Below are 72,074 nucleotides of genomic sequence, written 5' to 3'. Positions count from 1 at the left end.
TCCTTAAAGAGAGGTCACCCAGAAGGGACAGAGATGGGTGACATGATCACCCAGCACAGTCATTTAATATAGCGAAGCACAGTCCCAGGAAATGTTCATTAGCCTGGAAGGCAAGAGGCCTGATCCCCTCCCAGCTCTGCCACTATTGATCCCCAACTGTCTCAGGCTCGATTTCTTGTTGGCAAGGGTTTCTTTATGACAGGGAGGGACTCTAAAGTCTCTCCCACCTCAGAAGTGTTGATTCTTCTCTGTCTCCTATAAACTGATCAAATTAGCATGACCCGCAAGTATTACCTTAGGTTAAATAATAGAAGAAGCAGCAGGACAGCGCTACAGCTCTCCAGAGCTTGACTCATATCGGAGAAGTTCTCCAGATTTGAGGTTAGGAACCTACTTTCACCAGAATTGCCAACTGCCTTTCCTGACATAACAGAAGTATTTCTGGAGACATCATAAGATGATCTCTTGCAACACTTGAATCACAACATAAAGAAGTGTCTTTCCTTTTGTAAAATTCACAATCATAATGTCATTAAACTGCTCTAACCTTGTGAGTTGGAATCAGGGTTTCCCTCACGTGCTGCCCACTGGAAAGAGACGAGGGTGGGGTAAAAACTGTCAGAAGAGGGTGTGGTTTGCTGATGGAGAGAGTTACACAGAAATGACCTTGGACATTGCTTTCTGTTTGAGCTGAAGTGCAGATTCTGGTGACCCATGTCTCTTTTAGCATATTTATCCTTGTGTGCCCAGAATACAGACCCAGCTCCTCTTGGATGGCCACTAACTTCCATTAGTTGTTCTGGGGATAGCATGGACGGAGCTCCTAAACCACAGGACTCCTTTGTGGGAAGCCATGTGCCCCAGCCCTCCCACCTCTCTCTCAACAGAGGGAAAATCTCTTCTTGCCACAGTCACACACACACACACACACACACACACACACACACACACACACACACCACTTCCAGTTTAGCATGATGGGACAATGACATAAGAAGGGAGTAGGGGATGGAAGAAGAGGAAGAGGACAAACCCTCTATGAACACAGCTTTAAGAAAGAACATTTTACACCAGGCATGTTGGCACACTCCTGTAATCCCAGCCACTCAGGAGGCTGAGGCAGGAGGATCACAAGTTTGAGTCCAGCCTCATCAACTAAGTGAGGCTCTAAACAACTCAGTGAGATTCTGACTCAAAATAAAAATAAAAAGGACTGGGGATTTGGCTCGGTGGTAAAGTACCTCTGGATTCAATTCTCCAGTACAAAAAAAAAAAAAAAAACGTGCACTTTACCAAATCCATCCTTTACAAAAAGTTTGTTTCTCCCTGTGTCTTCTCATTCCCCCATCTTCTACAAGGTCGACTGGGCTGTATGTTTGCCTTCCAGTCGTAGCTAGCCCATTAGGACTTCCCCAGGAAAGTGGAGCACTTCTCCATGGAAACAAGTCCTCTACTCAGGAAAGGGAATAACTACATTCCAGAGCTCCCTCTGAGTTCGCCATCACACCTTGAGGCCAAGAAGGTCCCAGGCTGTATTTTAATGACCATAGAATTACACCTCTCTGAGGAGCACACATCCAGGACTTTCCCCAGAAAGGTGTTTGCTCTCAATTCATTCTGCTGTCCCAGAACCTCCAAGTGATGACATTGAACTATTAAAGTACCCGTTCTCATGCACTTACCACCAAAGTCTTATATAATCTGGTTTTATTAAGAGCAGGAAACCCTCCACGTGCATGCCATTCTGATTACTGACCACTAATAAAACCTCTCAGCTGTTCTAAGTATTCCAATACCCTTGCCTATAAAGTAAGCTGAATTGGCCCAGATTCCAAGCAAGGTGGAAATAGATGGGGTGAAAGAACTCAACCTATGAAAACATGCAATGTCTATAAGGCACCAGAGTCGTCAGTCTAGTCCAACACTTCAATTAAGCATCAACTGTGGAGTTGGAGTCAGCTTCACACTGCCTGAGAGCCAACTGAGCAAGCAATGCCATTCAATGATGTCATCCTGGCAGCTTGAAATCAGCCATGGAGGGAGTATTTACACCACAGAAATTGGCAAACTATGAATCTGGGTGTGCACACAAAACCATGATATACGTTTTGCAGGACACACACCAACAACAACAAAAAAAAAGTGCTTCGGAATGTAGGAGGGAAAATGGTGAGGTTTACAATTAAACACACACACACACACACACGGCTTCATGAATTCTAGAGAAAGGCTTTGTATGGACCAATGAAGATAGCATGCTAAAGACTAAGGCACGTGCTTAACTCAACTTTCTGTTAGAAAAAAATTAAAGGAGAGGGGTGGACACACACACACACACACACACACACACAAGAGTTGTTTTTGTCATTTATTTCTTCTGTACAGAACTAGCCCACCGATGGTACATAGTAACCTTGAGCTGGTTGAGGAACTGGCTGATAAGATACCACCCCACCCCTTCTCTCCTGCCCTCTTCACTTATCCTGGCTAGAATTTGAAATCTGTTTCACAACACAACCACATATAAAATAATAGACACAAGAATCTCGGGCAGGCAGCAGACACAATCTTGTCTCCAAAAATGGCCGCCTGTGACCTCCTCCAACCTTTGGTAATGGTGTTCAGGGAAAGAATGCTTCAGAATGGTCCACATAACTTAACCCTAAACTTCTCATCACTATATGGGCAATAAATTCAAGCCCAGGCATGCCATCTTCCACAACCATCCTTTCCTTATGGCATGTCTACACTGTGGAGCCCCAAGTCATATGATGGCCTCAGGTGAGACCAGTAGATGGTAGATCAGTAGTCCTCAAACTCCTGCAAGTATTGAAATCACCTCAAGAGCTTATTTAGCACAAATTACTGGGCCCCATTCCAGAATTTGATGCAGTAGGTCTAGGGAAGGGTCTGGGTATTTGGATTTCTAAACCTTCTCAAGTGGTGCCGATGCTGTGGGCTTAGGGGTCACACTTTGAGAAACATTAGTGTAAACTTAGAAATAAGATACTGTCCCCAATCACCCTTTCCCCTTCACTGAACATTACAATGCCCTGGTTGCAAATTCTCATGCATACAAGAACCATCTGCAGAGACAGATCCCTGGATCTCAGCCCCAAAGATTTGAAATTGGAAGATCTGGATGGAGCCAGGAATGTGAACCTCCCACAAACTCTTGGATTATACAAATACTGCTGGATCAAGGTCCAGACTTCAAGATCATTGCATCAACTCTCAGCCCTGGTAGCTTAGAATTGACACATGGGGCCTACCCCAGACCAACTCAGCAGTGGGTCTGGGAACAGGGGTGTTTTTAAAGCTCCTGGGGTATGTTCTAATTTGCAGACAGGATTGAAAGCAACCATAGTGTCTGTTCTCTGGGCCCCAACTGGTCTCCATTCAGTCACTCCTAGAGGCTCTTAAGCCCTAAGCCCCCATCTTCAGTCTGCATGTGGGTTTTGAGTAAAGGGCAGAAGGCCCAACATGGAGTACAGTGGGAAGCACTGGGCACCTGAGGGCAGGAGGAACAGGCACACCACAGAGATCCTGAAAAACAGTCTTATCTCTTTCTCAATGTTGTTGAGGGCCGTCCCTGTACCCCAGCACAGACTAAATAAAGAAAAATGAAACCACTAACCAGAAACATCCGGCTTAGTAGGCCAAGCAGACAAGCAAGGTTTGGCATTGGCCCCGGAAGACTATCAGCTGAGCACCTTGGCTCAAGAGAGGAAACGGAAGGCACTGAGGCAGTCCACAGCCCAGCCACACTGTCCTCAGATGGACAGCTCAGGCCTGGTGGAGGGGTGAGGCCGCAGGTGGGATGCAGCCGTGTTCAGCCCTGTGAGCAGGTATGGGATGAAGGGCTGCCCAGGGTGGGGCTATAAGATGGGAGGAGTCGGGGTGACAGCAGCAGCTGCTGCTGCAAGTGGCCAGACAAGTGGGGAGATGGTACAAATAGGAGAGTAGCCCCATAAAGACCTGCATGCAGGAGGCCCTGAGCAGGTAGGCACTCGAGATGAGAGGGCAAGGAGATGGAGAAAAGCAGAACACAATGACGGGCAAAAGAGCAAGTACCCGCAGGCCAGGTGGTACTAGAACAGGAAGGAGGAAGAGGGGAAATGGGCAGATTTTGGTGGAGAAGTGAGACTCCAGCCATCTGCAAACTGCCTGGTGGGGCCAGGAGTGTGACAGGGACAGGAAGGAACGCTCTCTCCTTTTGCCAGCATCTGTTTCTTGAGGGGTCAGTCTAAGTCACAAGGATCCACCATAATGTTGGAAAGAGGGACTGTCTTTCCAAGGCAGGGAGGTAGGCACTCATGCGAGTGGGACATGGAAATATCCCGGTGCCCAAGCCACAGCCTGGCCCCATCAGATCTCTAGGGCAGACCCCGGCATGTGTGGTTTCAAAGATCCCTGGGACATACAAAGGTTGCTGTGGGGCCCATAGATGTGGAGTGGTCCCCCTACTGTCAGGTGGGCTACAGGGAGGCAGCAGGGAGAATTCTCTGGAGAGTTCTCAGCTAGGAGGACCCTCAGACAGCATGGTTTGTCAAGTGGTAGTTGTCCCCATACCTGGGTCAGAGGTGGCATGCAGCTACATGCAGTTCTTGAGATCTGGGTCTGGAGACTTAAGCTGTATTCCAGGCCCTCTACAGACCTGTGGAATCCTTTTCTGCTTGTCTGTGGAATAATTTTTGTTTTAAGCTCCTTGAGAGACACCTATGCTCTGCTGGTTTCTGGCAACCCTGATGTAGACCAAGACAGAGAGCTCAGGACCCAAACTCTAGGAGAGATCAGGGGGGTAGGCCAGGGCCTCACACAGGGTGGTCTCCCTCATCACCGGTCCTCGGCAGCCACTGCCCCAAGGGCCAGCTTCCCCACTTCAGGGCCCCACCTGGCTCCTTGACAGGAACAGACTCTGAGCCCAGCACAGGGCTTTGTATGGTCTCTGAGTCCCCACACTTCCTGATTCTGCATGCCTGCCCCCTGCCCCAAGCATAGTGAGAGGGCAACATCTCCAAGACCACACTTCCAATGAGCTCAGGTTTGGGATTCACTCTTTCATGAGGATTTGCATATATATATATTTTTTTTTGAGGATGTGCTTATTGACTTGAGTGCTAATGGATCTTTTTGACTTGCTCTTTGAGAATTAGAACAACAGAGTGATCGGGGTTTGTGTGTTTGTGGAATTGCTTCTTTTATCTTACACCAAGTCAGAACCCATATGAGACAGTTCACCTGTGAATTCCTCTGGGTATCTTTTAGCAAGTGGATGCAGGAGCCACATTTTTGGATTGCCGCTAAAGTATCAATTTTTAAAAAATATAAACAGTAAACAGTGTGTTGTGTTGTGTTGGCTTGGTTTTTGGAAGTGTGGTCCAAGAACCATCTGAATCAGAACCACTCAGTGATTAACAATGCAAATCCCTAGGGCCCCTCCAGACCAAATAATCAGAAACTCTGCAGCTGGAGCCTGACTCTGCACCCTAAAGCTCCCTGGCGATTCCTGTGCACATCAAAGTTTAAGAACCCTACTTATCCTTCAACTGAGAAAGAAGGGGAGAGAGAGAGACTAGTTGGTTGTGTGTTAAAGAGATTAGGCACAGAGGCTGACAGATACTTAGGACCAAGATGTCTCTTCCTGTACCAAATCCCCTTCCCATAAGCACTGCCCCTTCTGTGCCCTTTTTCATGTGGACCTCCTGTGTAGTCTGTGTGCCATCACTGAGCTGGCGCACACTATGGACACCTTGGCTTGTGATACCTCCAAATTGTCACCAGAGGGCACCAGAGCATCTCCAAAAACCTCTCAAGGCTCCCCTTGTTCTTGCTCTCCATTTCCATGGCAGACTGTTCACTCTCCACAACTAGGATCCCAATGTGTCCCCACTTCACTGTCACTGATTCTCAAAGGACACTGCAGCTCGTCAGAGTGAACAGCTGCTAAGAAAAGCACTAACTAATCGTGAAGCCTGAGGAATCTACCTTATGCTTCTAAGCCTGATTTCTCCTCCTAAAAAGAAATTATCACAAACGTATCACTGGAGTTCTTTTCAAAGTGAAATGAGATAATAGAGGAAAACCTCCTCAACCATATCCTGGTTATTATTCTGCCATCAGGCAGTGATGTAAATTGCTAGAAAACCAGAAACCTTGAAATGCAAAAATAATTTTTTAAAATCTTATTATTAACAAATCAAAATTCAGTCATGGCTGTCTTTCATCCATATATTCCAAAAATTTTCCACCCTTTTTATAATTTTTGGTCTCTGCCTGTATTTTCCATATAGCACAATTCAAAACTCTGCTGGTGAGCAGAAAAGCATGGTTAAAACAGAGGAATCGCTTCCAGCAGGCCAGGCCAGCTCCTTAGCTCACACCCGACCCACCTGACTCTCTTTCTTAAGGCTAGGGGGTTTATTTTAAAAACAGGTGTAACTCAAATTTTGTTCCCTAATTCATTGTGCTGTACACAGCATTGCAATAATTTATTCTGTGAAAATAATTATAATAGGAACTCTGATGGCAGAGGATGATGTGGAGTTGGAGATGATGGAGTTGGTGGTAGTGGAATTGGTGGAGGTGATAATGGTGGAGGTGGTAATGGTGAAGTCGGTGGTTTTGGTAGTGGCGGTGGTGGGTAGGTGATGGTGAAGCTGGTGTAGTAATGGTGAAGGTAATTGGTGAGGGTGGAGGTGTTGGTAGCATCGATGGGGGTTGATCGAGGTAGTGGTAGACTCTCTTACTTAGCATCCTTCAGAAGTTTCTCTTGCCTGAAGGATCAAGCCCAAACTACTGAACTAAACAGATGAGCTGTTCATGACCCAGCTCCTGCTTACTTCTTCACTCTTACTTCTCATCAGCCACACACACACAGTCTCTCTCTCTCTCACACACACATAACACACACTAAGTTCTTCCATCCTTGAAAATCTCTGAGCCTCCATCCCAATGCAGAATTTTATTCTGTTTTCATTCATTGCTACTCTGACCACTTCTTTTCTTCCACCTTCCAAAGGAGATACTCCCATTCAGTCTTCAGAGTCCAATTTCAATGTCACTAGCATCTTTTGCATTCTTCAATACCTCGGTGGCATTTGGGGACACCTCATCTGTAATTTCTCTGGTGTGGCTTGTAAGAAACTCATGGGGTCTCTCTGCCTGCCAGAGGTGGCCTTTCAATTGGCCTCTCCAAAGGCCCATTTAGACTGATCCAAGAACCTTAGCCAGTTCCCGTGCGGACCCTGCAGTCACGCCATTGCAGTCTTACAAACACGTTGTGAGATCAGGTGACAAGAGTAGGGTGTGCTCTAGGCTCAGACAGCCTGTAACAAGTCTTTTTGTTTCACTTTGTTTTGTTACATCTTATTAAACTAATATCTTCCTAGAAAAGTGAACTAATCATCAGTGTGTCACTTAGTCAATGAATTTTGCATAAATGAACACACCCATGTAACCAGCACCCAGCTCAAGCAAGAGAATATCACTAGCATTCAGAAGCCCCTCAACAGTTTTATTTTTAAAAACGTAGGTTTAAACTTATGATGTAAATATGAGCTGCCACATTTCAAATATGTGAGTAGATAGTAGCGTTTTCAAAGATCTATTAAAAGTTTCAGAAGCCAAAATGCTTCCGAGGAAGTCGCTTTGGGGATCTGGATACACAGTGTTCCTTTCCAAAGCAACAACCAAGCCCTTAGCTAACCTGGAGCTCCTGCGGGGGAGAGTAGTGAAAGGACCAGTGAGGTTTGGAGAACACCACGTTAACTGTAAGGACATTCCAAAGAGATTCAGGGAATGAGATGGCCTGCCAACTCCAACATGTCTCTCTATGAGGGACGTCACAGGTACCATCTCACCGATTCCCTTGAGTGGGTCACCCCATTTGAAAGCAAAGTAAGCTGAGGAAAGACAACAGACTTGTCTCAAATCCACAGATTATGATGTTCAAAAGCCCCTTAGAAACAGGATTTCAGTCATCTGGCATCTTACAAAGAACAGCATAGGCAAAAACCCTGGGTGGAAGAGAGGACAGCATCCTCAGGCACTTCCATCCCAGGGGCCCTGACACCTCTGTGCAATGTCCCCCCTAGGAGAATGAGAGTTAAGGACGGAGGGGCAGGGTAGCACCTTCTTCCGGAAGCAGGGTCCTGGAAACCAGGTGGAGGGGCTTTAATGCAGGGTTTTGTGCCTCATCCCGACTGCCCTTCCCTGCATGATGGCTGGGAGTTCAAGGTGGGACCTTGCCCTTCTTGTATAAGTGCATACGTTTTCTTCTGTATTTCTGAGGACGCCTTGATGTTTCACAAGGCTATTTCGCAGTCCTCCTGCGCTGGAAATGTACTGGCTCTGTTACTGACACATTCCTATGGCCCCCAGCGTCACACAGGTGTTTGGGCCAGCACCTGACCTCCTAATCTGATGGACTTACAAGGAAAGGTCAAGCCCCACAGCTCACACAAGCTGCAGGACAAGTCTGTGGCGTTCAGTGTGTGCACAAGGATTCCAGAACATTCCCTTTATCTCAAGAGGCCCTTGTACCCCGAGGAGTATACTCCCAGGTTAACTCCCAGGCCCTGTCGAGCTGCCTGGGGGCCTCACTCTGCTCTGCCCTTTGCAACTGCTGAGGGAGTCACCACGTCCCCTGGAGATGCAGCGGGACTGGCGCCCTCACAACGAATCTCATCAGTCCTGGACAGGCCACCTCGCCAACCCTTGGCTTCCTTGGCTTCTAAAAGGAATATGATGCCACCTGAAGGGTTGAAGGAGCATCTGTCCCCATCTCATCAAAAGTACAAGCTCTAAAGGACCCTCCATGGCCAGCAGAGCTGAGCAGAGGGACCTGGTATGAGGGTAGCTGAATAAGCCTCTGGGAAATGGCTCTGCTTCCTCATCCTCCTCCTGCCTCTGACAGCTACCCTGTTGTCCCAGAAGACCCTCCCTGGCCTCATCTTCCCTGTCCCACCTTTGTCAACAATGCCCAAGTTCAATGTCCCTAACCCTAGATTCTTTCCCAGACTAGAGACCCACATCTCCGACAGCATCCCGGGTATTTCCAGACATCTCAAACGCATGTCACAAAATAGACTCCCACCTGCATCTTCTCTATTCCATATTGTGACTTTAAACTTTTCATGACGTATATAGACTCATCTTAAAGTGCACATGCCATGGTATGCAGTGACTATTCACAAACTGGAACCCCCAGGGCACCAGCACCCAGATGAAAAAACAAACATTGGCGGCACCCCAGAAGTCCCCTGTGCCCCTTCCAGTAGGGACCGAAATCCTGACTCCTGTCAGTTTAGCCCAGTTTAAACTTGGTATAAATGGCATCATTCAACCGTACTCCCCTGTGACTGGCTCTTTACACTCAACACTGTGAGACTGACCCACAGCCTTGGGAGGAGTTGCATGTGATTATTCTCTTGTGGGGCGAGGGTCTCACTAGGTGTCTACTCTAGTGAAGAGCAATTGAACTGCTCTCCATTTGGGGCCAAATGGGTGCTGCTGTAATGCAACATCATTGTGCACATCCACAATTTATTGCTTAATTGTACATCACCTGGCAGCATTTAAGAGAGTCTGACCTGTATAGATGGTAAGATGGGAAACTGGGGAGGAGTCATGGGGGAGCAGGGCCTCCAGCCAAGAGAAGATGCTGAATCGCAGCAGCAGGGCAGGACCAGCCCAGGCAGCATGGCTCACAGCCTTCAGCCAGACTCTAGGGAGGAGGAGCTGGCCATACCCATCCCCAGTCCCTGGGGACTCCAGGCCTCCTGCACTTGGGTTGGCCTGGGTTTGCAGCTGGGGTTGGAACCATCCTAGATTGTCCACAAGGAGCCCTGTAGAAACAGGCTTCCTTTCTGCTTGCCAACCTCACAGTGGCCCATGTGTCCCCAGAACTGGCCTAGAAAGAGAGACTCAGCCCTCTCCAGTTGCTGTACAGCCCTAGAGGGCAGCCGAAGCTTCCCTGGAGGGCTGGCTGATGACTGTTTTGTGCCTGAGGATGGTTGTCCTGCAACAAGAGCCGATGACCAAAGGCCATCCATGCATGTTGCAGATGGCAGAGGCATTGTCCCCTGGACAACCTATCTAGTCGTAATGCTAGAGTGCTGGACTGAGGGCCATGTTTGGAGAAAATCTACACCTACCCCTTTGCCTTTGCTACCCCAAAGACACACATGCCCTATCTCAATACCACTCAAGAACTCTTCCTAGCCCTTCAAGTCCCCAGAGTGACAGTCATTCACTCACATAGTCATCCACAGACTCGGCATACAGTTATTGAGAATCTTTGTGAGCCAGATACTGATCCTGAAACTGGATTAAGTAATAAAGAAGACCAGCCCAGACTCTGCCCTCAGGAAGCCTGCAGGCTGGTGAGCAAGCTCGGTTATGGCAAATAAGCTCCCCCGTTTTGCATCCTACCAGGTACCTGCGTCACTCTGGGTGTTGCAAGCTGATGGTTGCAGCTCTGGCCTGGAGATTGACCTTCCCTCAGACAGAGGGTCTTAACGGGAGGCACTCACTCATGCCTGCAGATGGGAAGGCAGGTTTCCTTTGGAAAGTGTAGTCAAGTGTCCATGAGTTTAATGTAGCTACAGATAGTACAGTTCCACACAGGTGGGATATTTTTTTGGAGGGAAGGGGTAACTTTTAGCCAAAGGAGTTGTATGCTGCACTACCCCTGGGTTTATAAGGTCAAGGAATCCAAAATGCAGACCCAAAGAGTGCACGGGAAGGACACAAGGCAAATGCATAGGGAAGATCCCAAAGCCTTTTTAGGGTTGGCCCTGCAGGACAGGAGACATCAGTCCTGTGGAGGGCAGGCTGCAGAGGTTTCTGGCTGGATGGTAGACACTGGTGCCAGGCCCTGGGCTGGAGGGAGCCCTGCCCTCTGCAAGTGCACATAAGCCTCCTGTGACTGTGATAATCTCTCTTGGTGACTGACAGCCCAGAGGCATCCACCAATCCTGTGTGAAGCAATGTAGCATCAAGCAGAGGGTGGGGCAGACTAAACTAATGGAGCCTAATGGGATGAAGGGGTGACAGGCTTCGCCTAGAGCAGCACTTTCCCCAGGCACAGCCCAGCTTGTGACAACACGCTCCCTGCTGCCAGCTGGAACACGACCGTGACTCACTTGGGCTCACCATGGCATCTCTAACCAAGACACTGGAATCTGTAAACTGTCACCACTCCAGGAGCCTGACTGCATTCCTTCTTTCCAAGTCTCAAGAAGAGAGATGTTCTAGAGTGGCGCCTCCCAAATGTAAGGTGCACACAAATCCCCTGGTGCTTAAGACAGCTTGGGGGTCTGAGTGGGACTGAGATTCTCATTTCTCACAAGTTCTAGAGTGTGCAAAGCTACCTGTGAGTAGACCACACTTTGAGTAGCAAGAGTTGAACATTAACAGAAGGGAAGAAACCAAACTGTCACCTCGGTTTGGGGCGGGGTGGGGGGGTTGGATCTAGCACCTGGTTGTACAGGCAGTTTTTAAAGTACAGAGAACTGATTTCTTGAGCAGCCTGCTTCACGAGATGCAAATAGAATACGGGTTTTTAAGTCATTCTCTTTCAACAATCAGCAAGCTTCATTTTTTTTTTTTTTTTGAGTAATGGAACTGAGATGATGGCACCATTGCTAGAAATAAGAAAGCCATTTAAAGAAGAATGAAATTATGGCATTTGTCAGTCAATGGACAGAGTTGGAGAATGTCATGCTAAGCAAAATAAGCCAATCCCAAAAACACAAAGGCCAAATGTCTTCTCTAACATGTGGATGCTAATTCACAATGGAGGCCCAGCACTAGAGAAGAATAGCATTACCTGAGATTAGGTAGAGGGAAGTGAAGGGAGGGGAGGAGAGGGGAAGTGGAGATGGAAAGATAGTAGAATGAAACAGACATTATTTCTGTATGTATATATGTGACTACATGACCAATGTGACTCTACAACATGTACACTCAGAAAAATGAGAAATTATATCCTATCTATGTATGATATATCAAAGTTCATAAATGCATTCTACTGTCATGTATAACTAATTAAAACAAATAAAAAATTTCAAAATTAAAAAACCCTCAAAAAAAGAAAGAAAGAAGGAAGCCAGAGACAGATGGTTTAAAGGTAAATAATAATAAAAAACCACCTTTGCTTCAATGGCAATCATGTGCTATGATCTTGTTTCACCTTTATATTTGGTAAATTAACCTCCATTCATTTTATGGTAAAATTAACTTCCCTCATGCTGTTATTCCTCACTATAATTTGAACCTTATCTGTTAAACTCCAAAATCCATCTGATCCTCCTGTGACACACTTCCTTGTGGTGGGTGAGGAATCAGGGTTAGGTGCATTCAGTGTAGTAGTTCTCAAACTTGCCTGTGCATTAGAATCACCAAAAAGTCTTCTGAAACCCCTACACCTCAAACTAACTCCATAAGACTCTCTAGGGGAGGAACTCTTGATCAGCATTTTTTTTAAGCTCCCCAGATATTTCCAATATGCAGACAAGCCTAAGAGTCACTGGTTCAGCCCAACTCTTCCTCTAATAAGTGAGGCAGTTTGTTAAGCTAGTAGGTGAGTGCCAATTTCATCAGAGTCCAAGCCAGTAGACATATCTCCATTCCTACTCCAATAAACCAATAACCAGCTGACCATAAATGATGCTGTAGGATGAAGTAGAACAGGAGGGGAGGGAGGCGGGGTCTTGCCAAGGGAAAACAGGGGAGAAGACTGAGAAATCAAGCCAGCGCACATTTAGAGCTGAGAAGATTCAGAAAGATAGAGAAGTTCAACAGACTAAAATCCTTGGAACAACATCTTACTCAACTATGAATCCTGTTTTTTGATATACGTTCAATAATGGCCAGATAGGTGATTGGATCCAATGGACCAAAATGTTGAGAAGCCAGGTGGAAGAGAGAAATGGGGTTCATGTTGGGACTGAGGAAGGGGACAATGACAGAAGAGACTACCTGGTATGCAGCATCCAGAGCGGCAAAAAAGCATGTGGCCATCATGGGAAAACACGTTTGGGGATTTTGTTTTGAGGCTTGGGATTATTTTAAACTAATAAGACAAAATACACCAGGTAGAGAGATAAATGAAGCAATCCATTTGAAGCAAAAATGTGGAGACTCTGCCAGGGACCTCAGTCCATCATCTCTGCCCAACTGAGCTGAGAGGCTGAGGCTGCCACCCCCTCCTCCAACAGAAATCTCAGATTATAAAATGAACAAAGCTCTGGGAACCCAACCTAGCACCAAAGCTTTCTTCAGGCAACTTATTTCCACCCTTCAGACTGTCATGAATATTATTTTAATTCTAGTTTTTCTTTTTTCAATGTTGGAAACTAAAGGCTATTAAGAAATTGCTTGTTGGACTTGCATGGCAGTTCAATATCTCTCCGAGATTCATGGACCCCAAATGGGGGGGAAAAATAAGTCAGAATTCTAAAGGATGTTGGGCATTCAAAGCCTATATGAGGATATCACATTATTATTTTTCCATTGCTATGAAAGAATACTTGAGTGGTACTTTACAAAGAGAAGAGGTCTATTTAGTTCACAGTTTGGGATGCTAAAGACAAGATTGGCCTCTTCAGTTTAGGTTCTTTTCGGGGCCTCATGGTGGGTGGCATCACAATGGTGTGAGCTTCTTTGAAAGCAATGACATGGCAAGAGAGGAAGCCAGAGAACAGGAGGGATCAGGCCTTACTCTTTTATAAAACATCCCTCATGAGATGCCCCAGCCACATAACCACCTCCCACGAGGCCTCACCTCTTCAAGGTTCCACCACCCATTTACATCACCACAGCGGGGACCAACTTCCAACACATGTGTTCAAAAATGACATCTCCTGAGCTGCATCCTACGGGCTCTTCTGTGTTGAGGAGGGACTTCTCATCCATGTGTGACCTCAGCTGACACTTGGACATGGACATGGACTCACAGAGTCGTACATTTGGGGAATAGAGAGCTAATAATAAGGCATAACTCTGGCTTCACTCACATCAGCCCTACCCAACCACCACAGGCCACCATGAAATAACTAAATATTAGCTCTTCGTTCAGTTACATCCTTTGATCCCGGCTTTAGGAAAATAAATAACTTAAGCTGTGGGAGAAAGACCACAGGTGGGAAAAACGGATAAAGCCATGGGAAATCTGTTCTCCTTGTCCATAATCTACCTTGTCCCACATTTCTATTTCTCCAACACCCAGTATTGACACTGCAGTTGGGAGAAGGTACCTCTGGTCCCAAAAAGCTCAAGCTTTAACCCAGATTTTTCCATTATTGGAAACAAAGTTGGTGTGAGCACATCTCCAAATAAGAGTCACCACCGAGTTGAGATTTTCCATCTTTTATTTAAAAGCAGGGACTCGTGGTAAGCTAGGAACCCTTCTAGTCCCATCACCACCATTTTTGCATCTTAGTTTTAAATGAAAAATTGAAATTTTGTACTTTATAATAACTGTATGGAAAAGATAATGATTAATGGCAGATGCCAAAAGAAAGAGAAGAAAAGGCCAGGGGAGTGGACAGTGGAGCTCTTCTGATAACACAAAGGGTCCTTTAAGTCAGGCTGAGGACATTAAGCCAGAAGATGTTAAACCTCCAGTTGGGCAAGGGTGAGGAACCTGAGTGTGGTCACCTCCCTAGCTTCAGAGAGCAGGCTCACTGGAAGACATCCTCCCCACCCCCACCCGCTGATAGTCCCCCTGGTGAGCCACCAGGATCCCCAGTGCCCAGAGAGTCTCATTCTCAATGGTGATGCCAGGTGCATCCCATCTTCTCTTCCTGAGCCTGTTGTAAAATAAAGCACAGCTTCCTAAGCCTGGGAGCAATAGGTCTGTGTCTCCCACAATGAGGAAACACTCACTGTGACTGGGCCACCCTCAGGAGGAGGCCCAGAGAAATGTGTGTCCCTGTAACTCACTTTTTCCCAATACTTGAATCCTTCCTCAACTAGTCTAATGAAATTCAAAAGATTCTCCTCCTACCCATATTCCTCATCCCTTTCCTCAGACATTTGACTGCCATCTGCAAGAATTTTGTTGCAAGAAATACATACTTCTAGGGTATTTGTTGACTTCTTAGACCTGCAGCATTTGTACGTGCACAACCTACCCACTCTTAGGCACTGCCTGAGGACATCAGAGACTTGCACTATGGACCTAGACTGGCCTAATTTTAATTTAAAAGCTGGAAAAATGATCCCTGTGGTTATCTGATGAAAGTTGCAGTAGGGATTGAGATCCTGTCACCTTTCTGCTTTGTGCCGGAGTGCTCCCAGCTATTAAGCCCCATTTCATTTCTTAAATGGAGCTGGATAATTGCAGAACTTTAAGAACTGAAAACATAAGTACATCCATACCTCCTTCCATCAGCCACCCCAAGCTCCTCAGGTGAGGGCAGGCAGCAGAAGTCTGAGAAAAACATTAGCACTACGCGCCTGCGTGTCTGTTGGCTGCGCATCTGGGCAATGCCTACCACAAAGGGTGGCCCCCAAGTAGTGTTCTGGGTCAGTGGGAGATTTGGCTTTCATCTGGTGCTGTTTTGTCTCACTGTTTACCAAACCAAAACCTCCCTGGGCTCAGAACATACTGCAGAGGAACATTCTGTTCCAGCCTGTGATCTCTGCTGCGCCCTCAGTGCTAGGATAAAGAAGAATGTGAATGCTTTTTCTTTAGCACTCTCTCTGCCACTTAGAAAAGACTTGCTTGGGATGCAGAAGAGCCTTCCAGCAGTCTCTTGCAAAATTCCCAATTGTGAGCACTGCCCAACTGCATGTGTTTAAGGTACAGAGTATAAATAAAGTTGAACTTCCTATAGACAGATTCAGAGCCAGCAGTAACCAAAATGAAATTGTGTTGTAATAAGTCCTGAGCCAAACCCATATTTAGAAACATGTAAAAATGCAAGACTTCATAGAGAAATGTTAAAGCTAGTCATTATCCAATTTTGTTCTTCCTTCTTCCCTATTTCTTCACCTGATTCTTATCATCTCTTACATTGACCTAACCATCTTTCTGGAACGAAAACCATTGATCATCAATAAAGAGAATTATTGGATCCTGATCTTGTCATCCAGAACCTTCCAGCCCAGGTGGGACTGTAAAAATGACAAGATTTTTTAAAAATATAAGACAAAAATTGAAGGGAGACCAGCAAAGTGGAGGGAAGGGACTGGGGGGAGGAGGAGGAGGAGAAAGAAAGAAATACTGGAGAACAATACAACAAGTATATGAAGAAATGTTTAACATCATTAGAAATTAGGGAAGTTAAGTTAAAACTACACTGATATTTCATCTCACACCAGTCAGAACGGCAGTCATCAAGAATACAAATAATAATAAATGCTGGAGAGGAGAGGATGTGAAGAAAAAGGAACACTTTCACACTGTTAGTGAGATTATAAATTAGTACAACCACTATGGAAATCAGTATGGAGGTTCCTCAAAACACTAGGCATGGAACCACCATATGACCCAGCTATAGCACTCCTTGGTATTCATCTTAGAGAGTTAAAGTCATCTTACTACAGTGATACATGCATACTTGTGTTTATAGCAGCACAATTCCCAAGAGCCAAATTATGGAACCAGACTAGGTGTTCATCAACAGATGGACAGATAAAGAAAATGTGGTGTTTTATTCAGCCCTCAAGAAAAATGGAATTATGTCATTTGCAGGAAAACAGATAGAACTGAGAGCATTATGTTAAGTGAAATAAACCAAACTCAGAAGGTCAAGGTTGTGTGCTTTTTCTTATATGTGGAAGCTAGAGAGGAAAAAGGAAAAAAAAGGTGGAGGAGGATCTCAGATACCAAAGGAAGATCAGTAGAGGAAAGAGACCAGAAGGTAGAAGGTAGGGAGGGAGGAGGGATGTCCTGGGGAGTGATATTGGCCAATTACATTGTTATATTATGTTCTGTACAAATATGTAACAACAAATCCCACCATTATGTACAACTATAATACACCAATAAAATGTGTAAAATAAATAACAATATAAGGGGCCTAGGGGAATAAGAATATAGGCATAAATTGCTCTAAGCTCACAGGTGTCCACTGGGAAGTCCAAACAGATGTGGGCAGAGTGTGGGTAGGAAGACAGGAGAGAGAACTTTCTTTGAGCAGAAATTCCATAAAGAAAGAAGACAAGAAAAACTCTGTGTATCTTCATTTATGACTGTAGCCAGGCAGAGATGGAAGATGGGTTTTCGAGAACAGGGACAGAGAAGGGTGTGCAGAGGACAAGTGGTAGAAAGACACAGGGGAGTCAAAGAAAGCAACGCAAGGGCAAAAACACTTAGCAAGTGACACTCTGTAAATGACACCAGGAGGCAATGCAGAGAGAACTGAGGAAAAGGCAGTGAACTGGGCCATCAGAGCAATTTAAAAATCTCCCAAACACACACGTGCTGTCAATAGTGGGTGCTCAGTTGCCTCCCTGATGGCCAGCCTGGGTTCTCTCCAAAGCCTGGCAGCAACCAACCTTGGCATCTTTAGATCTTGCAGTATGAGAACTTTTTTGGCGGGGAGCAGGTACCAAGGATTGAACTAGGGGCTTTTGAACACTAAGCCCTATTTTGCATTTTATTTACAGACAGGGTCTCACTGAGTTGCTTAGTGCCTCACTGTTGCTGAGGCTGGCTTTGAACTCACAATTCTCCTGCTTCAGCCTCCCAAGCCTCTGGGATTCACAGGTGTGCACCACTGCACCTAGCACACAGTTGAGAAATTTGCAAGCCCTGTGTCAACCTCCTATCTGACTCAAGGTTATGGTCCAATGTTTGCCTCCATGTCCATGTCTGCATCCTTTTGGAGGTCAAGGCTAGGAAGAATATTTTCCCCTAGTTCAAGCTGTGGAGAGAGAACCATTCAGTAATCAATCCTCCAGAGCAAACCAATGCTGATTGAGAGGGGCAAACACAGTGGCACTCCATGTGTCAGGCACAGTGCTTTCCATCTGTCACCCCTCGTTATAACCTTATAAAGGAAGCAAACTTACTCCACTGTACAGTGAGGAATCTGCGTTTCAGAGAGGGTAACATACCTAAGGTCTCACTGCTTGTAAGGGACAAATCAGGATTCAAACTCAGGTTTGCCAGAATTAGAATCCCAGGTGCTTTGACTACCTGTGCATACCATATAAGGAGGCTGTCTTTTGTGACCTGAACTTAAGGTCAGAGGGCGTGGAGGGAGGAAGGGCGTAGTGTAGTAGGAGGTGGTTCTGCTAGACCTGAGACATGCTACACACCCTCAACCTGACCCGGGCCAAGACAGAAGGCTGCATGGGTGCCATTCAGAGGTGGCTTCCTGATGAAGTCTATAAATATGTGTTGATGACTGAGTTAATTCAGTTAATGAATGAATTAAGCAGACATATGAGCAGAAATTGTAAATATTGTGCAGCACTAGAGTGATGAACAGTATAAACTTTGATGTTACACTTGGGGCAAGTTATTTAGGCTCTCTGGGCTTCAGTTTCCTTCCCTGTGAAATGGGAAGCATGTAACTTACTGCATAGGATTTGTGCTATAGTTACATGACTATTGCATGAAAAATGCTTAGCACAGTGACAGCAGCCAGAGGAGCTGCTCAGCCATCTGTAGAAATCCCTGTCATTATTGTCACCATCATTATCATTAGCATCATTAGCATGAGGGACTTTGGTCCATTTGTGTAACAAACTCTTGAAAACACTAGTGTGATTTCTCTCATTCCCAAAGCAGACCCCCACACTCTTGTGATTCGTTTTTCTCTTTCAGGGGACCCCAGGGGCTTGTTTTCTCTTCATTTTACCAGGAAAAATGTTGATTTTCCACAACCTGAAAACCTTGCCATTAACCTGACCTAGGAGCCCTCTCTCCCAGGGCCCAGACAAGCCTCTGGGAAACACCTGCAGGGAGGGGGTCCCATGGGGATGAGTAACCCTGTGGTCTGGCGGGTGTCCAGGGGGTGGAGCCCGAGAGTCCCAGCCGCCTTGCCCAAGTGGATAAGGACTATCTGCACCTCCAGCGGGTGGGAGGCCCAGATGGAGGAAGATCAGCCACATCTGCTCTGCTCTTTGTGGGCATTTCGCAAAATTCCAGGCGCATAGAAGTGCACCTGAGTTTGTTAGATTTCTGCCACCGTGGAACAAGCCATAAAACTGAAATTAAAAGAAACGGGGCAGAAAGGGCTTTTAAATTCAACTGTAGAGTCTCCTGCTATGGAATGTTTGCCTCCTAACTTTCAAAAAACAGCAGAGTTCTGTCTGGGATTCTCACCTGGAAAAAAAAAAAAAAGAAGAGCATTCCAGGAAAACATCTGTCTTTCTGTTTTCCTCAGAAAACGGCTTCTGTACACCTTGTCCTCCCACCCTGCACCTCGCCCCCCAGGGCCTTGCTGCTCACATGCCTGTGCAGAAATTGCATCAAGTCTAAGAACCCCACCCTCACCCCCAGCCCCCACTCCAGGGAGCAATCATTTCCCTCCTGAGTCCACTCTGCAGCAACCTGTCCCATGGTTTTTCTTTAAGTGGCACTATGTGGATTCTTTTTGGTTACAAATCTTTACAAAAATATTTCAAGGGAGGTTAGGGTCTAGAGGAAATAGCATGGAGGATAAAAAGATGAATTTCCCTGGGATTCTCACTGGATAAAGACCTCAGGATGCTGTGGAAACCATGGCAAAGTTGTCAGCACCAAACCAAGAAGAGAGAGACATCAGGTACTGCAGCCAGAGGACCAGTTCCCCAGCATTGCTTTGGCACTGGTGACTGAAGTGGGAGGAGAAAACCAGTCCACAGATATGCAGAGTGGGGCTCTGGGTATAAAAGGTTAGGTGCCTCCCTCAGCACCGTCCTCTGCAGCTCTGTCTCTCTCTTAACAGTGCCTGGCAGGTCTCTATCAGCCATTGCCTTCTGCCACCGGGACGCCAGCTGGAGGGTAAGTACCCTCCTCATTTCTAGTAATTTCCAACTGCTCGTTTTTGAGACTTCTTAGTTCTCTCTAAATTTTGCTCTTTTTCTCTTTTCTTTGTTTAATGGAGGGCTATGTCTCAGATTCTTTCTCTTCAATTGTGCAACTGAATAGAAGCAGCCAAGTTGGAGTTCTGGTAGACAAGTAAGCAATTCACAGAAGCCACGAGCTTCTTGCTGGAAGCTTCAAGGCAGTTTCTTTAATTGCACTTCTAAAACAGGTAGAAGCAGCCCTGAGCTACATGGAGGATTGCTTGCTACAGGTTGTCCACTCGGGTGCTAAATGACTCTGACTTAACAGCACTCTTAAAAGTTTCAGGCTGTGCTCTTGGAATAATTAAGTTGCAGATGAGCATTTATATGGCTCAAAAGGAAAATAAAAGTGGGGTGCTAGGAACTGCGCTTTGCAAGTATGAATTCACAGGCTCTTCTGCAGGTGCTGTCATGCAGAAGGGACTCTGCCTCTGTACCCATCAGGGAAAATGGATGGGTCTCCACTGCAGCCACAGATTTGGCAACTTCTTGCAGCTGCACTTTCTGGCATGTAAAATTCAAGGCTTCTAGGAGAGCTGTCTACTAAGAAGCGAAGAGTTTTGCACGGGAGCTAGAAGTACCTGACAGCATTTTCTTTGTTTCTGATTACAGATTTAAAGAGAACTGAGCACTTCTGACACTTACAATCAAAAACTACCTAAAATAAAGATTACAGTAAGTACCAAATAAATGTCAATGCTGAAAGTCTTTTTAGTATGATAGAATATGAATGTTTAAATACTTCTATATCCATATCCAAAATTTTGTATTATTTTTGAAGTGATACTTGAGGCCCAGAAAATTGAAGACTCGGGTCTCTTCAATTGTGCAAATTTTTCCTATAATGCTCACAATGGAATGAGTTTCATTTTGTGTAATAAACTAGGAAATAGCAATTGAATTGAAATCTTGATATTGCTTCGTATCAATGCTGAACACTGCCACATTTCGCTAGTGATCTAGGCTGTGAAAAGCGATTTTCAGCTTCTGCTGGAAAGCTCACCAGGTGCAGCTTCCAGAATATTCTTGGGATGTTACATGCAAACCTTGCTCTTGCTGTATCAATACTGCAGAAGAGTGAGGTTCCCTTTGAGGTACAGGGAGATGTTTGCTTGTTGGAGAGTAACTGTTTCCTTGGGAGGATATAGGATGAAATTTGGGCTGGCTGAGCCTTTTCTTTTTTGTTGTTCAACACCCCCCCACACCCACACACACCTGGGGCAACCATGAAGAAAAGTTCCTGCATTCACCAATAGCTGATCCCTGGCACCCATTTGCAGACCCCACCATATAGAGCAGCTCCTTCTAGTTGACTCAAATAGAATCTTGGGCAGCAGTAATGTGCCTGGCCCCAGACGGAGGACAAAAAACCACCAAGGCTACCCATTCCCTAAGGCACACTCTGCCTGCTGCTTGCTGAGTGATCATCGATAGCTCCCACTCTGAACCTGAGTTTTCTCTTCTATAAAATAAAGCATGGTTACTATGATTCTCTATAATTCCAACTAGCTCTCAAACTTTCTTTCTCTTGGATCTAAGAAAATATTGACATTGAGCTCAATGATGTGGTTCTCTGAGTTTCGTGTGAGTTTGGTGATGGTGAAAGGCAGACACTGGGGGTGAGGGCATAGGCTTTTACAACAAGAGGGGGTCTGCCCTTGTCTTTTCCTTTCCTTCTTTTTTGTTTTTTCAAAATCTGTATATGAGAGCCCTGCCATCGGTTTTCTTAATGCTATTCTTTCTCAAACAAAAATACTCGCAGAGCAACTCAGACACATGAGTTTGGTATATAACTAGCCAGATAATTTAACATGGACACACACACACACACACACACACACACACACACACACACACTTTTTCCTAAGACATTTCAGAAATATTTTTCACAATTTTACTCTGGTGAAGTTTTCAGGTTTCAGATTAAGCCAGTAGAAGTAAAATAAATGAAAGAGGGAAAAATAAAGAAATAAATACCACACAGACAAATTTTCTGAACTTTTGAAGGAAGAAGGGTATCCTTGGAGGCAATGAAAGAATAAGAGAGGAAGAGAAAGAAAGGAAGGAAGACAGAGAGAAAGAGAAATTTTTAAAACCTGCCATACTTGTTGAATTCAACTAACAATTGTTAATTATTAATGGTGATATTTGATATTTAAGCATTCTTAATCAGAAGAAAAAAACACCATTTCTTGGCCTCCTTATTGGGCTTTTGCTGTGTGTAAATAGTGCAGCTAGTATCTTACTGAAGAAAATAGAGGCCACTCCATGTCTTCGCTGTCTCACACTTGATTAAGAACAAGACTGGGGCAACTTGTCTCAGTGTTGCTCCCCCATATGGAACCGTAAATTTGCCACAAGCACTTTGGAGCCTGATCTCACCTCTCCCTTTGGAGAAGGCTTCACATGGGCCAAGCCTCCTGCCAGCAGAGAAGAAAAACGCAGCAGAACCAAGCCTGGGCCTTGGGCTCTGCGCAGCAGCATGGTGGGCTGCCATTTTTTTTTTTTTTTTTCTTTTTAAGTAAAACAAAATGAACATTCCATTTCTGCAGTCAGCTCCTTGTCTCTCTTCCCTCCGGCTGCAAGCTCTTTGATGAGGAGGAGGTCTGTCCTTGGTGTTGGAGGCCCTGTGCAACCTCCAACACCCGGGGCCCCACTGCCCCCTCCCCACTGCCCCCATCTGGACTTTCTCATGCTCACTGGAGCCAGGGCGCATCCTGCTGATTCATGTATTTTTGCCCTTTGTCATGTATGGAGAAAAAGGAAAGATGAATGGACGGTCTTTGATTGGTGGCGCTGGTGACGCCCGTCATGGTCCTATTTGGATAGACCCTTTTGGAAATAAAGCTGGTGAGGCAGCGCACGAAGGCTTTGCCCGGCTAAGCTTGGTCCTGGCCCATGAGCCACAAGAACAGGTATGCTTCCCCCTGCAGCCTCCTCTGGGGAACCTGGGAGCCTGCTGCAAGCTCTGGTGTGTCTTTTCTGAGAAGAGCCTGGGAAGTGGGGGGTCAGCAAGCTCCGCTGAGCTCAGGGCTTTGGGCTGAACCAAAGGCCCATGATTCCTGTGCCAAAAAGCCACTTGGTATTGCCTGTGGTTTAGAGGTCTGACCACTGAATTGGGGATTTCTGGAAGCCTTGCAAAAGCACGGGAACCATGGCCTGGGATTTTACATTTATCCTGCTCCTATTAGAATTCTTTTTATTTTATTTTCCTCTCCTCTTGGTTGAAATGTAATGGTCTATTTAGTCGGGATCGGGCAGAGCATCTCCATAGCCTCTCACTGACTTCACATGTAGAATGTGTGGAACCCTAAATTTCCCTAAGGAAATGCACATATTCTAGCATGATCAAATTCCAGAGAATCGCAACTTGAAATTACTGATTGTTCCTAACCAGTTCTCCTGCCTCAGTTCTAGAACAAGTATCAAGGCTCCCAGGATTTCGAGAATGTTTGTTGAACTAGCAGTTCAGAATAAATAGTTCATGAGATCTCTCTAGAACGCAGCCTCTGTCTCAAGTCAGGAGAAGCCCCTGTCTCTAGGACATCATAGCCCTCCCACGCATCCCAGCACATAGATATTGGAGACACAAATAGCAATAATAAGCCTTCTGTAGGTTGGGCTGTGGATTTTGAACAAAAATTATTTAGTCTTAACTGGAGGTGGCTGAGCAGGGGACTCAGGTCATTCAGGTTCTCAATCACGTCTGGCCAGTTACGGTATCAGGTTTTGAATCCGTATCTCTAAAATCTCTGAGGTGATGGGGTATTTAAAACGCTCTAAAACAAACAAATATATCCTGGAAATTTTGAGAGCATGAATTTTATTCTGGAATTTGTTCTGTAGTCAATGGGAAATACCACTCCCCCACCCCTCCCCCTGTTTTCCTTGGAATCTGTCACTTTTAGGACCTTATATATTCAGTATGGAAACTCCAGGAAGCTGTGGCTTTGTGCTTTTTGTGGTTACCTGGACTGAAGCCCAGGGCCTCTCATGACTTGGTATGGCTTTGAAAATGGGTCATTGAGGAAGGGGCTTACCGTGCCATATTTTCAGTTGTGAGATATGAAGGCGATGTCTGAAAATAAGAAATAACCATCATTCAGACACAGTATGAAATAAAGAGTAATTTTTCATAAATGCTTAATTACTCAAGGAGTTTCACATCTTCACAGGGATAATAAAGTTTAGGTTCCTGGCCTCCAGCAGTTTCCAATGTTAGAAATTCTTTCACAGATATTGTTGTCTGACATTGTTTTGCCAAAACAGAATGAATGACCTTGGCCCACATTGCATTGTATAAATAACTTCCACTTCGTGCAACAATCAATGGTTCACTATTGTTTAAAAAGCAGGATGATTAGTTGGGCATTAAAGTAATACAATTGAAGTAAAATTGTTACTCAGAAATAAATCAGTTACCCATGTTTATTTCTGTGCTGGGCTTAATAAACACCAAAACAAGAATCAGGATGTTAAAAAAAAAAAAAAAGACGTAACTTTATCTGTGAATAGCAATTTGATGTAGCAAATGGAATAATGATGAGGTCAGAAATAGCCATGAGAACCCTTTGTTCACAGCCTTGCCTTGGGGGAAGATGAGCCGATTTTCTGCATAAACTTCGGTCATGTCTTATGTGACTGTGACTTTGGTATTCTATATCTGTGTGTTCTAGGGTCTTATGATTCGGGGTTTGCTTGCTTCCTATTGACCTGGCTGTGCTCTGGGCTTTTCTTTCACACCCAAGGAGCTTTGGCCATTGTCTTTCTCTGCTTCTGAAATTATACCATTGATATTCTTTTATATCTACTACCATAAAACCCTCATTTTGTCTACGCAGTACCATATTGTTGTCGGGTAACATTACATACTTACTGTATAAAATAGTCCCATAGTGAACACAAGCTGTGGTTTCATCGTTTGTCTTTTGCCAAGGCATGCTTACCATAATTACACCCTGTAAATCCTTATACTATACAATCCTTAGATTATGACTGGCTTTTGACGGCATAACCTTTCTCAGTTTCTATATCTTTGTGGAATATCATTCTTGCCTGTGTTTACACATTTAAATGACAGGTTCCAAAAGAAAAGAAGATCTGAGACAGTTGCATGATAGAAAAACAAATTTCAGCAGTGTTGGATTTGGAGAGTGGGGGTGGAAGGCTGGTTCCTTAAGAACCTTAGGAAGATTCTTAAAACACACAAACTGTTTTGTTTTTCTTTTTGAATTTCCCCTTCAAAGTCTTAAATAAAAACTAGTATTTTTCATTTTAAAATTTAATTTAAAAAGGCACTTTCCTTGGAAAGTAGCAAATCAGTCTGCTTTGGGAGCAAGTCATTCTGTAACTTGATCTTGCTCCTCCTTTAATTGACAGTATGAAGTTCAAGCACTTGATTTTAGCTCTTTTTGTAATATTATTTGGCTTGTCATGTTAACATTTTTCTTTCTTCTCAATTAGACCGAGCCCTTGAGTACAGGAAGTTGGGGTTCAATAAATGTTTATTGAACTAGAAATTGAACCTTATATTATTGCTGTCTAGAACTTTCTCATGGTAGCCTTAAAGACATTGATGACCAAAGTAGTGTGGAATTTGAGCTTGGGTGATAATCTCCACGATGTTTCAGGAGGAAAACAGGGCTTTTTTAGTCCCATGAGGCATGTCCTCATGAATGTATTTAAACTCCTCTTTTGTGGCTACTGTAACTAGGCCCTAGTTGGCCCACCTGGAAAGTTCTACATTAGGGATATTTATAAATTTTGTTCTTCTCTGAAGGATCCAGAAGAAGAACTAACGATGGAGGACAGCCCCACAATAGTCAAAGTAGACCACAGTGAAAACCAGGCTGCATCATGTGGAGGGAGAAGGTGCATCCCCAAGACAATTGGCTATGTCACCGGTGATATGAGAGAATTTGCCAGGTGGCTTAAAGGTATCTATGCATCCATCCCTTGGAGAAACAGGAAAAGTGGCTTTGGGGAAATGGTTGACTGACATTTCTACTTACATGTTTGGTTAGATTCCCCATTACTCTTCACTCTTATTTTTTATCTTCAACCTTCAAACCTCTTGATATCTTTTCCTGGAATAGTGGTCAGGGCCTGGATCCTCCTCAGAGGAAAGCAATAGGCTCCATCTATAATTTCAGTACTTAAAAATGAAAATTTTATATAGCTAATTTCATTCCTTTGACTTAAGAATCTGTACCTCTGAGGGTGGTAAGAAAGTACATTAGATTCTGAAGCTTAGATTTCAGTAGGGACAGTGTAGGTTTTGCATAAAAAAAACCCCAATGATTTGGGGGATCTGGGTGCCACTAAAGAGGCAAAGGGTTCAGAGGAAAGAAGCTTAAGGAATATCAAAAGTCAGTTTCATCTCTGAAGGACCCTGGTGTTTCTGCTCGGGGTTGGGGGTTGAAGTGGTCCTGCCACTTCTTAACTTATCTCATCTATCCCAGACAAGCCTGTGGTACTCCAGTTCGTTGACTGGATTCTTCGGGGCATATCCCAAGTGGTGTTCGTCAGCAACCCCATCAGTGGAATCCTGATTCTGGTGGGACTTCTGGTCCAGAACCCTTGGTGGGCTCTCAATGGCTGTGTGGGAACCGTGGTCTCCACCCTGACTGCCCTCTTGCTCAGCCAGGACAGGTAGGCACATCTGTCTACAGCATTGTGGCTCCCTTTCTGAGATAGTAGCCAACCAGCCACTAGGAGCAGTTGACAGCCACACCCTTCCTGGGAGAAACAACCTTTACTCCACAGATCTCTTCCTATTTGCCTTGAGTCAGAAGTCAGGGAATCACTTATTGTCTCTTATTCTTGATATCTGAATAATTGGCCAGTTCAAATGATGCCAGATTCTCACGATAAGACAGGGTAGCCAAAACTCAGCTATAGGTGATTACCAGAAGAGCTTCTAAGGAGATCTTCTTTAATGGTCAATAAAATTATTGTCTTCAGCATTTTGTTTGAGCAAAAAAATGCATGTGAGTTCAAAAGGCTTAATGGCTTTTTAAAAAGCCCTTTATATTTTGCTTAATCATTAGTTTAGCAAACTCATTCTTCACAGACAATGCAAAGTTCAGCTCAGCTCTCAGAGGGACAAATCTAGTGGCGGTCTAGGATCATGCTGTACTGAATAATCCCTCATTGGTTTATTCCAGTGAAATATGATCAACCCCATTTCCTTGGCACACTATTTCAAAGATAAGTCATATTTGCATGTTTGTTTTTAAATCTCTTTGACTTTCTTTGGTTCGAAAGACTACACTAAAATGATATTTCTGTTCCAAGTGATGACATGTCATTTTCCTGTTGCTTTCACCATGGCTTCTCCAATTTGTAGATGTCATTATTCATTTTCCATTGACCAAACTCAGGCATTAACTCTCCAAGACAGTTGTTGAGAGGGCAAGTCTTTGCATAGCTCTCCACTGTCAGCCTGCATAGTCCCACTTTCTGGATTACAGTGAATACAATTTCCCAGATTCCCTGAAGGATTAGTGAAGGGAGACAAAGGACTTTTCAACAGGGAGTCCCCACCTCTGATGTTCTCACCCCAATGAATGCATGTGACATCACCTTGGGGAGTAGACCCTGTGCCCTTCATGGTGCCAGTCATTGCCAACTCTAGAAGCCCTGAAGGGCCTGGCTTAACATGCTTGGGCTCATTCTATGGAAATATTCCCGTTTCTCACTCAGGGTTTCTAGTGCCCAATTATGAAATAGGAACCATTATGGCCAGAGTAGACACCTACCTATAGGAAAATCTTTAGAAGTGAGATTAAATGTCTAGCAAAGAGAGATTTCAAAAAGAGGCATTAAACAGGCAGGTAATTTAAATGGGGGTACTTTGCCAAGTAAAATAAAAGTAATTATTTTTCTTCACAGTAACTTAGAAATGTATATTTCACTATGAGATATCAGTGCATAAGCAAGGCCCTGGGTTCAATCCCCAGCACCAAAAAAGAAGAAAAAGGAGGAGAAGGATAAATGTATATTTAGACACAGCAATATGAAAACATATGCTAAATTGAAAGATTTGGGAGATTAATGTTTATAAAGATACTACATTTACATTTCAGGAATCTTATAGGTTGCATCAAAAAATCAGGGTTAGGAAACAATTTTATATGCAAAAAACTCTACTTAATGATTTAAAATAAATAATAAGAACTTTCTGCAAGAAAGATTAAATAAAGCAGAGCAGGTGGCCTGGCCTATTCCTGGTCCTCCCTCAGACCCTCTACACCTGTCCTTGGCTGTGACACCTATGGAGAGGGTTGTTCTACATGCACATTTGTAGTTTTATCTATGTATATATACTTCCTGTTTTTATTAGTATATATATGATGCTTAATAGTCTTTGAAACATTTCCAAGTATAATCTCATTTTCTAATATGAATGTGATCTAGAAGTTACAAGTATAGTTGACATGCATGTGCTGTGCCTCCTGCCTACAGGTCTGCCATAGCAGCTGGGCTCCATGGCTACAATGGCACCTTGGTAGGATTACTCATAGCTGTCTTCTCAGACAAAGGAAACTATTTCTGGTGGCTATTATTGCCTGTATCTGCTATGTCTATGACGTGGTAAGTACCTGGTTTTCAAAATGCCTCTGAAAAAATTGTAGAGGGAGGGGCTGGGGATGTATCTCAGTGATAGAGACCTTGCCTAGCATGGGGTAAGGCCCTGGGTTCCATCCCCAACACCATTAAAAAAAAAGTATGGAAGGAGGAAGAAATGAGGGGTTGGTGTTTAATGGGTACAAGTGTCATTTTGTAATATGAAAACTGTCTTGTGAAGTGACAAGTTGTATAATAGTGACAGTTGTATAACAATGTGAATGTACTTAATGTCATTGAGCTGTACACTTAGTAATAGTTAAATGGTAAATTTGATGTTATGTATATTTTACCACAACATTTTTAAAAAACAAATAACTTGGGGGAGGAGTTCTAGGGATTTGACCAGGGTTGCTTTGCCACTAAGGTATATTCCCAAGTATAATCATTTTTATTTTTTGTTTTGAGACAAGGTCTTACTAAGTTACTTAGGGCCTTCCTAAAATACTGAGGCTGAACTTGAATTTGCAGTCCTCCTGCATTAGCCTCCCCAGTTGCTGAGATTACAGGTGTGAGCCATTGTGCCCGTCTGAAAATGGCCACACACATCACACACTCACACAATCAGTATCCTGATGTGATTGACCTGGGCCTTTGCCTAGATATTGGAGTTTTAAAATCTTCCCAGGTGATTCTAAAATATACCAGTGTTGAGACCCACCCCCACATCAGTTGTTCTCAAACTTGAGTACTCTCAGAATCACCTAGAGGACTTATTAAAACACAGGTGGCTGCTCCCCATTCCCAGAGTTCCTGGTTCAGTCTGTCTGGAGTGGAGCCTGAGTACTTACATTTTTAACAAGTTTCCAGGTAATGCTGATGTGGCTGGTCCAGGGACCCCATTTTTAGAACTCAGCTGTGGCCAGTGGGTGCTCACCACACCTCCCACAACCCAGGAAATCTGGAGTTCTGATCTTAGAAATGTGGCTTCTTGATTGGTTCAATAAGAGGGAGAGACACAGGCCCAAGGACCATCTAAACCAGTCTTAAATTTACAGACCAGGAAACTGAGGACCTGTGTCTTGCTTAAGGTCACAACACTTGTCAGTGGCTCAAAATTGTCAACTCTGCCCTCTGAATAGAAAATCTCTTTCCTCTAACCTACACTGCCTGTATTCTTCCTTGGGCAAGTATTTCTCTTTTCCCAAATAAAATGTGCATAATAGACCCATGAAGAGATGGATACCCATGAAGAGTCTGGTATCCTCTGATAGGAGGAAGGGACACATGATCCAGTGTTGCAGGGCACCTTAGCTCTGTACATACTTTATTAAGTACTTCAAAGGTATTTTTAAAACCTTGATGTAGAATTCACTCTGAGCAACCCCAGAGTATAGTTTTTCAAATGCCAAAGAAGCTAAGAATTGATTTTTTTTTTTGTACTGTGTTTTTGAATTATCATTTCCATGATGAACATATCCCATATTTCCAGTCTGTGGATGGTTTGGCAAGAGAACACTTTAGGCACATACTGGCAGGCGAAGCAAAGTCCTTGATGGTGTAGAGACCCCGTTGTCCAGTCTGACTTGTCACATCCAGATTGTTCTGTTCCGTTCCTTTTTAGCCCGGTTTTCTCGAGTGCATTGAGCTCAGTGTTCAGCAAGTGGGACCTTCCCGTCTTCACTCTCCCTTTCAACATGGCATTGTCAATGTACCTTTCTGCCACAGGACATTACAATCCATTCTTTCCAAGCCAGCTGATCACACCTATAAACTCAGTTCCCAATGTCACCTGGTCTGACCTCAGTGCCCTGGAGGTAAGATGCCCTATCTTCTCACAATCCCCTCTCTCCCTTAAAGACACCTAGGTCCTCTGGCTCATTGCCCATGGGTATCAGAGTCTCCTAGATACTCAGTACTTCGTGGTCTTTCTGCCTTCTGCTTACCATCTAAAACAGTGGTTCTACTCTGGAGCTTTGGTATCTAAGGGATTTTTAAAAATAATTATTTGTTTAAAGCTAAAATTTCCCCCTTATTAAAAAAAAATCCACAGTGCCATCTCCAGAGTATAGCACCACTGGGATTCAGACACACTATTGTGAGTGGGATTCAGACACACTTTGTGAGCTTGGCCCTTATTTGGGTGGATGTGATGGAGACCAGGAATCAGGATGGTGGCCTCTGACCTGGAGCTCAATCTGCCATGACCTGGTTCCTCCAGTCAGAAGCACTATGGGCTGACTCTTAGAGCTCACTGCAAAATCTCTCTGTTCTGCCTTTTCTTCTGGCTTAGCTCATACAGTGTGCAGAGTAATCCAGGATTCTTGGCTTTGGTAAACACCAGAGTCACCCAGGGAATTTTTTACCTATCAAAACAAGCTCCATCTCAGACCCTCTAAATCATAATTCCTGAAGCTGGGGTCTGAGAACCTGTATTAACAAACCCCCCAAATTGTGATGCAGGTCTGACTTTGAGAACCACTCTACCCCAGAATACAGGGTGCAAAGTGTCTCTTTGCAGGTGGGTGTGCATGGAGAGAGGACAGATTCTTAAACCCCTAGTTAACCCAAATTGAGTTCCAGCTCTTCCTGCTTGTGTTTATGGAGTAAATATGCTTAAGGTTTCTTGATCATTAAGAACAAGAGAATACTTGAAATCAGGAGAAAACCAAAGAAAACTTACCTTTTTTTATGTGCAAAAGACTGGCTCTCCCTCTCTCCAGTTAGGAAACACCCTCTGCTGTGCTCTTTGCTGAGCAACGAAAATAGAAAACTCATGAGCCTTTGCTTCCTACCCAAAGAATGAATAGGAGCTTTTGGAAATAGCCAGAAGGAAAATTTTTTGAAAAAATGTATTAGAACTACTTATAAAGAAATAATTTATAAAATAATATGAATCTCTCTAGAACTGTTGTGTCTCATATAGCAACCTCATATGGCTCAATTTAGATGAAAATTAATTAAAAATTCAGTTCCACAACTTCACTAGCCACATTTCATCTGCCTGATAGCCACAGGAGGCTAGTAGCTCCTGCACTGGCCAGCGTGGGTGTAGACAATCTGTCATGGACAGGCTGACCTGGGGCAGAGGAGCGGTTTGTCCTCTCCTCTCTTGGAACCTACATCAGCATGCTTACTTGACATCTCATTCAATTTCCCCACTCCCTGGCTACCTGAGGGATAGTTATGCTATCAAGTTCAGAGATCAAAACCTATACTTCTTTGCCTGTGTGAAGCTGCATGTTCTAGAAGAAACAAGCAGGAAATTATCTTGTGTAAACACAAGGACCCAGCACCGCCCAGAGGAATTTAGAGCCCATGTCTGGTGTGCTGAGCAGAGACCCTGCCAGCATGTGGAAGCCAGTGTGAGACCCAGCCTAAGACACGAGGGGAGAGGACACATCCCCTGTGCCAGAGCCGGGGCTCCCTCTGTCTTTACCTGCAGAGGGTTCTTGCCTAGAGGCACACATATAACCCAGAACAGGTGAAGGGGCCACAGGAGAAGGCATCTTTCAGGAATTATCCTCACTCAAAATGGGAATGTCAAGGTGATGATATCTGTCCTGGCCCTATCAAGAGTATTATTATAAAAATTATCATTTGAGTCAAATTCTGTGCCTTCTTGAGAACTCCCATTCTGTGAAAACTTTAAATTCAGGCCTCAATCACAAAGTAGAATTATGACATTTGTGTGTATTTTTGTGTTTTGATGTCTGACTGACAGGTGTTAATAACTGGAATAAGTTACGGATGTGTTTAAACTAATACATGTCCTACTTAACATCAAAAGGGTAAATATGGTCCTGATTCATGACCTTGCTTATAATCTCTTCTAAATTGTGTCTAAGATCATTCAGCTCCAGGTCTCTGGCCCTAGTAGAAGCACTCAAATTGCATGGTAGTAATATTTCTATTGAATAGGAATATTCAATAGAATTGATTATTGCCCTCAACACCCTTAGATAATTCGAAGCAAAAGGAGCTGTGGTTCCTACTATCCTCAGTAGAAGCTGTGACAGATCCTCACAGCCAGAAGCAATGACTACACTGAGAGCCTCCCGGGGATCGAGGCCAAGGGCAGGACACATCAGGGAGTCAGGGCGCACAGGAGATTTGGGAAAGGCGTGCACAGCTACACCAGGGAAGGGCAGATGTACCTGTGTGGATAAAACTAAAGAAGGATGGAGATTTTGTTTTTTTATAATTAAAAGAGAGGATTTTAAAGATTAGTTAAAACTGATCTGAACATGAGAATGCTAAATCTAAAATAACCCTGAGTTTGGGGGTGTCCTGTAGGTTTTATGATCAGTCATTTGGGAGCCTCAGTTTTGTACTTGATTTTGCAGCTTTTGAAGTCCCTGCCAGTGGGGGTTGGTCAGATATATGGTTGTGACAACCCATGGACGGGGGGCATCTTCTTATGTGGCCTCCTGCTCTCCTCCCCCCTCATGTGCCTGCATGCTGCCATTGGATCACTGCTGGGGATAGTCGCAGGTAAGCACAAGACTCGTTGCCAAATACTGAGCTCCTCCGACATCCTGTGCATGGTCTCAGGTGTCTTCTGTACTCCAAACCTTTCTCGAAGTCTCTGCTTCCTGGGGACCAACGGGAGATCTGTGATGCTCCCCCTGACCCCAGGACCACACCCCTGTCTCATTCCAGAGCATCCTCCCTTTTGTCCAGAGAACTGACCACTTCTGTCTTGCCTAACAGGACTCAGTCTCTCAGCGCCATTTAAGGACATCTACTTTGGACTCTGGGGTTACAACAGTTCTCTGGCCTGCATTGCAATTGGGGGAATGTTCATAGCTCTCACCTGGCAAGCCCACCTCCTAGCACTTGCCTGCGGTGAGTATCCTACCATGGGGTAGGGGGAAGGTTGCTCCCAGCAATGGGACCCACATCAAGGAATTAAAAAGGATTGTGTAAGATTAGAACTGGAATCCTAACTCGGCCCACCTGAGATTTAATGGTGTGAGCAGGTCAATGATGTCCCCTCTCTGGGAGTATTAAAGTCACTTTTGCCTCCCTCATTGTGAAGTTAAGAGCCTATGGAGTCATGTTGACAACACTACATTATGTATATTTGGGGGGCTTGGACATCAGATTTGTCCTGCATTCTTTGTTTTTTACCCCCCAAAAAATAATTAAGTAAAATAAGCTAAATATCAGTTCATATTTCTTGGTGAATCAGGGGGAAGTACAGGTGGCACTTTGAGAATCACATTCATCCAGCTGTCCTCACACTTCAGCAGGCACAGAACCCAGATCACTGGGTCTCACACTGTATCTCCAACTCAGAGGCAACGGAGAGGCATGTGTCTCTAGCAAGCTCCCAGCGGGGCCAGATGCTGCTGGCCTGCGGTCCACACATTGAGAGCTGATTTTTAAAACCTTTCCGACCCAGGACTAGCCAGACTCTCTGCCTGTCAGAGCTGGAAGGCATCCTGGGAGAATTCCAGTCCAGTCTTCTCACTTCTCAGTTTGGGTAAAGAGGACAAAGGTTAAAGGAAGTGTGGAAAGACCTTCCGCACTGGATTTTCTAGGGGTAAACCCAAATCTACCAGCCAGAACCTGCAATTGCTCACCCTGCCCCTGGCTGCTCCTCTGTTACAGCATTAGGCCCTTATGGCAACCCCTCAGGCTAAACAGACATCAGGAGATTTGGATCTGAAATGCTGGTGGCTTCCCCAAGCTGATTATAAAGCCCATGCTGCTTCACGATAGCATCCTGAGATGTAATTCAATGTAATAACAGTATTTAAGATAATGCTCTGGAGTGGAAGGAGTGATACTCCTTTAGATACAAAAAGGTGAGAGGGATAGTGGAATGTGGGGAAATTATTTCTAATCTGGTGGAAGTATGTATTCAGATTCATTTTCTCACCAGTTAATTGATCCAAGCTACCTAAGTAGTCATTACAATGGTGGACCACATTTCAGGCAAGAGGTAGAGCGGGATTTCTGCCCTGGTCAGAAGTGAGATAGAACCAAGGGTTGGTAAGGCCCCATTCAATTGTGATTTGTGCTACAGCAAAGCTAATAGTACTCAGGCTGTGGGAGGCTGAGGCAGGAAAACTGCCAGTTGGAGTCTCAGCAATTTGGTTAGGTCCTAAGCAACTTATTGTGACCCTGTCTCAAAATAAAAAATAAAAGGGCTAAGGGTTTAGTTCTGTGGTAGAGCACCCCTGGGTTCAGTCCCCAGTGCTGCAAAAGGATAAAAAATTTAAAATAAAAATAATTTTTTTTAATTTTAATTTTTTATTTGTTTTAATTAGTTACACATGACAGTACAATGATCTTGACATATACATTTGAATCAGATGGGGTATAATTTCTCATTTTTCTGAGTGTACAGGTTGCAGAATCACATTGGTTATGCAGTCACCTATATACATACAGCAATAATAATGTCAAATTGAAAAAAAAAATTCAATTGGTGTCACCACTTAGATGTCATTCTGTCAGTTTCTTTACAGTTACTCAGCTGTTTCACCTAATATCTGTATCTGTTTTGTTCACTCTTCACATTTGTTCACAAGTTCAAGGCTAAAAAGCTGTGGACAGATTCTGTGGTCATCTGAGCTCAGCTGGGTTAGATACTCTCATCCTCCAACCTTATAGCTTTATTCTGAGACTGGTTTCAGACCTCTATTTGCAGTAGCAGCAAATAAGTATTAAACAGTCATGAGGCAACCCAAAAGCTTTAGGTCCCAAGCAGTTCCTGAGCACAGAGAATGTTAGAGTGGACAGTGGAGGCTGGGGAGTAAAGAAGGGAGCCTCTGCAGAATTCGTTGCATAACAAAGAGAAATCTGCAGCACAGGCTCCTCTGGGGGAACGTCATAGTTAGAATCATCAGAAGTCCCCCCTAGAGATGGTGGTTTTTCTGTGAGTCCTAAAACATTGGAGGAGGAGTTGTGTTTGTTGGAAAGAGTAACACAGTTCAGGTGGTGACAGCCTGAGTGCATCCTTCAAGGTCAGGCAGAAACTCCATCACAGGAGATATTGATGTGGTTTGGCAGACCTTGGAGGGGGATGTGTTTTCCCAAAGTTGGAATATCTTCCTTATTTCCTTTATGATAGTAGTGTGGTCTTATTGTACAAAACAAACAAAAATCCAATCTGTATAAAGAAGTATAAAGTAGAAAATGAAAATACCAGCCAGATGCAGTGGGTGTACACCTGTGATCCTAGCTGCTGGGGAGGCTGAAGCAGTAGGATGGCAAGTTCAAGGCCAGCCTGGGAACTAGTGAGACCCTATTTCAAAATAAAATAAAAAGAGATGGAGATGTAGCTCAGTGTAGAGTGCTTGCCAAGCATGTAGGAGGTTCAATGCCAAGTAACCAAAAAAAAAAAAAAAAAAGTAAAAATATTCCATTCTACTCCCTAGGTCCAATTTTTTCGCCTCTCTTTTATTAAATTGACACTTGTAGTAATTTGGAAGATCTTTGATAATCTCCCCATCTCGGGGACTGTAACTTAAGCAGAGTTTCACAGTCCCTTTTGCCACATGAGACAACACAATCACAGGTTCTGGGAATTAGGATATGGGCATTTGTAGGGGGCACACTTATCTTCCTTTGGATAGAACAGATATCTTGACTAGCATAGAACAGTGGTTAAAGTAGTATATGGAACTAGTTCAGATCCCACACCATGGTGCCAGACTTGTGGAATCAAATTCCAGCTCTACTTAGCTTTCTGAACTTAAGCAATTTATTTAACTTTTCTGTGTCTCAGTTCTACACTTTAAAAAATGGGAGTTAAGTACCTGCCTCATACAACCGTTCTGAGGATTAGTCCATGTGTACATGAAGTACATTAAACATAAATAGTATCGAGCAGCTTGTTTGCATTATTTAAAACTGGAAATTTTTTTCTGGTGGTTTTGCATAACTTACAGGAACCAATCTTGCTTATTATTTCCTCTCAATTTGTTAAGGTTCTTTTTTTTATTTTTGGTACTGGGGATTAAACCCAGGGGCACTCTACCACTGAGCTACATCACGAGCCTTTTTTAATTTTTTTATTTTGAGATAGGGTCTTGCTAAATTGCAGAGGCTGGCCTTGAAGTTGCTGGGATTATAGGTGTGTGCCACCACACCCAACCTCAATTTCTTTTTTTTAAAAATTATTTTTAGTTGTAGATAAACACACAGTATCTTTATTTATTTTTATGTGTGCTGAGGATCTAACCCAGTGCCTCACACATGGGAGGCCAGCGCTTTATCAATGAGCTACAGCCCCAGCCCCCCACCACAATTTCTTAAATTTAACAATCCCTTTATCTCCTCCCCATTCAGGACGGATATCTCAGCCTGCTTTACCTCCTCTGGGGAGGCCTACCCACTAACATCTAGGGAAACCATGTTGATATTGTACAGAATTTTCATTTGGGGTTAATTATGCTTTTTTGAAAACTTGCTTTTTTAAGAAACTATAAACTTTACTGATTTATCTATTCAATCCTCCCCACCCCTGCCATGTTCAGAGAGAGTTTTGTGGGAGTTTTAACACCCTGTGTGTCTTAGAACATCTTTTCACCCTTATTTCAATTTTAGTTTAGCTCAATGCAAAAATCCCAGATTTAACTTTTGTTTCTCTCAATACTTTGAAAATTGCCTCAAAGAGTATTTCATTGTCTTATACCCAAAACGGTTATTGAGATGTCTGAAGATAATCTAATTTTTGATAGAGGTGATTTCATTTTTCTCTCTGGACTCTTCAAATTGTCTTTTTACATAAGAGATGCTTTTCTATGGTCCATCTATCATGGATTTTGCATTTCTGGTGTTATTAGGCACTCAGATCCTCTCAGGGTGAGCCCTCTATCTTCCTCTAATTCTAGGATATTGCTGATTTTTAATTTTTCGGGTCTTTTCTCTCCAATCATTTATCCCTCTCCTTCTAGGGCTCTTAGTCTTTGAATGCAATACTTTTGCATTGACTTTTTCAGCACTCTGGATGTTTTCTTACTACTTCCGACTCTTTATCCCTTCACAAGGATCTCCAGGTTAGTTGACCAGCAGGTCTATCTTTGGCTTCATCCATTGTGCCATTCACCTCACCTACCAAGTGCTTCATTTCTGATTCACTAATTGATCTTATCTGCAGTCAGTTGTTCAGTTGTGCTTTCTCTCCTGGTGTTTGCTCCCCCTGGGTGTCTCCTTTTCTTGCCCTGGGAGATTATTTCCTGTGGACATCAGCAGTTTGGGGATGAGTCTCAGAGTGGGGAGCAAAAGCCAGGTATTAGCTGGCATCTGTCCTGGTGCGTCAGGGCAGGGCTGTACCTGCGGGAGCTCCAGGCAGCAGAGACAGGCACGCTGCAGATGTGAGCACTCACTTGCTGGGGGAAATTCACCAGGCTTCTACTTCAGGGCCATTTCAAACACTGCTACAGTGAATATTTTGGTGCAAATATCCTTGTGTACTTTATGCAAGTATTTCTGTAACATATTTCTAGAGGTCTAACTGATGAAGCAAAGGAATGCCAATTTAATTTCCATAGATGCCAAATTCACTGCCCCCAAAGGGCTGTATCCCTCTCTACTGGGGCCAACAGTGTGTGAGAGCATCTATATCTGTTTGAGCTCCAAGGGGAGCTTTTTACTCTCTGCACATGAACTTTTGAGACAGACTTCCAGCCCCTCCTGGAAAGCAAGTCTAGCATGTAAAAGGCCACAGCAGGTTTCAGCTTGTCCATATCACCCTGACACTGCCAAACAAAAGGCCGCTCTTGTCCCAGGGTAAATAAATGGCCAGCCTGGATTACAGAGCGGTCCTTTCATTCACTCCAAACATGTTTATCAAGAGGAGAACTGAGAAAGCTCTGATGGCACCTGGCAGAGCTGCTAGGCAGTGGCCCATTTTGTTATTTATCTGAGGATGCTCTAAATACATTAATGGTCGGGTTACAGTAGGACTCATGCATGACAGTCCACTGGAAGGGACACCATCCATGAAGAGCAAAAATCCAGTCAACTTTCACAGTCCAAGGGCCTTTTTTCTTCATCAGCTACCAAGAATGCTGTCAGGGAGTCACCCATAAATTGCCTATGGTGTGTAGAAGTCCCCCTCCAATGTCAGGCTTTCCCAGTACTGCTCAGCAAGTCTTAATGGACAGGTACCACTGCTTAATAGTCGGGCACTCTTGCTGTGGAGAGAAGAGCAACTTAGACTTGGAGATCACTTTAAAACAGGGCAACTGCACGAAACAGGAAAGTGCTGAAATTAGGCCTTTGAAGTACAACAGGCATTAAAAGGAGAAATGGAGATCACGTCTTATGTGCTCAGGGAAATGTTTCTCAGGAGCTGGCACTTGAGACAGCAGAGGGCCCAGGAGGGGTGGTTGAATGAATGAAAGTGATCTTAGAAATGAATGAGATTGATGAAACTATGGAGAGAAGCCTTCCAACCCAAGTGGTGAGCACTTCTCTGCGCAGATAGTAACTGTCACACCGTAAGAGGGATGAGTTCACAGCTGCTGTTTGTGGAAATGCATGCATTGATTTGAGATTCATCACCTCCTTGGAAAGCAGATTTTCAAGCTGCCTTTTACCAGATGACAAAACTAGATCCTGAGAAAGACATGGATTTGTTATTCAACAAATAAAATGGGAGAGCTGGGATTTGAAACCAGGGCTGTTTTGCCAGATGGGGTGGTGAGCCCCTGTAATCCCAGCTACTCAGGAGACTGAGGCAGGAGGATCACAAGCTGGAGGCCGGACCAGGCAACTCAGCAAAACTCTCTCTGAAAATAAAAAGGGCTGGGAATGCAACTCAGTGGTACAGTGCTCTTGGGTTCAATCCCAGATATATAGATTTTTAAAAAAAGATACATAGATATAGATATATCTCCTAGATTCAGGGAGATTATATAGAAACCAGGTTATACCCAGAAACTCAACTATACTTGGATTAAACAATGAGGAAGTTTATTTGTCATGGACATACTAGCCAAAACAACAATAAAATAGCACCACAGACTACCTTTATTGAGCACTTACTGTGTGCTAAACCTAAGCATTATTTCCTTTGTTGCTTTTATCAACCCTATGGGATAAACCTTTTACTTCCATTGCATAGGCAAGAATATGGAAGCTTAGACAGAGTCTAAGGGCAGGATTTCAATTCTGATGGGGGAGGATTTGAACCCAGAGCTTCTGACTCTAAGCTTAGTACTTGTAATTGGGGTGTGGGGCTAGCTGGATATATGTACAAATGTGCCTTCCATGGGTTCTATATTGGAAGGCAGTCTTTCCTGTGATTCAAAATACATCTCCCAAGCATTCTTTCTTCTTTCTTTGTAGCCCTGTTCACCGCCTACCTTGGAGGCAGCCTGACACACCTGATGGCTAAGGTGAGTTTGCTTCAGTATCTCTGTCCCGAATATGATTGATCAGCTTTGAATTACATAGAAAACCCTTCTGAAGTCCACCTGGGCAGCATCCAGTGACAGGATCCATGACTGTGATGCCCACTATTCCTCACTCCTCCTCCTTCTGGAGCTTCTGGGCCACTCTCACCTCCAATATCACAGTAAACTTTAGTCCAAACTGCAATCACCAGGCATGTTACAAATATCAGATTGCATGGTTTAAAGAGTAACTTTAACAATACTTTATCAATAACTGAATAACATTTTATCAAGTTCATAGTCTAACTGTGAGTGTCAAGAAGTTGACCTTAGAGTACCTTTTACTCAAACAGAAAGCCAGAACTATATAATAATTGAGAAATCAGGAAAGAGGGAGAAAGATAATTGACTAAAAACCCAGATGTTATTATTGTCGATTTAAATCCTAACTGACTATCCTAAAGGACACATGAAGAGACTTCCATTGTTAAACCCCTGAGATCTTAGGCTAGGCCTTCCTGGGCATAAGCGGAATGCAGAGCAATGCCCTGGTACCCCCAGCCCTGCCAGGGTGAAAGTATAGAGTGGTGTTGAGTGGATTAGCTTTCTAAGGGGATCTCAAAGGAATGTGTGGCTTCTCTCTTTTCCCAGGTTGGATTACCGGCTGGTACCTGGTCCTTCTGTTTGGCTACACTTCTGTTCCTCCTGCTGACCACAAAAAACTCCAGCATCTACAGGATGCCACTCAGTAAAGTCACTTATCCTGAAGAGAACCGCATCTTCTATCTTCAGAGCAAGAGAAGGATGGTTGAGAGCCCTTTGTGAGAGCGACCCCACCCACAGCCATGGTCACAAGTCATTTCTTATGTTCCCATTGACTTACAGAGTCTCAGCAACTGTGGTTTTCCACTGGACAACTTCATACTGACTGTCAGCAGTATGTTCTTTTGTTCACTTTGCATTTTGCTTTTTGACTCCAGGAATATCCTGAGACATGAGGACCACATCCAGGTGACATGCTCTATTGTGGAATTTGAAACCCCAGTGAGGGTTGGCACTAAGACTGTAATGTATTTATAAAGTCAAATGCTTCAACAGAAAGACCTAGTGAACGCAGAGCTAACTATTGATATTTATTAATATTATTGGTGCTTAGTTGGCCAGATCATTTTATCAGTATTAAAAATTACGCTTTATAAACCAACTAAGCCTTAAGGAATTCACAAAATTGAAGTCAATCCAGAATTCTCAGATAAGCAGAATGGCTTTTTAAAATTAATGCAAGTTACATGTTGCAGTTTTGATTGACATCACAAGGGTGCAGATAGGGTGTGGGTAAGTTCGCCAGTTCCTCAGCAGAATGGCCTCCACGCTCTCCAGTATGTGTGTCACATACATTTATAGGAGATGGTTGAGTTTCTTCATGCTGACAGAACTGTAGAAGGGGAAAAGGGATTTTATCAAAATTATTCTGCATTGCCACTTTTCTTGGAGATTGTGAAGGATGTTTTAGGTAGTTCATTATTTTTTCTATAAGAAAGAATTTCTTTTCAACATAAAATAAGAGAAGTTCCTGACTTCATCAATCCCTAGGCATTAAAGAAAAATGTACATATTTATAAACTACTCAGCATAGGTATTTATAAAATGCTCAGCATACTTTACTGTAATCCCTCCTTTGATCTTACAAATACACAGAATCATCATGAAACTCCAGAGCCCTTTAAATTCACATTTTTAATTCATTTGAGGATGTCTTTAAAGATTGGAAGTTAAAGTGAGTTTGCTTATAGGTCTTATTTGTTGAATTTCTTTTACAAAATCATTCTTTTCTGTACCTTCGTAATATTATCTCTCAGAAATGAATGATATTTGAAATACCCAAAGAAATACAGGTGAGGAATTCTCCTCTTTTGCTTTTCTAATTTCTACAAGTTCTGTAAAGGTTCTGTGGCTAACTGTGCTGAAGAGTGAGAGGAAAGTGAGCTCATGGCTGCCACCTCTACTCCCTGCAGCTTTGTATTTTGGAGGGTGACAAATTGAGACTTTGGAAGTCTCAAGATTTTTCCCTCTTTCAGTTGTCAGTGCTCAGTACAGGATACAGTTTTGCTGGATGGATAAACAAGTAGGGCAGTAAGTAACCCTCCAAGATTTTAGAGAGAAATTCACTTCTTCCTTTTCTTAGGAAAGCAAACAAGCAAACACTATTCCAATTCTAAAACCTGGTGACCAAAACCTTTTGAAACTATAAATTTGTAGCTGTCATAAATGTAATGAAAAAATTGAATTTTCAGTGTTGGGACTAATATCTCTCTTGTTAGAGAATTTTCAAAATAAGAGTTGAGAGAAACCAAAACTAAGCATAACCAGAAATTCCCAGCAGTGAAGAGTCAAGGCATAGCGAAGAAAACCAGACACCCCTAAAATAGACCCAAGGTGACCTTCAGAACAGAGCTTTGATGTGCTCATGGAGCATGTTCTCCCCATGCACTCACATAGATCTGCCAATAGGAGCATTTTAAAGCCTTGTACATTGACTTATTTAAACGATATTTTCTCAAGCTATTTTTGTTACTAAGTATTATCCTAAAATTAAGTGAGAATTCTTAGGGAGCATTTGTATTTTTTTCTGTTATCTGTATAACAAATTTCTATGTAAATATTTTAATAAATTATATTCATAGCTCAGCTTTGTATAATGTGTCTTTGTAGCTATTTTGGATATGAACAGTTGCATACATAAGTATGTACAGCTCATACATTCTGACATGCTAGAGCCCTTTTTCCTTTCTTAAACTTGGTACTAGCACCAGATGTGTAGTTGGGCAGAATTGACAGACTGACAGACCTAATTCTCTTGGATGTCCTCTTAACCATCCATTGTTCTCCCAGATCAAGGATGAGGATGAGGACATTTACAGATGTTCAGGACATGTCCCTAATGCTGTGAGATCCATGTCTTAAGGGCCAACTTCCATGCAGTCCCACAGTTCCAGGCACCTCCATCAGAGCCAGCCCTGGGCGTGGCATGCCACAGGGGTCAGTTCTCTAGGACAACCCTCTTCTTAGAATGTTATATCTGAAGCCATGGCACGCTTGTCTCTGCCACCTCCTTTCACCATGGTTAGCAGAACTGAAAGAAAACATAGTGCAATGTAAATGCACTTCAATGAGTCTCACTGAGGAGTTCCAAAGAAGCCCAAACAGGAAACAAAGAGAGCCACCATGGGATGCCCCATGGAATGATCCTCTGTAACAACAAACCCTCTCCTGCCTACTGTTCCAGAAAAATACATTTGCCAGCATGATCCATCCAAAAGATAGTCCCTTTCATGTGAGAAACAAAGATTGGGGGGTTTGAGGCTCCAAACATCATATCTTTATGAGCTATAGGTGCTAATATGCATGTTACCCACTATTATGGTGGGATATACCCCCAAAGTCAATAAGTCAGAAACTTAATCCCCAACAAAACAGTGTCAAGTGGCTTTAAGAGGTGATTATATCATTAGGGTGATTAGATCATGAGAGTTCTGGCCACATGAATGGCTTAATGCCCTTACCATGGGAGTGGGCAGTTATCACAAGAGTACAGGAGTGTGTTCTTTCTCCGCCCACACACACATCTCCTCTCCCTTTGTCCCATGGATTATACAGCAAGAAGGCCCTCACCAGATGCTGGCACTTTGATATTGGATTTCCCAACATTCAGAACTCTGGTATTCTGGCAGCACAAAATAGACTAAGACTCCCATGATACCTGACTAGCATGGAATAGGCCAAGACTGCATGGGGGCTTCTTACAGACAATCTGTGAGAATGTTTCTGTGGTGAGTAAATATAGAACAAAGTCTTATGCACAGGAATGTTTTCAACATCCCCCCTTATCTAACAAGTTCCTTCCAAAACTTTGATCTTGAGAGTCTCATCCCCTTCTTGAGGTTGTGTTGACAAAATCATTCCACCAGAGACCATTATAAGGACTAGTAGTGTCAGGGCTGCAAACTTTCATTTGTTAAAAAAAAAAAATCAGCAAGGCTGATCCTGAAGGAACTTAAGGGTTAATAAATATAGCAAATACAGTTGGGGTTGTGGCTCAGCAGTAGAGCACTTGCCTAGCACATGTGAGCCACTGGGTTCAATCCTCAACACCACATAAAATAAATAAATAAAATAAAGGTATTGTGTCTATATACAACTAAAACTATTTTAAAAAATAAAAATAACAAATACAGCAACTAATAGGCTTTTTAAAAAAGGAGTGTATATATATATATATCATGCTTTTGCAGCTCTTAAACTTTAAAACAAGTGCAGTAGGGTCATAGAAAACATACATGAAGCCACCTAAAAGAAAAGACTCCTCTCAGAACTGACCTAATAAGCTTATGTAGCATTAATGTTATTGGTGCTAACATTTAAAGCAAGCTTATGTCTTTCTGATGGGGTAGCAAGTCAAACACTAAAGCTTAGGGGAAAGAGGCAGACAGGAAGGGGTCTTCACACTGGAGTGGGAAGCAGGAACAGGTATTAAGGGAGATTCTTTGGTGGACATGGGTGCACTGTGTATTAGGACTTAGTAAATGAAGCCATGCTTAGATCAAGCAGCTAATGGCCTTTATCTGATCCTGTACCCACAAGCTATTTGCCTTCCTGTGTATACATAGTTTCTGATCCTTGATAGATACATTTTTCATTTTAATAATTCTCCTCCTTGATAGTCCCCATTCATTCATTCATTCATTGATATGTGTTAAATGACTAATTATTAAATAATATTAATGAGAGCTACACTAGTGAATCATTAAGTCACAGTCTCTGTCCTCAAAGGAACTTTATGAGGTGAACTGACACGTAAAAGTACTAGTGTGATGATGAGGATGGGCAAGAGAGCCAGGCAACAAAGGTGAAGGAAGAGTATTCCAGTGACCTTAAAGAAGCAGAAGACAAGATACAACATTAAATACCAGGCACCCATGCAGTTAGAATGCTTTGGGCTTCAAGCAACAGAATCCCTGATTAAAGGTAGTTTAGACTATAGGAATTTTGTTCCTAGAAGTAGGAAAGTTCCAGGTTTAATGTAGTTTCTCAACTACGTCATCAAAGGTAAAATCTCTTTCCCTCCTCTTCATCATTCTAAGCATCCATATAAGTCTCCACTTTCATACTTGGGCCTATTGCTTTGAAATGTCAAAATAGTTGCTCTGGTTGCAAACATCACAACCACATCAAGAAGAAGAGAGCAACCAGAGTTGCAAGAGAGTTAAAGAGATTTATTCTCCCGTGTCTTTGTCTCTTCCCTCTCCTCCCCTCTCTCTTAAACAGCAAGAGAAGTCTTTCCCAGAAGCTCCTTCAAAATATTTAGGCCTTTCTGGCACATCTGGGTCTTAAAGCTACTCCTAGCTGCAAAAGAGTGTGGAAATGCATGCATGTGGTATTGTCATGTTCTGCTGTAACAGGTGAGCTCTTCCATATTGGAACAAAAGCAGAAGGAGTGGCTATTAACAGACTGCTAATATGTCTTGCACAGTGATCTACAGCACACACAGTATATAGAACCACCACACACATAGTACCTATTTGCCCACACTGGAGACAGTCATGTGGCGACAGGCAAGACGGTATCTTATGGGGTTCACAAAGGGGATTGAGACAAAGATCTACACCAAGACCTTTAACACAGAGATGGTTTGTGGAATACTTGCTGGAATACTCCTGGAGTACTTTAGGATGTCCCAGCCTCACACAAAGTTGTGTAGCTTCTGACTAACAAGATCCTAAGCAAAAGAGGAACTTTCATACTTCTAGTGATAATGATCAGGTGAGGAAAGCTTAGGGTCAATTCATGTTCTAATTTATTATCTCGAGCTAACAGTTGAAGCTTCTAAATCATTCCATATTTGAGATGCTGTTGGAAATAGTTGTGTTTTGATTCAGTTTCAACTCAATGAAGCATTAAAAACAAGTGTCCGACATTTTCTGGTTCACGGTTTCGGATAAACAATGAGAAATCCAGTTTCCTGTTTGGGTTGGGTCCATTGGATTGCAGCCCATTGAAGCTTTGAATTATACTGCAGTGGCAGGCAAGGACTTGAAAGGGAAGAAATGAAGCACAGAGGAAAGTTGTCACAGTGCCAGGAAATCCAGCTAAAATTAAGTCCCTCAGACTACAGGAAACAATGGCAGCTAGGACATGAGTCAGTGGCCCAAAGGCAAGTGTACCTTGGGTCAGTAAAAGCACAGGCAAGCAGTCCACAGAATCAACAATGAGGCCTTTCTACATTCTGAGACCCCCATGTTGGGTAAAATCTGAGAGGCCATGTTGGCCTCTCAGTGAGGGGCTAAATCTGCCTGCTGACTAAGGTAGCAATTAGCAATATGTATCACTTTGAAATGAACCTAGTCCAAATTGAGATCTGTTCCACATGTAAAGTACACACTGGATTTCAAACGCACTCACAAAAAAGCAAAGTACATCAACAATTTTTGTATTGATTAAATGTTAAAATGATAAGAATTTCCAAAGATTTTTTTTTCTTTCAACTGAGTTAGTGTCTCTTTATTCTTTTGGTAACCTCTTCCAGGGTTAACTACTTCCATTATAAGTGATGCAACATGTAAGGTTCCGCTCTTCAAATGTTGGTACTGCTATGAGCATGCTCTTTCCCTTTATTACAAGTCAGAATTAAAACTTTGATTCTTGTTTTTTAGATTCCAGTTGCAGAAGCAGTTTTCACTGCAGGAGTTATCTAAATACAGTCAGCTTTCTATTAGTGGACTACAATCAGGCTCTAGCTTCTCCAGGAATACTACAGGTTGGATATAGTTCAAACTTGTATTAAACCAAGAGAACTTCTCTCAAGAGAGTTTAAATGCACTTTACTTTTAGACAACCTTTTTCTTAAAAAGCAATGCCTCCACTCCAATAACCATGGTCAAAATAAATGTGCTCAAGATGACATCAGTTCCATTTGTCTTAAGTCCTGGTGTTGTGTAGATGACAAGCAGCAGCCAGTTATGATGACAGATGATAGATCCAAAGTAACTGCCAAATTTGTTAACATTTCTCCATTTCTAAACCATCCTTAAAGAAAATCATATATGGGGGTCACATAGTCTTCATGGTAGCCCAGGAAAGCGACCATGCCATCTGGATTCATGTTTGCACCAATGAAGAACTGGTAATTTTTAAATTAGTAAGGATGTGCTGGATTTGTTCTGCAGCCCCTGCCATAAAAGGTTTTATTCTCTCTGGTCTCTGTTCTTCAAGTTTGCCTTTCATCGTTTTCATGTAATCTTTGATGTACTTCTTGTACGCTTCTTTTGTGAAGCTGGTTTCCTGCAAGTGATGGTTCATGACAATATCAACACCAGTGATTACTGTGCTTTCGGTACCTTCCCTTCGGGTCCTTCAGCGGAGGCATTTCCAACAGTGAGAGAGTCATCAATGTCATCCTCTGTCCTAATGACCATCTTGCCCTCCACTTCTAGGCAGAGCCCGTGCATGATCTCCCAGATCTTGTAAATGTCGGAGAACATCTCATCATGGGTGATAAGGTCCAGTAGGTAATCTTGATTGCAATTGCGCTAGCTTAGCAGGAGCTCAGAGCTAGGAGCTAGCCCAGTGGAGCCTGAGCGGGGCTGGGAGGGGGTCAGAGTGGGGAGTGAGCAGAAAAGCTCCACAGTATTAATCTCACTTTTTAAACCCTTTTTTACATGGACAGTATAAAATTCTAAATTATATATGACTTGTATTTGTGGTCCTCACAAATACCAGCACTCAGTCCTGAGATATTAGTGGTTATAAAATCTCCAAGGTAACTCAGATGGTACTGAGCCATCCAACAGGAACTCAACTTCTGCAGAATCCAATCTTCCCTTCAAATTCATGGATAGCAATCCTTTTCTCTCATGTTCCATGTGGAGCCTGAGCTTGATGATTCTGGAGCTTCTGTCTCAACTCCATCAGTTCAAAGACTGTAGCTATCAGTTTACACCTTACCAGGAAGACTGTCCTTGTGCGCTTTGAGTCCATCATGTTTTAAAATAATCATAGCACAGCAACAGAGAGAGGAGACTGACTTTCCTCATGTGTTATAAAGTTGTGCTGACGGCAGCACCTGAAGAAGGGCCTCAAGAAGAGTCAGTGCTGGGTCAGTACCATTGGCACAAGTGAGCTGCCTGCCAGTGTGCCCACATGCAGGATGACCCTCTGGGAGATATAAGTGCTCATCAGTCATAAACAATGAAAAAAGCACAATATCTGATTATAGGGCTATGGGGAACAGTGGGGACTGTAGCAAATTGGATTCTGTGTTCCTTCACTAAAAGATTCAAATTCCGGAGGGGGTCCCCTTTTTTGGTACTGGGAATTGAGGCTGAGGGCACTTTTCCCCTGAGCTATATCTCCAGCCCTTTATATTGTTTATTTTATTTTAATTTGGGGGATACCAGGGATTGAACTCGGGGTACTTGACCACTGAGCCACATCCCCAGCCCTATTTTGTATTTTATTTAAAGACAAGGTCTCAATGAGTTGCTTAGCACCTCGATTTTGCTGAGGCTGCCTTTGAATTAATGATCCTCCTGCCTCAGCCTCCCTAGCTGCTGTCATACAGGCATGTGCCACCATGCCCAGGTATATTGTTTATTTATAAATAATAATAAGGTCTCAATAAGTTTCTTAGGGCCTCAGCCTCCTCATCACTAATATTACAGTTATGCATCACCTCCAGCTTCAAATTCAGATTTTTTAACATTATGTTGGCCAAATAAAGCACCCCTGAGGGCTAGATTTCTTCTGTGGACTCCTTTTTTCAAATTCTAGCCCCAGGCACCTCATTTATGCTGTACAATGTTTCTCAACCAGGAGCATTTATCCAAATTAGGCCTAAGGACCTTGGAAAAAAATGAGTTGTTCCAAACTCATCTTGGATCTGGCAGATCTGAACTTTAAAAGCACTAAGATGATTCCAAGGAGCTCTCTTACACAAAAGTAGCTGAAAGTTCAGAAGACCCTGCAGTAACCAAGGATGGCTTCTGAAGAGGTGAACTCTGCCTGTGTTCTGACACATTTCTTCCCTGATTTACCTGGACTTGTTTTGGAGGCTCCTGTGAGTTCCTCCTGAATCCTTCAACTATTGCCCTTTCCAGAACCACTGCTAGGGTTAAAATAAATGATGCTCTTATTAAGACGCCATGTATTGGCAGGCCCTGATGGTCACATGGTAGGTGGTGTATTCAAAAAGAAGGTAAGTTTGTAAATTAAAGCAAAGCATCATTTCTTCCAAGACCATAGATGGGTTGGCCTGGGACTTCAGATATGAAAACATTTCAGATATTAAAACCCTAGTTGAATAGCTTCTATCCAGTCTTTTCCCACTTGATAGTCTGCAAAAGCAAGTCCTAGGAAAGGGATTTGAGAAAGATTAATTTGGGCGGACAAATCCAAAAGAGACTGTCATGCAGGAACAGCACGGATCATGCGAAGGAAATGAATAAGAAGGTTGGACACACAGAAGGAAACCAAGGACAATGAGCAGTGTAAGACATAACTCTCACCCTGGCTGATCACCCGACACAGTGAAGGGAGAAGCTAGTGAGGGGAAAGAGATCAAAAGTCCAATAAGGTGTGGGCCTATGTCTGCAGGGCAGTTTGTGGGGCCAGGAATCCTGGTGAGTGAAGAAGCAGCTTTCCTCCTCCTTACCATTTACAATGTAGTTACTTCCACTTCACATAATCTTGAAATTCCAGTTTGGCTGCTCAGATGGCCATTGGGTTTTTTCTTCCCAGCATTCTTCCCACCTTCTGCTGGTAACAGTACCTCCCTTTTCCTTCCTCTCCACAGGGTTCCCTTGGGACCACCAGTTTCCATACCCAACTCTCAGACACAGCGGAGTCAAGTGACTCAGACCTGGTCTGTTATAGAACAATCCCAGAGCACAGGCCTTGACCCAAGGCACAGCCACCTGGCTCACACGGAACCAATGAGATTCTCCCCCACAGGAATTTGAGATCTAAGTAGACATCCCAGGCTAGAAGGAAGTTGGAGCTGGATCTGACAACAATGAAAGGTCAGGAGATACCCAAAGCCATCCTGGTTTCTCTCGTTTTCAAGACAGATTACTATTACTTTCATGTTATGAACTGTCCCCATGTCTTTCCAATAAACTCAGTTCATTTCATAAGAATCTGTTTCTATTATGGCAACCAAGAACCCAAATTGATACAAAAATATTGCAAGAGACATTCATTCCACTCTAGAAGATGGAACAGGCTGACTCGAAAAAAAGCAGGAATCTGACAGTCCTTGCCACATGGCTAAACTATGAACTGATATTGTACATACTGTGACACAAACCATGTGTCCTAATAGCTAAAGATTTAGGGGAGGCTTGGTAGAAAAAAAGTCATGATATTAGAGAGTTCTGACTACTTTTTTCCTTCTTACACTAAAGCAGGATATATGGGCATGCTGAGGTGTCTCTTTCTCTTTTTAGCCAATGCTCCAAGACTCCACTGGAGGTTGAATGGTTGTGCTCCCTACCCATGCAGGTTAGTAAGCTATTTACTAGATCTCAGCTCCAAACTCGCCCTTTCATACTCTGTTGTGTAACAGCTGGGGCTGGGATTCTACAACCCACAGTTTTCCTTTGCCTGTTGGCTTCTGTCAATTGGGTAAACTAGAGGAGACTGGGAGGTAGGTGAGGTAAGAGGGATTTTTACTACTGCCATTTTTAGCAATAGTTTTCAGCTTCTTTTCATGCTCCCTTAACCTGGTTCATCCTGCCTCCTGCCTGGCCCCCCAAACCTCAAAAAGCCCAGAACCTGCTGGGTATCTCCTCCTTAGCTGTACTAAAACTAATGTTCTGACTAGGAATCGGCTACCTGGGAGGATTAAGAGAAACAGGAAAATCTAATTCCCCAGGGCCTTCTCAAACACCTTCTTTTATAAACTCATTCCTTGCCAATACTTAAAAAAAAAAAAAAAAAGGGATTGGCAGCTCCAGCTTGTGATTAAGTGTCATTCACTTGGGAGCAGCTTAGGGACAAAAGCAATACTGACCATAGACCTGAATAGGAAGGGCCCTGTCCCGACCCCCTAGGCTTTCCCAATCTGACCTTCCTCTGGCCTTTTCCTATAAATAAGGAGCCCACAGAGCCAAGGGAAAGGGGAGCCACCAGGAGACTGAGATCCCTTCTAGACCGTGCTCTAAATACTCACAGTCACAGAATGTTCTGTCCAGATATCCCAGAGCCTGCTAACTGAACCCATGAGGGCAACTTTCTAAGTCTTTTTTCTGAGTTACATATCTCTTAGCCTAAGGTGCTTCCAAGTGACAAGTGACGGAGGCTGGAGTGAGAGTGGGTGCCCACTGAGTTTCCCACATGCTTTCATGGGACCCCACTGAGTAGGACAGAGCCAGATGGGAAGAAAAGCTAGGATTGGCTGGACTTTGTTCAGTGCTCCTGCCCTCGCCACTCAAATGCCAGGGGGCTTGGTGGGAAATAAGTTCCCTCTGTCCCTGGAGGTAAGGCAAAAGCCAATAAAGCTATGAAGCTGAGATCTAGGGAAATGAATTAAGAAACACAACTACAAGGCCAGGGCCCAAATTCAATATCACTATTTACGCACTAGTAGAGCCCCCCAAATGCCACCATCGAGGATTTAATGAAGTTAGAGAAACCCTAGACTGAGCATTATCATTCCCAAGGCAAACCCCAGTCCCCAGAGCCCATGCCAGGGAGTAGGGGGACTCTAAGTAGACAAACCTGGCAGCAAAATCCTCCCTGCTGCTCCTCAGGGGCGGCCCAGCTGAACCCTGGATGGGAGATCCCCATAAGCAGGGAAGAAACACTGGCTGTCAGAGAATTCACTCATGGCCAGACAATGAGCTGACAAACTGACTGATTGCTCACTATTCCTGACAGGCAGTATATGGTGTCCTCTGGGCCAGTGCCTGTCCTTTCCTGCACATGTCCTGCTTTTTTAAATGAGAGTTTTTATTGTTGTTTCTCCCCCACTGTGGTTACACATGGTGCATTGGAGTGACATATTTATCCCTCTGCAAGGCACGGGAAGTATACCCAGGTCTGAGAGAGAAGGGTACATGGTGTTCAGTAGACCTTGGTTCTCTCCCAAGGGAAGGAGGTATGAACAATGCACTATTACTTTAAGCAGGGACACGCTTGAGATTTTTGAGATTGTGTATATGAGAGTTAGGGAATGTGTGACATAGGAGTCAAAGTAGCCATTATCTTTGGCAAGTCCGTGCCCACCCCTGACATCCCTGACACTTCTGGTCACTTCTGACTACAGAGGACCCCTATGAGCTAGTGTGGGACAATCACTGCACTTCACCTCAAGCACAGTGATTAATCCAGATGGGTATATGCTGATCTTAGTCCTGGAGCTGGAGCTGATGGTGGTCTGGCTGTTGGGACTGTGAGACTAAGGCTGTCAATGGCCATATTCCTTACTGTGTGAAAGAAAGTCATCTGGAGTAGGAGAGAGTGAGGCAATGGGTTAAAAGAAACAGAGTGGTGGTGGGAGGTGGTGTTCTAGAAGCCTCAGGTCTCTGGTTCCTGTCCCTAAACTCCTCAGAGATTCCTTGATTCCTGCAGGTTTTTCTTTGATTGTGACTATCCTCATCTTTTCTGCTTAAGCTAATGTAGAAAGCATAACTGGCCCTTTTAACTAAGAGTCCCAACTAATCAACTAATGCTTAACATTTGAGTTAAACATCTTTAAACTCACGGCCCCCTACAATATTTTCTCATTCTGTTTGTATAGCCTCCCAATCAAATAAATTTATTGAGATTAATTTTCAATAGATGCTAAAGAAAAATAGCAATTGGATTTATTAGATTATGTATAACTGCAAGTAACATAAACTCAACAGTGGCTTGAACCAGAGAAATATTTTTCTCTTCCATGTGGGAGTACAGAGGTAGGCCGCCCGAGACTGATATGACGGTTGTGCTCTACCAGCCCAGGGACTCAGCCTCCTTCTACCAATTCCAAGGGCACCTCCTGATCTATAGCTGTCCATCAGGGTGATTTTGCCTCCCACAGGACAACTGATAGTGACTGAAGATATTTCTGATTATCACCACTGGGGAAGCAGGTGTCACCAGCATGTAAAGAGTAGAGGCCAGGGATGCTACTAAGTGTCCTATATTCTGTGACGACAAAGCATTATCCAAGCCCTTATCCAAAGTACCAGAAAAAATTATCCAATCCCAAATTGTGAATCATGTCAAGGTTGAGAACTCAGTTCTCAATTCATCCATCACACCTGTGATCCAAGATGCAGGTAAGCATGCAGAAGAAAGGGGCAAGAGGCACATCTTTTAAGGAAAGCTTCTGAAGCTGTTGCATGTTCCACTTAGATTCCAGTCACTCAAACTTAGATCCAAGAGAGACTGGAAAATGTAGTCCTTATTATTAGCAGCCATGTGCTTAGTTAAAAATTAGAAGTCAATCAAGCACAGTGGCCATGCCTGTAGTCCCAGCTACTTATGAGGCTGAGGCAGGAGGATCACAAGTTCAAAGCCAGACTTGGCAACTCAGCAAGACCATGTCTCAAAATGAAAATTTTTAAAAGGGGAGCCTAGGATGTAGTTCAGTGGTAGAGCACCCCTAGGTTCAATCCCAAGTACCACATACACACCCACACAAGGAAAAAAAAATTTGAGGACAATTATCAATCTTTAACACAGCAATTAACTTGTATGTGATTTTTAAAATTACATTTGCCTTACCCCCTTGCCAACTTTCCCATGATTAACATTCAGAAAAATATCATTCATCCTCCCTTGCCAAGGAATGGGTGGTTCCCCAATTCCTGCTTGGAGTATTGCCACCTTAGGAAAAGAATAATGTCATCTTGGATCATTAATTCAAAACCACCTGAGATTCTTCCTTGCTTCATTGACTTCACTCAACATATATTTATTGAAAGGCTGTAATATGCCATGCTCTGTAATGAAGACAGCTGGGATCTATTCACTGGGTCAGATCAGACACAGGCATGAGATCAGTTAAGCAGGGCCACTTAGCGATAATGACTAAAGTAATCTGGAGTCTATGTTACAAAGATCTCAGTGTAAAGACAAAGGTCCCAGAGGAACCTTTGTCTTCCACCTGTCTGTGGAAGAATGAGAATGTAGTCAGAAATCTCTGGTGCTAATTCTGGACTTGCAACCAGTTCATATGACCTTGGACAAGGCATGTAAGTTACCTGAACTTTCATTCTCTCCTTGTAAGTCTGAGTCTTAGATAGGTTTCCTAGTCCAGTAGTGAGCTAATTACCTGAATCACTGGGGAAGTGGAGTTTAACATGTAGGGTCCTGGGCCCACTCCAAGATTCTGATCTTGTAATGGGGTCTTAGAGATTGTTTTTCATTTTTAAGTGCATTTTTTCTCATGCCCAACGGGTGTGGGAATTTAATAGACTAATGGAGCTCCATCGAAGCTCTAACAGTCCAATATTTTAGAAACTACAAACAAATCCACACTAATGTGGCATGAGAAAGTCCTACAATAATTCAGGAAACACAACATATCCAGGGATAAAATGAGAGCTGGGGGAGCCATAGAAACTAAGGAGGCATCCTTTCTCCAAAAAAGCATTGCTAATTCAAGTGCTTCAAGGGGGGAAATTGTGTTCTCTTAATGATACAGGAGAGGTAATAACATTAGAAATGGTATTAGCTGGGCACAGTGGCTGATGATTGTAACCCCAGCAACTTGGAGGCTAAGGGAGGAGGATCACAAATTCAAAGCCAGCCTCAGCAATTTAGTGAGGCCCTAAGCAGCTTAGCAAGACCCTATTTTGAAATAAAAAATTAAAAAGCCTGGGGATATGGTTCAGTGGGTAAGCGCCTTTGGGTTCAATTTCAGGGAAGGAAGGAAGGAAGGAAGGAAGGAAGGAAGGAAGGAAGGAAGGAAGGAAGGAAGGAAGGAAGGAAAGAGAGAGAAAGAGAGAAAGAAAGAGAGAGAGAAAGAAAGAGAAAGAAAAAGGAAGGAAGGAAGGAAGGGAGAGAGGGAGGGAGGGAGGGAGGGAGAGGTGGGGAGTGGAGGGGAGGGGGAAGAAAGAGAGAGAGGGAGGGAGGGGAGAGAGAGGGAGAAATGGTACTTTAAAAAAGAATATCATTTTCTGAGCTCTCAGACTACACTTCAGAGGGAAAAGTTTGATTCTATGTCATTATGAACCCAATTTCTGACAGAGATAATGAGAATACATGGAAAGGGAATCAGAGCCTCCTATTTCTATTTGGTAGAATAATCATCCTCAGGAACTGGCAAAAGGATATTGAGAAATCCTCTCTACATCTTTATCACCAAGCAATCTATGCCTGCTCTTGGGCCCAGAACATATTGGTTCATTGAAGATTCATTGAAGACAAATAAAAGCAAATGGAAGCAATCTACCTAATATTCTGAGTAGTACTCAAATTGAAACAAACAGCAAATAAATAGAAAATGACAAAATTTTTACCTCTTGAGTGTCTACATTCTCATAGCTCATCAAGATTAAAGTAATCTTAATGAGGTCCCAAGTTTGACAAAGAACACAGAGGTTTTTACAAGATGCAGCAAGAGCACAGGTTCATGAAAGAACTATCAAAGGAACATAAGAGAAACTGAACCTAAGGCTTAGTATATTTTCCTCACAAAAGAGTTGGAAGAGTTGCAAGACAACATTGAAAGAACCAATGCGCACCAAGATCTGAATATAAGCTGTACAATTGACTGCAAGGTGTTCAGTGTGTTTGGAGCCTTGAAGGAGTAGTGAGGGGTATGGCTAGCAAGGTAAGCAAGGCCACAGTATGAGCACCTTACATTGTAAACGTGTACAGGAGTGTGGTCTTTGTCTTAGGGACAATAGAGAGCCACTGGAAAGTTCCAGGTAGGGGAGCAACTCCAGCAATACAGAGAGAATGAGTAGTTCTTCAACTAGAGATATAGTAAAAAGCCAAGGTATTAGCCCAAATGAGATGATGGAAATCTGATCCAAGAGAATAACACTATAGTGGATAAAACAAGAGATGCTAGAGCACTTTGGGTGATGAAATTAGGACTTAGTGATTGCTTTCTCATGGACAATAAGATAAAAGGAATAGGGAAGGATAGCCATCTAGGGCAATGAATGGTAGTGACATTTTCTAAAACTTGAAACAGAAAAGAAGCAAGTTGCAAGATTTGGGACAAGGGGATCCAAGTAGAGGCTCTCACAAGGCAGTTGACTATAATGATGTAAGACTCAGGAGAATGATTTTTGTTGCAGATGGCAATTCAAACCAAGAGTCAATAAAACGATTCTAGGAGAAAAGTGAGAAGTGTAAAGAAGATGATCACAGGACCTCGGAGAAAATCGTCTTTTACTGCAGCAGAAGAAAAAGGGCATAGGAAGGTTAATAAGGAGTGGCCAAAGTGGCAGGAGGAAAGCCAGAACAGTGGGTACCACAGGATCCGAAGGAAGGAAAGACTTCAAGGAGGGAGTGGAAATAGGGGTAACTGCACCCCAAAGGTTGTCCATGAGATTCCACAAGATCCCCAAAGACCTTTGGAGGCAGAATTGACTGTGGTAGGAGAAAAAGTCAGTCTTGAATTTAAAAGAAAATGAGAGGTTAAAAAGTAGAGACAGTGAGTCAGAAAGTCCCTGGTGAAGCTAATCTGTAAAGAGTTCAAAAGAGGACAACAACCAGAACTGAATGGGAGATTGGAGTGTGACCATTTTAAAAATGCAAGATATTTAGAATAATTTAAATGACTTAGATATTATTGAGTATTCACACATGATCTCATCAGAATACTCGTGAGGAATTTTTCCTACCACAGTAAATTCTGCCTCCAAAGGTCTTTGGGGATCTTGTGGAATCTCATGGACAACCTCTGGGTGCAGTTACCCCTATTTCCACTCCTCCTTGAAGTCTTTCCCTCCTTCAGATCCTGTGGTACCCACTCTATAGATGTGAAAACTGAACTGAGACTAAATGAGTTAGGAACACAGGGAATACTAACAGTAGGGGATGGAAGAGGAGGCATAGCCATTGCTTCCTTCCCTGTTTTACTGCTTTCATCCCATCACACTGGAGGTGCAAGACATGGTACATGGAGAGAAAGAAGGAAAAGAGAATCAGGAAGGCAGACTCCTAGCCTTCCAACCAATAAAATCCTACCTACCAACTCCCAAGCAGATGCTGTGATAAAGTTTCATCCTACAAGTTGAGAAAGGTCTGAAGGCAAGAAAGGTCACACTTTCACCAGGTCACATATCCACAAAGTGACAGCATCTGGATTTGAACACAGACCTACAGACACTGAGGTATCTTCTCTATCACTTCCTCATCATTTCTGGTGAGCCCTTTGGCCCAGGTTCCTACAGTAACCGTTATCAGTCTCCATGCCCACTACCCACATTTGACGGATGTTTTTCTTCTTCTTGGTGCTGTGGTTTGAACCTTGGGTCTTTCTACCACTGAGCTATACCTCAGCCTTTTTTTTTTTGGAAACAAGTTTTGTTTCCCAGGATGACCTTGAACTTGTAATCCTCCTGCCTCAGCCACTCAAATCACTGAGATAATAGTTGTGTGGCATCTTGCCCAGCTTGACTTGCTTTCACTCCAGTCTAGGCTCACTCAAACCCCACATAGCCACACATCTTTCACCAAGATCAGGGTCCTTACCATGGTGTGTGATAATGACCCTGGAGGAAAAGAATCTGAAGGACATCACCCTAGATCCTTCTCTTTTACTCAGTGGTAAGTAATTTAAAAGATTACACTAAAAATAAACATGGAGGGTTGGGGTTATGGCTCAGTGGTAAAGCACATATAAAAATAAACTAAATCCCAGCATAACTAAGACTATAGTCTTACCCTTAATTTTAATAAGTCTGTAAGCCATTTATTTGATTAAAGTGTTAAAAAATCAGGCTAGTACTGTATAATCTGCACATTTTTACTAATTGCATTTGCTAGAGATGTTTTTATAATAAGCTATAGAAATGGACAATGGTTACCTTAGGCCATATGGAAACTTATCAGAAGGATCTGCAGGATCTCACAGGATTTTTGGGAAGGGAGGAGAGGATGCTCAAGAACATGGATGGGAAGCAGGATTGGGGCTGTGGCGCAGAGGTAGAGCGCTCGCCTAGCATGTGCGAGGTCCTGGGTTTGATCCTCAGCACCACATAAAAATAAATAAATAAAGGTATTGTGTCCAACTACAACTAACAAATAAATATTTAAAAAATAATAATAGAGGGCTGGGGTTGTGGCTCAGCGGTAGAGTGCTTGCCTCACTCGTATAGGGCACTGGGTTCGATCCTCAACACCATATAAAAATAAGTAAATAAAATGAAGGTATTGTGTTCAACTACAGCTAAAAAATATTTTTAAAAATAAAATTTAAAAAATAATAAATAAACATGGAGACATCAATGGGCAAAATTTTTAAATTGTGTGAATTTCTGAGGTGAAATATGACACTTCAATTAAATGTCTTACTTGCAGCGGTCACTTTGGACTCCATCCAGCTCTTTTTAAAATATTTCAGTAGAAAAGTATGAAAAGAAACTGGCAAACAGGATAAAGGGCTTAGGATGGAATTTCAAAACTTCTAGTCCATCCAACTTGTTCTCCCGGCTCAACTAACCTCCCTCCCCAACAAGGACCTTATTTGATACCCCTGCTGTATCCCTTAAGTTCTATCTCCTCATCTCCTCTGCTTTCCCTGCAGCCTGGAATGTTCTTCTATTCCTTTATCACATTCACCTAATATAAAGTCTGGGATCATGTCCTTTCCCATCCAGTAAACTCCTATACTAAGCCAGCACCTGCCTCAGCTACTGTGCATTGTTATAGTACCCATCGGTATTGTAGATTTGTCTCACTAAGATGCTTGAGAACAGGAACTACACCTGCTACAGCTTTGTGCACCAACACGTGGAGATATTGTTCCTATAGAAATAAAAACAACACTAGCACCAACATAGTTTAATGAGCACTTAGATATATGATGTCACTTAAACCTCATAAAATCCCATAAGGAAGTTTTCCTATTCTACAGATGTGAAAACTGACACTTAGAGAGGCTAAGTGGCAATTGCAAGGCCATTTAGGTGGGAAGATATGATACCATTCTGACTCCAGAGTCTGTACTTTCGCCCACCATGCTCAGAGAGTACTCAAAATTTTTTTAACTAAGTCTCTAAGTTTTGGGAGCTTGTTGGGTCTCAAAAGAAAGCTAGAACACCCTCGCCAGTTCTGAAACAGTCCCCTCATGATATCTGGCACTACACAATGTTTTCTGTATAATTATCACTGACTGCACATTATACAAAATTTGTGACTAGTGTGCTCCAAGCTCCTTGTTGATGCCCCTTCAAGGTCCTCCCACACCCAGGGGTCTTCCTGAAGATCACCTCAGGCTCCTTCCCTCAAGATGCCCCAAACCAGCCAGGGTGTGGTGATTCACACCTGTAATGCCAGCAACTCAAGAGGCTGAAGCAGGAGGATTACAAGTTCATGGCCAGCCTCAGCAACTTAGGGAGACCCTGTCTCAAACTTTTTAAAAATTGGGGGATGTAGCTCAATGGTAAACTGCCCTGGAATTCAATTCCCAGTACAAAAAAAAAATGCCCCAATCCTTGGAATCCTTCTGATCTCTCTTCATTGCCCTCCTATCATTCTTCCTCTTTCCAGTAAGGTCTATTTCATTTTAAAGGAATAATTTAGTAGCCCAAAGAATCTACAAAGCGATGAAAAGAAGAGAAATTAATATAACATTTAGAGAGGAGAATTGGGAGGAGAAGGCCAAAGCACTCAGTGGTCTTCCTGGTCTTCTCCATCTTTCATCCAGAGTTTCCAATACAAATGAGAAGAAAGCCATCAATTTCATACCAGATGTGAGAAGATGCCTACTCCTACTCCCTTCCCCCAGCAGGTCTTCATTAATGCTTTCTGTGTCCTAAATTTTAAAATGACTTCACAGTTCTCCTTTGAAGCAATATTATGGGTTTCATTACCTTTTCAGAAAGAAAAGTCTATTATAATAAATAAAATATTAATAAATGAAGTATTTTTTCATAAAAATCAGCCCTCCATGGGAATGCTTTCTCTTCTGCTTGGATTATTATATTGTATCTTTCCCTTCTAGCCCTGCTCTGATTATTAACTAAGAACCCATCGGAACTGACATTTCTTCAGCTTGCTTCACTGGTGTTGACTAAGCTATTAACCATGTTTAGACATAGTTTTCTTAATCAGAAAGATCACCACAGAAGACAAATGTCCTCTCCTATTATGTGGCTTTCCCAGACAGCTTCCTGTTTCCTGGTTTGAACCTCATGTATATGCCCAGACCATGTGCCATTTTCCAGTGGCTCTGAGGGAGGTAGAAAAGGCAGCCCTTAAGACTTCATTACTCAGTCTCTATTCTAGGTCTCAGGTGGGGCCTAAAATTAGGGAAGGGAGATCACATTATGTGGCTTTACCGAGGCTACTGGTCACATTCAAAAGCAGGACTCTGAGGTTTCACATATTGACATGCACTTCCCACCAATGTGAGCCTCCCCTCCATCCACGTTGGTCATGCTGTTCCTCACCTCACTTATCTCCTATTCCACTTCCAACCAGAAAGTCCCTCTTCTGTTCACCTAGCTAATGGCTACCCAGGCTTTCTAAGTGCACTTGAAGCCACACCTCCTTTCTGAAGCTTCTATTGACCCCTTTTCCCCCAACATTCACAGATGGCAACATGGATTCAGTCTGAATTATTCCTAGACACACCTCCAGAGTAGTGGAGTAGAGTGGCTTGTGAAATCTACCTGTCGCATTTGTCTTCTCTTCCCAACATTATATTTAAATTCCTGAAGGGTACAAAGTTTGTGCTATCCATGCCACGATGTCTAGTTAAAAAAAAAACACGTAGATTGAAGACTCACGATTAATATTAAACTAAAGGGCTCAGCATCGTTCACTTATCTATTATCAATAATTAATAATAATAGTTGTTATATTAAGCCTTAGACTGCAGAAAGCAAGACAGACACCACGGAGACACTATAAACTACAAGACCCAGAGAACTAAACAAGCTTTAAAAATCCCTCTTGGACGAGAGAGGAAAGGTGGAAGTCCCTGACCTTGCTTGAGAACCTTCAGGCGGACGGAACTGTTGGGCTGCGGGGCAGCCGGGAAGGTTTTGAGGGACGTTCTGGGCTGGGCGGGAGAAAGTGGGGGAAGGAGAAGGGTGGGGCACCTGATGGCCGGAAGCTGGGTACCTTGCCGCTGGGCGTTACTCTTCCGGTCCCAACAACAGCCTTAATCCCAGGTACCTCAGTAAAGTCGCGTTTGCGGCAATTATTAAACTGTCACATTGCGTGGGACCCACGGTTCTCAGAACAAAACCGCCTCTGGCGGTGCCAAAAAGCTTCTCAAACTCAAAGGGGCGGCCGCGGACCCGGAGTCGCACTGTGTTAGCGTGGCTTCAGACCCAGTCACTCAGCGTGGGAGCGGTACCGGGTTCTCCTGCGACTGGGTGGCCACCGCCTGCAAAGCAGGGTTTCTGGGCAGAGTGGGCCCTGATCATGGGCATGTTGGGACCCGCCTGCCGAGGTACCTGCCTGAATTCACTTTTAAAGTTGCAGCCCCTTAGTTTAATTTTTTTTTTTTTCTTTAAAAGTGAGTTCTAATGTAGATTGGTACAACCAGTTACTTTGCCTTATGGGTGATTGAAAGTGAGATCACTGAGATTTGGGATTCTTGAGGAGAAGGACGCCCTGGAGATAAGACTAGTTAATAATAACTTCCTCTCTACCTCTCAGTTACTCATCTGGAAGAAAAGGTTGGACTAGAGCACTGTTTCCAGTAGTTCCCAAACCAGCACCATTGTCACCTGGGAAATGCAGAGTGTAGCCGGGCATGATGGTGCACATTGGTAGTCACAGCGACTGCGGAGGCTGAGGCAGGTGATCATAAAGTTGTAGGCTGGGCAACTTAGCAAGGCCCTGTCTCAAAATAAAAAGCACAGTGGTAGAGCACCCCTGGGTTCAATCCCTAGAACTGGGGAGGTGGGCAAGATACAAGAGAAAAAAGAAGTGTAGAATATATAGGACTATGTGAGACCTACAGAATCAATAACTCAGCGATCAGCCCATCAATCTTTCTTTTTACAAGCCTTCTAAGTGATTCTGATTCATGCTCAAATTTAAGAACTGCTGGACTAAATGAGCTAGGGAATCCATTGGAGAGGAGAGAGCTTTCATGCTGTTTAGTGTGGCTCATAACCTTACAGAAAACACTCAGTATTCTGGTGTGCATATAACTATCCAGGAAATCAGTAGGTTTCCACATCTACATATAACTGCTAAAAATTCGCTATAAAGAGATTGCATTTTGAATACAAATGCCCTTAGATATGCTATTTCTTCTTCCTGAAATAGACTCTTTTCTTCCATTATCTTGCTCCTGTTTGTTCTTCAAGCCTTGTTTTGGTGGTCACCTCTTCCAGGAAGGCCATTTAATACTTCCCTCCCCTGGGTCAGATATATCTCTGCTTTGCAGCATCTTATGAATATCTATATCCATCACCACCTTTATCAGGCCCCCCACCAGACTGAGCTAGGTGAGGATAGAAAATTTATTTCTGCCCACAGCCACTTAGTATGTCCTTATGTCATTGCATAGGTGAGTAAACAAATATCTTAATTCTGTTATCAGCTTTCTGAAGGGTCACATAATGACTTCTGGTTCTTCTAAATCTGTCAGCATTGATAATTAAGTGTTCTTCACATTATAAATTCCCATGACTGCTTGATCTATCAGTGCTTATTACTTTTCTTTTTTAAAAAAAAAAAAAGAGAGAGAGAGCGAAAGAGAGAGAGAGAGAGAGAATTTTAATATTTATTTATTTTTTTAGTTTTCAGCGGACACAACATCTTTGTTTGTATGTGGTGCTGAGGATCGAACCCGGGCCACACGCATGCCAGGCGAGCGCGCTACCGCTTGAGCCACATCCCCAGCCCACTTATTACTTTTCATAATTCTTTATAATGTGTTATATAATTCAGATTCTCATAACTATTATCTATCCCATTTAAGTCTCAGCAGTACTGTGAGTTAGAGTAGGTGCTGTTTTAGTCATTTTAACAACTAAGAAATGACTCAGATATTAAATTGCTTTCCATGGTTACCTGTTTCTGTAAATATTATTGTTTCTGTGTACAAAACATTGTAATGGACACATAGGAGATACAAAAGCTATTAATGGCATGATCCTTGTCCTCCAAGAACGTATAATCCAGAAGAAAATAAAACTTACCATCCAAATAACCCCAACATAAAACAGCGTACAGTAAATCCAATCTTGAGTGATTCAGTCCTTCAAGACTCTAGGAGCTTGGTGGACACAGTAGTCATGGATGGCACAGTAGGGAAAATATGATTGTGGCAGAGACAGAAATTGTGGGATGACTAGACAGATGTGGATTTTAATCAGTGTGATGAGAGGGCCTCACAGGAGAAAGGAATCAATTAAATGAACAAAGACAGGAACTCAGGTAGTCAGAGATAGGACATAGATCTGATTGCTGTAGCCTAGGTATTAAGGGGAGCTGTGAGAATCAAAGATAAAACTGGTAGGGCCACTTCATAAACCACTGAAAGTTAACTTGATGGGATTTTACACACTTTTATTAATATGTCATGTCTCCTCTTGATGTTACAACATCCATCCTTGATTTATCAGACCTAAATTTTAACTATTACTTTTTCCCCTTCCAGACAATGTAAAGTCTTAAGACATTTTCATTCCATTTACCCCTTCATAATCTGTATTTTATTATCATGTGTTCGATTGTATATTTTAAACCTCACTAGATATAATTATTTTGTTTTATATAGTCAGTATTCATCCAAATTTACCTGCATTGCCATTTTTATCCCTCTTTATTTTTTGTTCATCTACAGACATCCATCTGAGGTCATTTTCTGTTTCTTCAAAGAAATATCTTTGAACTGGACATAGTAATGCACTGCCTATAATCCTAGCAACTCAGGAGTCTGAGGCAGGTGGATTGCAAGTTCAAGTCCTACCTTGGCAAGAGAGACCCTGTCTCAAAAAATTAAAAAGCTTACAGGTATAGCTCAGTGATAAAGCACCCCTGAGTTCAGTCCCCACTACCACAAAACCAGAAAAAAAATGTGTATTTATTTATTTAATTGACTGGTTTCATTTTACCATCATTGTTAAAGGATAATTAGGTGAAAAGTTCTAGACTGGCCATATTTTCTTTCAGTGAATTGAACAAATCACTGTATTATCTTCTCATTTCTGTTGTGTTTTTTGCAAAGTCTGCCCTCTTTCTGTTTCTCCTGACTTTGTCCCCTGCCTACTATTTTAAAGGTTTTTCTCTTTGCCTTTGACCATCTGAAATTTGACTATGAGGTATCTAGGTGAGTGTCTCATAATTGTTTTGCTTGAGATTAATAGGACTTTTGTCAATTTGGGCAAATTCTCAACATTTCTTTCTTCAGATCATTTTCATTCATTCTCTTCCCTGCCCCTCCTACTTTTGGGACTTCTTTTGAATATACTGTACATTCTTTTACTATATTCTATATGTTTCTTACTATATACTATATGTTGCATTTCTTATCCTTTTTCTGTTACGTTGCTTCTGACCTGCTTTATAATTCTCTTACTGCCAGTAGTTTCTGATAAACATCTGTTGAGATTTTTATTTTGGTTATTATATTTTTAATTAGAATGTTTCTGGAGGTTCTTTGTCAAATCTGCACAATTATGTTTTATAGCTACCAATAAATTTTACCTATAACTAAAATTTTAAGTTTGGCTTTTATATCCTTAAATACATAATAAGTATAGTTTCTTTAAAATCTATGCATGATAATTCCACAGTCAAGAATAACCATGAAGATGGTCTGTGCTTTAGTCCAGCTACTAAGGAGGTTGAGGCAAGAGAATCGCAAGTTGGAGGCCAGCCTTGGCAATTAAAAAAAAAAAAAAAAAAAACCTATCTCAAAACAAAATAATATAAAAGGAAAGAATAGCCATGAGTATTTTTATTACCTCTTGTTTGTGCTGTTTCTCATTTATGTCATCTTTGTTCCTCATATGCTTAATTATTTTTTATTGTGAGTTGAACATTATGTTTGAAAAAGTATCTATGGAAATAATTTGAGAATTTAAGATGACATCTTCTTCTAAATAGAATTTTTATTTGCTCTGTCAGGCATCTAGGGACACTAGCAATGCATGATCCCTTTAATCCAAATTCAAGGCTTCAGCCAGGCAGGAGAGGTAGAAGCAGGAGAATCTCAAGTGAGAGGCCAGTCTCAGCAATCTTAGTGAGATCCTGTCTCAAAATAAAAAGGATTCAGTGGTAAAGCACCCTTGGCTTTAAAAAAAAAAATTTTTTTTAAAGTCAAGACAAGTTTTTTTATGCCATCCAAATAGCTAAGCTAAAGTTTGAAGCTAAAACTGTCAAATACAGTTTGCTTCTAATTACCTTTGGAACCTCAACTCTTAAGTACCAAGTAGTTTATCAGAGCTCATAGCCTGGAAAAGAAAGTAAGCAATATTTTAACTTCTAGGCCCTTAGACACTTGAAAATTTTTAAATCCACTCATTTCTCAATTATTCTTCAGATCAGCAAAGGCTTCCTAGGCAAAAGGGGCCCCCCAGCTCACTTCTCTGGATCATCTCCTAGATCTTCACTAGCCATTTTGTATATCTATCTTATTAGCTTTTTGATGTTTTAGGGGAAAAGATTTTTAAAAATCTTTTTAAAAAAAGTTCACCAAACTTTTCAGTTTTCTGCAGAGGGAAGTTTGACCCATATTGCCTCATCTGCCTCTCTGAGAAGTAGAGGTCTGGTAGGAGCTGTGGATGTAAACGAGGGCCAAAATTTTTGAGGAACGAAAGGACATGAACAAAGAGATTAATCAGAAAGTGGTAATAGAAGCAAGCACAATGGCACACCCCGGTGATCCCAGTGCCTTGGGAGGCTGAGCCTGGAGAGCTGCAATTTCAAGGCCAAATTTAACAAGACCATGTCTTAAAAGGTTAAAAAGGGGGAATATAGCTCAGTGGCAAAGCATTCTGGGGTCAATCCCCCATGCCAAAAAAAAAAAAAAAAATAGTAATAATAAGAAGAAGTGATGAGTAAGATAATATGAGGGAGATCTTGCAAGGGTATGTGGAAAGGTAAGATCAGAGGAAAAATAGTTTTTATTGGTTTCTTTTCCGTACTTCAGCCAGCAGAAAGGATAAAAGAATGTATTGAGTTAATGCTCAAATTGGTACTTCTAATCCTAGTTAAATCTGTGGCATTTCAAAACCAGGCAGCATCGTCTAACTTGTTTAATTGCTTCCTTGTTGGGGAGTCTCCTAATCCAACTTCAGGTTCTGCCAAGAGGAAAGGAAAACCTAAACCACAGATGGATTAAGCCCCTCTCCAAGAGCACTGAACCATCATCCCTCCTCTCAGAAAGCCACTCTAAGCCATGGGACAGAGCTATGCTACCTAGACTGCACTACTGAGGCAGAAGCCCAGGGCTGAGGCAAAAATCTGAAGTTGAGGCAGGTAGATCCCCCTGGTTTCCTGCCTTCCAGAGCTATAGGTGCTGAGTAGAGGTGATAGCAGACCCTGCTGCTTGACCTGCACAGCATCCAGCCTCCACTGTTTCCCCCCAGGAGCACTCTCTACTGCAGAGTTGAAAGTAGGTCAATATTCATTAGCCCAGACTCCCTGCTTCTTACAGTGGTCATGGGATACAGTACTGGCCAAAGAGATATATTCAGAAGATTGGTGGGACAGTTCTGAGAAAGCTTTAGCTTTGCTAATAAGACAAAAATGAGGCTGGCACTGATTCCAGGCTTGAATGTAATCTATTGCCTTGAAGTAGCCTTCTTGTGACCATGAGGAAGGGAAAGGCCCAGAAAATCTTTAAACCATGACCCCTGACTTTGCTTTCTTCTCGTGTGAAAGAAAAAAAAATCACTGTTGTTTCAATCTCCTGTGGTTAGATTTTCTATGATTTGCAAGAAAAACTACTTCTAACCAATGCTGGGAGATTGAGAATGCCAAGAACCAGCATCAGAGTAAAATCTCCTCAGTCTTCAGAAAGAAATGATCAAACATCAAATATTGATGGACCTGCCTGTGAGCCCAGTGGTGAATGAATTGGTACTGTAGACATTGCCAAGATAGATAGCACTGAAGGTACTCACAACCTAGTTGAGAGACACAGTTCAATACAAATAAATGAAATCTCATTATTGAATGTTAGAAAAGGCTTAAGATAATCTAGTGAGTTTGGACATGTTTTAGCCATAGTTATCATTCCAACCAAACCCCATACAGAAACTCAAGATATGCAACATGAAATCTGTTTCATTTGAAGAAGAGCTAAGCTACCTAGAAACCTGCTCAATTGACCCCTCCATATCTTTGATGATGCAGGGTTGAAAATTGTGATTTGACATTTGAGGAAACTGGGGTCTCCCTGGCAGAATGAGAGCAGCTCATTCTAGGAGTTGTAATTTTTCATGGTGCTTACATGAAACTTTGTCTCCAGGAACATTTTCCTGAATCAAAAGAAAGGAGTGGTGATCCCATGTTAAGCAGTATAGCAGTGGCAATGATGGGCATGGGAACCCAAGCCATGAGAAGTCAGCATGAGCAGAAGTAGCAAAAGTAAGTTTCATGGAAGAAGTGAGGATGAAAGAGGAACAAACTCAAAATAGATCAGTGGTTCCATGGTCCCAGAGGACACCTGACAGTGTCTAGAACTGCTTTGGGGTGTCACAACCTGAAAGGGTAGGTAGCATCTAGTGGGCAGAAGCCAGGGTTGCTGCCAAGAATGTGATACACAGGAAAATACCCCATAGGAAAGAGTTATCCAACCCATAATGCCAATAGTGTCCAAGCTGATAAACCCTTGAATCAGTGGAGAGTAGGTCAGGCAGAGGGAATGGTGTGAGCAGAGTCACAGAGGTAGAAAGAAGCCATGAGTTCCCTGAGAACAGACACTGGGCTTCTGCATCCCCAGCACACAGTAGTAGCTGCCTGGTGTGAATTATATCTTGGATGAATGAATGAACACTGGCCATTCTTTGAATTCTACCCTAGCTCTTTGACAGCAAAGTCCTCTACTCAAAATAAAGAAAGAAGCCAGCCCTGCCTGCTCAGTACTTCTTTTTCATATTTCCCCGGCCAGAATTTTGCCTCATCTCAAGTCTTCAAAACAAGGAAGGGAGCATCTCTTTCTCATCCTCCTTAATTCACTTAAAATCTGATACTAAGCCTGCTCTCAATCCTTATGGAAGCCCTCTACTACCTGGTGTCATCCTCCTGGGTCTCAGGAACTAGAGGAGGTGCCAGTTCTCACCCTCATCTAGCAGGCAGGTGACAGGTGATAGAAACTCTATGTGTACTTGTATTCATAACATCAGGTCTTTGGGATTCCCAGTAGCTCAACCCAAACCCTAGCTTACACACATGTAATTAGGGGAAGGGAAGAAGAGTGGAATTGCTCATTCTCCTGGTGCCAACATATACCCAGGATGGAACTTGGGTTCCACAGTGTCTCACCCTCTTCTGGAGGATTTCTTCAAATAAATGGTAGTTTCCCTGCAGTCCCCAATCCCTTGCACACCTTTTTATGCATATGTTAATGAAAGACATCTTGAAATCCAGGTGCTTCCCAGAACTTGATGCCACGTATTTTATTGTGTACAAAGAGTGCCCAGTGAAACAGCAAATGCAGACCTGGGCAAGCCTCAAGGCATCTGGCTCAGTAAACAAGGTATCCAAGAAACAGCAAAGGATTAAACAACCGTCACAGTGCGGGAAAACAGGACACTTTGTCTATGGCGTGTCTCCACCCTGTCCTCTCTGTAATCCCCACCCCCATTCCTCTTTGGATTCTCATCGCCATGCTCCTTTACTCCTTACCAAAAGCTTTCGTAAGTTTCCTTACTAATCACTGACACTTCAGTCTAGCATAGCTCCAGGGGGCTACAGTTTCTTGTCTGATTGTATAAAAAAAGAGAGACAGTTGTCCTTGCAAAACTCATTTTAGGCTCCAGGGAGCAGGAAAGGGTGAAATTTTGCATGGAGTTTACAATGGTGTACAAGGTTCTTCTCTGGGATTCCTGAGATTCCTGAGCATTAGCCCTTCCTGAAGCCCAACTCTTACTCTTTCAGATCAACTTATCCCCATTCCTCACAAGAATGATGGTAGATTCAAGGGGCTAAGTGATGTGTTCAAGTTCACATAACTAAGTGTAGGAAATAGTAGGGGAGAAATCACTGCCTCCCAAGGTTATTCTTTCATGACTTTAACAAATTCCTTCTTTTTGTTTAGGTACAGGTACTGAAGAAGCCATTCCATTTCCTTTTGGTTTGTAATTTAAAGGATCAAAAAAAGACAACACCTTATTAATTGCTATGACTTTAGCAGAACTTAAAGTGTAAATGCTCCTTGTCTCTCCCCAGCCACATTTTTGCTGCATCTGTATTCTCCCTCCCTTCTCCTTCCTTTCTCCCTCCCTCCTAGGCTGCCCCCCAACTCCTGAGCTCAAGCAATTCCTCTGCCTCCCAAACAGCTGGTACCATAGGTATGCGCCCCTGCATCTGGCTTGCATTTATTTTATGGTGACCATTAGGGAAAGAATGCCCAGGCCTTTTGTTTACCTGTGCATATTGGAATATGTGTTTCCAGTGTGTGTACTGCTGTTTTTCCATGTACCCTTACTGAAATCTGTTAATGTAGGTTAATGGATTTCCATATGTGAGCATATTTTGTACCCTTTAATGCCACTTTCCATTTCTCTTGCTTAGGAATGTTATCCTAATGTTATGGCCTCAGTCTCTAGGGTGGAACAAATCTTTAAGGAGGACAAGTAGGGTTCTGAAAGATCCTCTGGAAAATTCCCAGCATAGAGCCTGAGTCCTTCTGACCTTCTGTGCAAAGCTCTTTTCCTACTGTGGGGAAGCCAGTTTGGATTAATTGTAGTCACTATTTATTGTTCTTAAGCAAGGCGAACCAGATCTTTGTGTCCCTTCCAAGAAATTAGTTGCATGTTAGCCCTCAGGAATAGTCAGTGGGACAATGCTGGCCTCAGGTAAGGCCCTGGACAGGCCTCTGCTGTTTGCCCCACCATGGAGTGAGTTCCTCCTGCCCCTGAGAACATTCTATGGGCTGGCAGTCCCCACTGAAAGATAAAGGGGAGCAGCAATGGTCATCATAACCAACAGGGAGCAGAAAGGGGTTTGCAGGGAGCAAGAGCTTTCGTACAACAAGTCATAATTCACACCATCGATAATAAAAATGAACTCTAACTTAGGCAGAAAAAGAACACAGTGGTAGATGACAAATGACAGAAAGGCTGGGGAACTAGACTTGGAAAACAGACTGAAACAAGCAACTGGTGCAGCCCTGGGGACAGTCTAGAAGGATGGCCAGACTGGACTCCTTCAGCTACCTTCTCCAGACTCTCACCTCCACCTCAACTGTTGAGTAACCCCAACCCATCCCTCCTAGTGTGTCATTCCTCCCAGGTTCACAGTCCATGTGGAATCATCCACCTGGTCACAGACTCTGACCTTAGCTTCCATGGGCAGGAGAGAGAAAAAAATCTGCAGAGCTGGATTGATTCAGCATAGACCCAAAGAATAGAGATGAGGGGAAGAAGACTTCAACTGATAAGACATAATCCATGCTTGTATAATTATATTAAAATGGATTCTTGTGTCATGTGTAATGAAAAAAAACAATAAATTAGAAAAGAAGGGGAAAAATACTTCAATTGAAGTCTTTCCTATAACTGAGTTATAGGAACACCACCACCCCAGCTTGCATTAAGTGCTCAGTTGCAGGCAAGGCCCCCTCTTAAAAGGCTTCCATTCACACCTCCACCTGCTGAACAAGTTTAGAACAGTTTCTTCCTCCCAGCACGTCCTTCAAACACCATCTCTTTTTGTACCATAATTTTCTCCCTTGTTAGATTAGAAGCTTTCTTGAGAAAGAGAACCAGATTTTATTACTTTTATGTCCTTCAGTATCCATCAGAGCATGCTGCATTGAGGGACACTGAGCAAAAATTGGTCACATAAAAACAGGCAGGTCTTATCCTGTATTATGTTGGAATTTTGTTTTCCAGCTTTATGGTAGACAAGGTACTTAGCAAAAGACCTCCAGTACAGCACATTTAAAAATCTTGGGTTTATAAAAGATATTTATATTTTATTTTTAATAAAGATATTTATGAGCTTGGAGGAAAGGAGGAGAATTTCCAGAATCTAGAAAAGATTATAAAATGCAAACACAGTGCCTGAGAAAGTGCCAGAGCTGGGGCTTACCCTTGGAGGTATCTGCCAATCCCTGTGCCCTAAGATCTATGAGAAAGGGAGAAGGGATAAAAACCTAGGGATCAAGCAGAGTGGACATCACATTATATTAAGACCCCCCCCAAAAGATGGCCCCCTCATTGTTAAGCCAGAAAATCCCCTGCTGTTGAGGAAAAAAAAGCTATAGTTATGTGTCTATCTGGGCCTTGGCTCTGGATGAAGCCAGGAAAAAATACAAGAAAGAGAGAATTCTTAAGAAGCTCACATTCACACGGGGTGACCAGGTGGAGTCCCACAACTAGAGCTTCCAGGGCAGTCACCCCAAGCAAACAGCCTCATTGATATTTTACCAGTTTACTGTAGAAAATCTATGTATGTCATGACTGGGAAAAGGCTGAGCAGCACAGAGCTAAGTGTTTACTTGGTACGGGGTCTGCCAGGTTCTTGTATACCTTAGCTTCCAGAAAATAGGATCAAGGCCCACGGCCCCAGGAAAGTAACTACAGTGTATTTCTCTAAAGATAATCCCTAATCCAAAACAAAACATCTAAAGATACCAGCAGGGTAGGCAAAGTGGTTCATACCTGTGATTCCAGCAACTTGGGAGGCTGAGACAAGAGGCATAAATTTGAGGCCAGCCTGGGTAACTTAGTGAGACCCTTTTTCAAAATAGAAAATAAAAATGGCTGGGGATATAGCTCAGTAGTAAAAAGCTCTTGAGTTTAAACCCTAGTACTGCCAAAAGAAAG

General features: G+C 42.9%; 1 protein-coding gene and 1 pseudogene across 1 annotated transcript; one reads left to right on the top strand and one right to left on the bottom strand.

Moving 5' to 3' along the window:
• The first annotated feature begins 22,781 nt into the window (after positions 1 to 22,781).
• On the top strand, positions 22,782 to 40,763 carry Slc14a1 (solute carrier family 14 member 1 (Kidd blood group)). Its single transcript, XM_076837090.2, has 9 exons — positions 22,782 to 22,928; positions 25,793 to 25,949; positions 26,475 to 26,664; positions 28,480 to 28,608; positions 30,206 to 30,398; positions 32,928 to 33,075; positions 33,295 to 33,429; positions 39,892 to 39,941; positions 40,590 to 40,763. Exons 1-9 carry the CDS (start codon positions 22,782 to 22,784, stop codon positions 40,761 to 40,763), a joined length of 1,323 nt encoding a protein of 440 aa, XP_076693205.1.
• Positions 40,764 to 46,871: 6,108 nt separating this feature from the next.
• LOC143382856 (translationally-controlled tumor protein-like) lies at positions 46,872 to 47,492 on the bottom strand (annotated as a pseudogene).
• Positions 47,493 to 72,074: the final 24,582 nt, after the last annotated feature.

Source organism: Callospermophilus lateralis, chromosome 17, assembly GCF_048772815.1.
Source record: "Callospermophilus lateralis isolate mCalLat2 chromosome 17, mCalLat2.hap1, whole genome shotgun sequence".
NCBI classification, from domain to species: Eukaryota; Metazoa; Chordata; class Mammalia; order Rodentia; family Sciuridae; genus Callospermophilus; species Callospermophilus lateralis.
This window is presented reverse-complemented; position numbering and strand designations above follow the sequence as displayed.

What these genes read in the sequence shown, in the direction of transcription:
- Slc14a1 (XM_076837090.2), top strand. Translation starts at nt 22,782, where the DNA reads ATGAATGGACGGTCTTTGATTGGTGGCGCTGGTGACGCCCGTCATGGT. An exon ending in CCCATGAGCCACAAGAACAG is followed by an intron (nt 22,929 to 25,792) that starts GTATGCTTCCCC and finishes TCTTCTCTGAAG; the next exon opens with GATCCAGAAGAAGAACTAAC. An exon ending in ACTGCTGGGGATAGTCGCAG is followed by an intron (nt 33,076 to 33,294) that starts GTAAGCACAAGA and finishes CTTGCCTAACAG; the next exon opens with GACTCAGTCTCTCAGCGCCA.